We start from the raw sequence: 71,793 nt of genomic DNA on the forward strand, positions 1-71,793 counted from the left end.
AAACTCCAACAAAGGGACGGACACCAAAGGGGACGGGGCGTTGGCTGGAACGGGCACCTCTGGTGGGAAAGAGGACGACCCCAATGAAGACTGGTGTGCTGTTTGTATCAACGGTGGTGACCTGCTATGCTGTGACCGCTGCCCCAAAGTGTTCCACATGAAATGCCATGTGCCCACCATAAAAATCTTCCCAACGTAAGTGATCAGTCTAGGTTGATTGTTTTGGTGCATTTTTATAACCATTTAACTGCTGTTTCACACTGCCACAACATACACACTACTCGATTTGTAAAAAGAGGTTCCTTCTTGCAGACAGATTCTAAATGTAATGTCTTAGCACACCACTTATCACCGCAACATTTGGCTTTAGCTGCAGTTGACTGACCTTACAGATCATGAAAGGTAATGTTGACACAATGTCCTCTATGTGATTTTTGTGTCTCAGGGGTGACTTTCTTTGCACGTTTTGCCGGAGTCTGACCACCCCAGAGATAGAGTACTCTGAAGACAGCAAGAGAGTCAAAGGAGAGCAGGACCTGAGTCCAGAGGACCAAAGGGTCAGTACAGCCAACACACCTTCAGAGGCCGCCTCATGGTTAGTACAAGTAATTAATAATCTCTCTTCCCCTCTCTGCAGAAATGTGAACGCCTCCTGCTGCACATCTTCTGTCATGAGCTCAGCGTGGGCTTCAGGGAACCTGTTCCTAGCTCTGTAAGTAGCTCTCTCTCAAACATACACACAGCGAGCGCTCAGTCCTCAGTCCGCACCTACATTTTTTTTTTTTGTTATATTCCTTTAAGAAATTTGATTGAATCAAAAAACACTTAACTCATTTAATCCAATTAATCACTTTGAGGATTTTGTTTGAGGATATATGTGTTTTAAGGGAGATGATGTCGTAAATTGTGACGACAGACATTCAAAGCTCTATTGGAATATGACAAATGAAGCTGCAAATGTAAAAATATAAGACATGCTGTACAGTCCTAATCTCATGGGACCATCTATGAAACAGGAAAACATTTTTTGTCTTTCCGACACCTTATTCTCTTATCTTAATTCTCCCTTTGGTAGCGCAGAAGTACTTTGATGTATGCCAAAATTGAAACTCATGCTATCTTAAAAATCAAGCCACATTGTCTTCCACCTCTCATGTTCAAGCAAAATCCAAACTTTTCGACATTCCCTGATACAGTTAGAGACGTTGTCTGACCCAGTTTTGGTTTAACCAGGTGCCCAACTACTACAAGATTATTAAGCAGCCCATGGACCTGAAGAAGGTGAAGAGGAGGCTGCAGTTACGAAGCTCCCAGTACTACAAGTCCATCCAGGAGTTTGTCTCCGATATGCGTCTGATCTTCACAAACTGCGCAAATTACAATGAGGTGAGCGGCATGAATCTTGAGCCTGCTTGGCAGAATGGCATCCTCTTGTGTGTGTGCATGCAGACAAGGGTTAGACTGAGACTGAGTTGGAGTTTAAATTGCCACCAGATCATTTGACCATTTGAATGCCCCCAAAATACTTAATAATTAGTTGTAATACATCACCTTCCTTTATTAGTCCAACCTTATTTGAAGACGCAGCCTGACATTGGAAAATAAAGTGGAAATGGGTGCTTACCGCCTGCAATGTGCATACAGTTTTGTACACCTACTAACACTGGCTGTTGGGGGGAGGGGGACTATAGACTGTGCTTTCATCATGCTGAAAGACTGTCTGAACCCTGTTAACACTGTCTGCATCACAATGAGAAATCACAAGGTTCTTTTTTAATGGGTCACTATGGTTACTTGATTCTTCTATTGGGGAAATGATTGACTTGAACGTATACTGGATGTCTTTATTTTGTTTGACACTTTGTTGTGGGTATCCGTTTAATTGCTTATGATCTCATAAACCGCTCTGTGTGTAATTACATCCTGCTTGATATGTCACCTAGAGGGATCTACTCTAAAGGGTACTCCGTATGATCATGTGTTACAACTTCCAACCACATGAGGGAGTTTCAATTTTCCAGAACTTAACAGTGTGTGGAATGACAACCCAGACAATATAGAGAAATAGTTTTGAGCAGAAAGACATCTTCTCTATAAATTATATATTAGCATATTCTTATGATAATGAGTAAGTCATTCATTACTCATGTGACTATTATGTTGAAATAGGGAACCACCAAGGTTATTTTGGTAGGACATTTTGTCATGTGAGCCTGTTTACAGCATATATACACACAACACAAATCTCATATTTCCAGGCATGAACATTACAAAATGTTCTGAAGATGTTGTACCAACAAAATATAGATTATCAGCCAAGGACGGCTGTCCTGTTGAAAAATCTGTACAATGTGCCAATTCATAGACTTAAGAAACAAAACAACAAAAATAGTTTATCAAAAGTTATTAAAAAGAGCTTTGGAGGGCAGCAGTTCTTAAAGCAACGGTTAACTGACGCCTTTGATGGTGTTAATAGAATTCTCAGAAAAACTTTTTTTTTTTTCCTTTTAAACTATTTTTCTGTTAAGACAACATTCTTCATATACATTTACACAGAAGTGGCAAAGAAACATTGACAGAACTGTTACTGTAAAAACGTTCATTGTATGTACCACCATAGAAATGCTGATATGACTAGGTAGAAATAGAAACTAGAGATGAGTGGAAATTCTAACACGTTCTCTGCAGTTTCCTGTAGAGGAAAGCAGGCCTGCAGACAGAGTGCAGACTTTACTTGCTGTTCATTTCTGCTGGAACACCTTGGTGATACACACCTCTTAGGCTTGAGCACAGTAGGCTGTAAACAGATTTCTGATCTGTTATTATTTAACCTGCCTGTGCTGTGAACTCTTTTCTTCCCCCCTGCTGCTTCACTGTGTTTGTTGTAATGTTATTGCCCCTTTTTAGATGTCTCGAATAATCCAGGTTTATGATGAGGAGAAACAGATTAATATGCAGGTAAGCCGTTTCAAATAGAGAACAGATGTCCGGTCTCCTCCCACTGAGGCTCCAAGAAATGTTTTTGCCCTTCATCTTAGCATAGAGAATTCATGAGCAGCACATTCGGCCAGTCATTCAGTTTCAAACTACAGAAATTGTGCATAGAATGGTGGAAAATAATGGATTACATTTCTTTCCATTTAATCTTAATGACAGGTGATCAGAACTGTTTGAGAGATTACAGGCTCTGGAGGTGTTTAAAAAGTCTAATAATAACCTCATGTGTTGTTTGCCTCAGAGGTCTTGAAACCAGTTTATTTAAGGGTCAAGTATACTTCGTCAGAACGGCTGGTTGGATTTGGGGGGGTAACTTTCCAAAAACCAACGTGCCATACAAACCATAAACTCTTACGAATCACTACTTTTCGATATTAGTCTAACAGTATGGTTGATTCTTCAATGCAACACATAATGTAATTATAGATGTATTTTTGCTATGCCAGCAATAATGAATTAATCTCACGTACATTATTTCTGCTTTTCGCTTGTATATGTATTTAATCGTAAGTCATTTCTGTAATTTCAATTTCACATGTATTCTAACTCCCCATCTAGATTTAAAGGCTATTGATTCAAATCATATCTATTGCCTCCGTACGGCTCTCAACATGGCGACGACTGAGCCTGCTGCTTGCAGCTAATGGTGCCAACAGCATAAACAATGACAAAAGTGTGGATAGAGCTAACAGTTTTTACCTGAAGGGGAACAGGAGGGTGGGCGCTCTGCTTCTGTCACGACGCAGTGGGGCGGCATTATCAGCTGCGAGGGCCCTATGAGCACAGTGTAGAGCGGCGACCCTCAGCTAGCACGTGGGGCACAACAAAGAGGCTTGCATGCACTAAAACGCACACGTGGACAGCACTGCTACGTAAAATATATTTATTTTTATTTATTGAACATGTTTTCTTTGGTGTTCTCCATGTTGAGAAACCAACCAGGGACCTCGATGGTGCTTCACGGCTTTACTTTTTAACATCAATATATTTCTTTAATGTGTAAGTAGTGGTATCAAAACTATTTAAAATGTTCATGTTGTTCTAGCTGGTACTTAATGAGCAGTTTTCAAAAATGCTAATGTTTTATTTTTGCCCTACTGGTTGATTCATTGACCCTTTTTTAAGTGTATAGAATTATTTGAAACTATCCTAAATTATATTTTGATGTTTGTGGAAATGCTTCATGGAGCCACAGTGGGACGGGGCGGTAGGATATCTCTGCTCTGTACAGCAACGTTGAGCTGGGGCCACCCTACCACTAGGAGTCTTAACCAGATCTAATTTGTCTCCTCATTCCCCTCTTCCTCCTCCCTGCTTCAACCCATTTATTCCTCCTGCTCAATCGTACTCTCACCCATGCTGCCTCCATATCACTCTCCACCCTCTTCTTCTCCCTCCCCCTCTTCCTCCTCCCTCTCCTCCGGCAGGTGGGATCAGAGATGGCGATATCCGGCAAGGCAGTAAGCCTGTACTTTGAGGAGAAGTTGCAGGAGATGTTCCCAGGACAAAGCTTCCCTGAAACACCCGAAACACCTGAAACCGAGTGCCCGGAAACAAATGAAAAGGTGGATGATGGCGACACGGACGACTCCGAGGACGACTTCATACAGCCCAGACGCAAGCGGTTAAAAACGGACGAAAAAGTGTACCACATCAAGTGAGAACCATTCACAAAAGAAACGAGAAGTGAAAAACTGTCTTCCTCACATCCCACACTTCTACTTTGTTTGATGCAGCAGACAAAAAGGACAAGATTCACTGTACAGACTGCTTTGGGTTATCTCATCCTTGCCTTGGAAAGAATTACTGTCGACTACATAAGACATCTGCCTTCAATGGAACTCTTGAGGACAGAAACATAGAAGAGCTGCATTTCCTCCTTATTTCATGGACACTCAAGAACTCGCTTGTACAGATTTGTTTTGCAGTAGTTAAGTTAATGATTGCTCCCTTCTTTTCTATCATCCATTTTCATTTGTAGATTTGTTGTGACAAAACGTTTGATTCCTCCGTTCCCAGTTCTTAATGTATTATTATATATACTTTGACGTGAAACCAAGTATTTGTATTACTTTGTGGAAGCATCGTGTAAATAAGAGAATCTAGCCCACTGAAGGTATTCCTACGGTATAGATGTTTGGTTGCGTCATCAATAAAACTTGTTCTTGAAATATATCAAAGAAAATGTGTGGTGTCGAGTAGGTTTGGCGTTGCCAGCGAGCTCTTTAAAAAGGAGATCACATAAACAACAACACTACATATTTCCACATATCCTTGGTATCTAGCTTGCAGATCATTTTGGTTAAATGTTTCCAAGTTTCAAGATGCCTCCCTACAAAAGGCCTGACTGATATTATTTCAATTGTGTCAACATTTTACAGATGCATCTCTTAACAGAAGTGTCCCCAATACTTTGAATAATCCACAGACCTCCCTGTTACCAGCACAGTGGGAAAAGTATGCTTGGTAATATTATGCAAGTTTTTATGTATAGTACAATTTTTAAAGTGATTTTAAATGGTGAACTTAACAAAATGCATTGAATGCTGCAATGGTTTATGGCTCTATTCCAAGAAGAAGCCACCCGTGACTAACAATATGGCAGCCTCAGCTATTAAATTGCAAGCTTCAGACTCTTGTCTTGTTATAATACTTTGACACATATAAAAGAGGAAATAGTTGCTTAGTTGAAGCATGTAGTGATGACAGTGGGAACCTATTTATTCTGCGTCATCATTTCGACACACAGTTTTGTAAGAAATCGTCTCGTTTCCTTTTCATTTAAAGTCTGACATCGGATTTCATTGTATCTCCAAGGTAGGATGTTTTCTCTTGACAACTGTTTGCCCATCTTAAACAAGATAACAGGACAATTAGTTCCGATTTAAAAGTAGCCTCTGTTGTATCATGATAACGACAATTTGCCATCTCATCATCTTAACATTTAACAAAAGAGAAGGACTGCCACTGATAAATGTCTATGCGTAAAGCTTAGCAGCCTCTGTAAGGCTCACTGATTGAGATCATTTGCATACAAGCCCGCTTGACTCGGGTTTTAACCACATTGACCTGGTATTATAGGTGTATTGTTTTTAGCAGCTGCATACTAAAATGCAAAGTTGGTTGCAGAATGCAGGAGGCCTCCGGACTAATGACAGAATTACCACAGGGAGAGAAATAATCGAATTTAACGAGGCTTGTAGATATGTGTTGAGAGCATGTGAAATGTGTGAGCTCTGGGACTTCAAATTGGTTCCACAGATAAGTAACAAGACCATGAAAGCATTCCGAGAGCTTGTTCCACAGACTTAACAAATGTTTTACAATTGTCTCTAACAGAATGTTCTACACAGATGTTGATCCTGAACTTTAACCAGAATAAGCTTTTTATTTATTTATTTAACCAGAATAAGCTTTTTATTTTTTATTTAACCAGAATAAGTTTTTTATTTAACCAGAATAAGCTTTTTATTTTTTATTTAACCAGAATAAGCTTTTTATTTTTTATTTAACCAGAATAAGTTTTTTTTTATTTAACCAGAATAAGTTTTTTATTTTTTATTTAACCAGAATAAGTTTATTTATTTATTTAACCAGAATAAGTTTTTTATTTTTTATTTAACCAGAATAATTTTTTTATTTTTTATTTAACCAGAATAAGCTTTTTTTTATTTATTTAACCAGAATAAGTTTTTTATTTATTTATTTAACCAGAATAAGCTTTTTTTTTATTTATTTTAAGCTTTTTATTTTTTATTTAACCAGAATAAGTTTTTTATTTATTTAACCAGAATAAGCTTTTTATTTTTTATTTTAAGTTTTTTATTTTTTATTTAACCAGAATAAGCTTTTTATTTTTTATTTAACCAGAATAAGTTTATTTATTTATTTAACCAGAATAAGCTTTTTATTTTTTATTTAACCAGAATAAGTTTTTTTATTTTTTATTTAACCAGAATAAGTTTTTTATTTTTTATTTAACCAGAATAAGTTTTTTATTTATTTATTTAACCAGAATAAGTTTTTTATTTTTTATTTAACCAGAATTTTTATTTTTTATTTAACCAGAATAAGCTTTTTATTTATTTATTTAACCAGAATAAGCTTTTTATTTATTTATTTAACCAGAATAAGCTTTTTATTTTTTATTTAACCAGAATAAGATTTTTATTTTTATTTAACCAGAATAAGTTTTTTTTTTTTATTTAACCAGAATAAGTTTTTTATTTTTTATTTAACCAGAATAAGTTTTTTATTTTTTATTTAACCAGAATAAGTTTTGAACATCAACCTATGAATTCATAACACATCCTCAAAGAGAAATGAACCCTTTGAATTAGAGGAGTTTAGTTCCATAAAAACAATGTTGTTGTTTTTTGTGTGTGCAGTGGAATAACTGAGACATCAGAAAATATAATACATAATAATAAAATGAGCAGTTTTTCTGTCAGCTGTATTGTGTAATGTGTTCAGAATATATTACAGACGACTTGTAAGGATGTCTGGCTCACATGTTATTCAAAGAAAGACACATTCATTCCTGGAGCCCGACTGGATGCAAATCACGTGACACGTTTCGATGAGTCAGCAGTGACGTTTCACCCCATCGACCAATCAGCTCGCAGGAGGCCTCTCTTGTTTATTTGCCAACCTTTCCTGTTGTTTCCGCAGAGACGCCAGGTTGTGTTCAGCTCAGGACTGTGTCGACTCATCAGACTCCAGACAGGCAAGATCTCTTCAGCTCTGACTCCTTTTCAATCACTTTAAGACTATTTCGACATAAAAAGAACAAGTAATGTGTGCATGAGTGTTGTTCTCACCAGGGGAAGAGGAGGTGAGTGTTTGCAGCTTCCTCAGGGCTCACCAGCTGCTCCTGTTGTGTTCAGGGCTGTGTGGCTCTCTATGGTGTGTTCAGGGCTGTGTGGCTCTCTATGGTGTGTTCAGGGCTCTTTAAAGCCTGTTGGAGCTCCACAGACCTCTACATCTGTGCCATGTGGTTAGATAAGTGGTGGATAAGTAGTATAGATAGATAGATAGTATATCTTTCTCTTCCTGTTTTATGCTTTCTAGGAAACCAATGTGGTTTGTGGGCATTTAACAGGTATTTTTAAATAAACCTTGATGATAACAGACCCCTTTTCTCTCCAGCAGACTATGGGACCAGATGGAGTCCTCACGCGGGGAACCTTTGGATGGACCACCACAGGGAACTTGACCTCCCTGTGCCCTAATGGGTCCACATGGGTTTGGGACATACTCGGGGAATGTGCCCAGGACGCGAGGGATATGGCGAGCATTTACATCGGCCTCTTTTCCATCTTCTGCTTCATGATGTCTTCCGTTCCGTAAGTGTTAGTGTCTGAAGAACTCTTTCATCCAAACATAATGTATATTTCTGACGGTTGGTTGTGACTGCAGACAGTACTGCAGCTCATGTAAAACAGGGAATATGGACAAGGCCCTCTCCATCTGGTTCCTGGTGCTGTGGTTGGGAGGTGACACCTGCAACCTGGTGGGCTCCTTCTTGGCAGACCAGCTTCCGCTTCAGGTAACTTGTACTGCTTTAAAGATTGTCTCAGTGTCAGAGTGTTTCCAGTGACAGAGTAAACTGTTACTCTATAAAACATTGGTTTTTGATCGGTTATTTGGACTATAAAATCTCAAAAGCAATGATCATTAGAAGTCATGAAAACCAGAAAATAAAAAATGATTGAGATCTTGTTTTTCAATCAAAGAAACATTATGTATTTTTGATAATAGTATGACAAAAAAAATGAATTTGTTGTCACATCTTAGAGCTATTACCAGCTAATTATTGTTTGTGCCTTGATCAGTCACTTAGATGAGTCATTGATTATTCAAATTCTTAATGATAATTTTTCTGTCAGTTGACTAATTCATTACTTTACTATTCTCGTCAAGTAATGACACTCATTTATTTTAAAAGTGACAGTTTAGTTTTAAAATGTTACAATGACTATTTGTGTGAAGGACTATTTTTTTCACAACCTGTTTCATGTGTCTTTCTCCTTGTCATTCAGACTTATACAGCCGTTTATTATGTTATAGCTGACCTGGCGATGCTGGGCATGTACTTATACTACAAGACAAGGAACAGGATGTCAGAAAGTGAGTGGGTTTTTCTTTCACTTCTAAATTTTACAAATGCACAACATAAGAACCACGATTTGTTTTGTTGATTTCTTGATTCAGCCTCTACTGAGGCACTGCTTATTTCTAAGATCAGTGTTATCTGACGTAGCTGCTTAATGAACAAGCTTCTCATATCAGTGCTGATGAACAATGAGCCAACACTAGTCCAGACAGAGGAAGAGGGTTATCGCTGTACCCTGTTATGATGTCATCACATGCCTCATGTTGCTGCGTTTGTTCCCTGACTGGTGAACTCTGACACAATGACCCTTGTCTGGAGGAATGTGCTTAGACGTCTTTCCAGGTATTGATCGAGGTGTTGTTTTGCTTTCCAAGGCAGGAGTGCTTTGCACTTGGTGGGTGTAGCCTGTGTCCTGAGCTTCACCACAAGCCTTGCCTACCTCCCTGGATTAGGCGCCCAACATGAAGTTGTACCTTCTGGGTTCAGAGGTCGCGCACCCTGCTCTCAACCTCTAATGTTGGTCCCATCAAGGTGAGACATAATCATTTGTTTATAAGTAACCTGAGGGTGGTCAACTCATTTTGTCTTTTTTTTTGCTGATGTAATTTTGTTGTGTCTGCTTCTCTGTCGCTTCAGACTTTTACCCCTAAAGAAATAATTGGTTTCTCCATCGGCTCCGTGTCGTCAGTTCTCTACCTCTTTTCCAGACTTCCCCAGATGTACACTAATGTGAGTATGACAAAGTGGGTTCTGCTGCAAATGTGTTACTTGCTTTGTAATATTGGCTGCATACTGTAGGTGGTAGACGGTAGCGGATACTAATACTGTATACTAATACTATACTATAGTAACGTGCAGTGAGTAAATATAAAAAGACATAAGATGTGTAGAAATGCATGTGAAATGATAATAATAATGGACAATAAAGCTGTGAAGGCATTACAAGCTGTGTTTTTTATGTATATTTGAATCTGCACAAGATGGAACATGTACATCAAAGTGAAAGAGGCTAGAGTAAATGTATCTGAGAGCTCAGCAGTTGGAAACGCTAGTGAATATGATCCCCGGAGAGCATGGACGATTGCCTCTGCAATCTGCACGTATCACTCTGGTGGACAGTATGTGGTGGCTGCATATAACGTCCTCTATTCCTTTAAAAAAAGCTTTGTGTTCTTCCCATTTCTCCCCACAGTTCAAGAGGAAGTCCACAGAGGGAGTGTCTTTCTTCCTGTTCGCGCTGGTCATCCTAGGAAACACTACATACGGCCTGAGTGTCCTGCTGAAGAACCCTGATCAGGGCCAGGCCGAGAAAAGCTACATGGTCCATCACTTGCCTTGGCTCATTGGCAGCCTCGGCACCCTCTCCTTAGACCTCATTGTATCCTTTAAAGAATTAAAAACAAGGCCGTCGTTGCCGGGCCTCTGGGCTCTCCTTTATCTCACATACCTGCAACATTTTAGGCAGTGCTGAGCTAGAAGAGGGGACACTTCATCAGATGGGTTGTGGGTCCCGTGACGAGGTGTGTGCAAACATCATATACAGTATCAAAGGTCCTAGCACTCAAAGGAAAATTAGCTTGTTACAAGCAAAGAATCAAGACTGTAAAAACTGTACTGGGGCCCCCTGGAGGCCATGAGCCTCTTTGCACCCCACAAAAGTATGAAGTGGTTTGCTGCTTTCGTTTTCTATGAACATATCGACCAGGCAGAAGAATGTGACCTGATGATGAGTGGTGTTGTATTTCTTTATGGGCCAGCTCTTAAAAGTAGCAGCATTTATAAATGTCAGTTCATAGTCCAGCTCTGCTATCAGAGTCATCTGCAGTAAGCACGTGGTACAGCACTATCTTTAGATTACCCTGTTGTGCCCCAAGATGAAGAATTAGATGCTATGATCGATATCACACCAATGTATTTCTGGCAAGTGTGAAACTACAGCCTGGAGACTGCCAGCTTATGCTTAGTTTATGCTTACTAAGCTCACTGTGGCAAACAGCCGAGACTCCAGGAAGTCACCGCGCAAAATGATTCTTTAGGTACTATGGCCACTAGCATAGAATATGCATTCCGCCTCATTGAATGCTCAGATAGCTAGAGACCAACCAGCATGCTATGCTGGAATAATAATACCTGGGCCCAGCTTCTTTTTTTTTTTTATTCAATGTTGGTAATTTGTCTAAATGCGACTTTATTTAGGATCAAAGTGAACCCGAGACTTAAAGGAGTCCTGGGTGTCTGGAGCCTCAAAGCTCATGATGCCCAGTTGGGAATCCAATCCTGTACATCCGATGTAAAGGAGTCTGGTATTCTGTAAAATATATCTGTAATACCAGAAACTAGGGTCACTTCATTTATTAATTTCCCCACTTTATGGTCAAATATTATCTCAAGTTCGTCATAGTTGTTTATGTTTCTAGCTGTGTAAAAAAGACACTTTCCCTGGATTTTTGTAGATTTCCTTAACATTGCTGTTCAGATCTCCATCCAGTTCTTGATTTACCGCAAATCTACGTTGGAGATGGACGTCAACCACGGTGAGACCACGCCTCTGATTGGGAGCTAATCCAAGAGTGTATTCGTGGGACACGTAGAGACACTCTCTTCCAGTGAACCCTAAAAATCACATTACCAACCAAATCAGAATGAAAGAACATGATTTTAACGTGTCATTTATCATGCTCTTTTAATGTTTACTTTGTTTTTATCTGCAAAAGTACTGTGAAAGAGGAAGTCTTCAACTTGGGTTCAGCTGCAGAGATTTGATTTACGATGCTCTTAATGTTCGAGTTTTAAAGGGACGATTGAGGGTTTCAGGTGTCGCACATGGATTAAAACTCCTCCTGTCAACCCAAAATCCTCCTATTTTTAGGTCACAACCTCATTTTGATTTTAGACCTAATATATATGTCAGAATTCTGCTGGCCGGGGTGACCGGACCACACAGAGGTTTCTCTCAAAGTATTTTGTTTTTAAGTTGCCAAACACTTTGACAGCATCGTAGTGATGTGTCTGACCATAAAAAAGAAGAAATGTTTCGCAAAACATTTCCAATTGTAAATTGTATTTAGTCAATTTTTAATTGATGATCACCCAAGTGCTTTAATCACAGCTTTGAGAATTTATTTTTTTTGTTCATTTTAGACATCTTTTTAAATTGTAGTCATATGATTGTATTTTAATTTATTTTATTAGTTATTTTTAGAAATAAAGACACTTGACTAATTTTGTCTTCACTGGTGATAACAGTCACAACACACTTTTCACTACCATGTTTAATTTACACATCTTCATTTTTTCATTTTCACTGTTTTGCACAACAAAAGTTGGTTTTGTACTTTGAGAAATATTGAGTATGTTCAGTGTACTGTAAAGATTAAACAATGAATAAGTCATTTTTCTTTTTGATTCTTTTGATTTTTGGTGGAGTCATTTATCTTCAAAATGATGTTTGTCTTTTATTTTATTTATGAAAAACTCTGCTCTTGAGAAGAAAAACACTCTGAGGGCCCCTCCTCCCTTACAATTTACTCTCTTCACCTCCCATTTTTTTTTCAGCCCAACAGAGGTCAAGGCCTGCTCTTGGCCTTGATGTTGACCTTTGCCCCTTTGCCTTTACTGACCTTAACTCCACTGACTGTGTTTGACCTGCTCCTGGGAGGCCTTGACAGCCATGTTGTTTTTCGTCATTAGCAGATTCACACTGGCCTCTCAGTTGCACCCTCCTCCCTCAAAACACCCACGCATACACACACACACACACACACACACACACACACACTTTCCCTCACTATCAAAACTAATGCAATCATGCATAGTCAACCAGTAAGGGCCCACCCACCAAGGAAGCAAGGTCAGTACAAAAACTATCATGGATTCAGAGTATGTGTGTGTGTATTTGGGGGTTGGAGGGTTGTGAAACAGTGGCAGAGACATTGCTAAGCGGGTTGGGGAGTTAGCAGGAAGAGCAGTGATAGGGAGCATCCATCCATCACAAGAGATGAACAAGAGGCTGTTTATAAACACTCCATATTGGGAATTTCTTAATGAGAAGATTTCAGCTGCTGCAAGTAGGGCAGAAACGGGGTCCTTTGTGACTCAGAGGTTGCTAGTTCAAATCCCTAGTCCAACCAAAAGGCCCCATGCGAGGGGATTTTATGGTAAATTTAGGACACTTTCAATTTCAGTGTTGAAAATATATTTAATTTACTACATCAAACACCCGACACTTTACCTCTAATTGCTATAATTTTGCATGTTTCCACAAGTATTTCCCATAAAAGGTCTACAAATAATTTCTTCTCCTCACTGACGAGACTTCTGTCCTGCAAGAGAACATTTACAGGAAAAGAAGATCTTTGGTCAGGTTTCCGCATGTCCAGCTAAAACACACATCAAGAGCAGCTGTCTGTTTACTCTGATTATACATGTGCGTGTGTATGTGTGTGTGTGTGTGTGTGTGTGTGTGTGTGTGTGTGTGTGTGTGTGTGTGTGTGTGTGTGTAAGGATGGAGGCTGGGCTGAAGTCAACATTACAAAAAGTGAGATAGTTGGACAAAGGGAGAGGACGTCGGGACGCTCGTGCAGCAGGAAGGATCCCACCATACGCGGTGAGTCCACTACTTCTGCTCCTAACTAGCACAAATGCAACATATACAGAACTGTCATAGACCAACACACCTGTTTTGTACCTAAAGAGCAGCAGGTTACTCTTCTGCATTCTCAATCAATCTTGTATTAAGGGCTTAAACACTGTGTTAAACACTTAATTGCAATTTCAATGCAATTCAAGCCAGGACAGATCTTTAATGTAGTTCACACCAGCTGAATAAAGGTACAGGTGTTATTAATGATGGCCAGTTTCTACATGTTCCATTAAGATCCTGTGTGGTCATATTCTTTTTATGAGGAATTTAATGTATTTGATTTCATCCAGCATGCCTAACCATAGTAAAACATCCTGACCTTAACAGATCATAAGAAAATGGTTTCAAACATGTCATTTAACATTACTTCTCTTGATAGCCAAATAGACCCCGAACCACACTCACTCACATGCGCTCAAACATAAGCTATGGACTTTACTCACGAACACGAGGCCACTTTAATGTAAGTGTCAGTTTCCTACGTGGATCAGTAAACAGTTCAAACCATTATCGAGCTGCAGCTACCAGCCGGCAGCCCTCTGATAAAAAGAGGAGCTGGCCACATGGAGAAGACGTCCTGAACCAGATTTACGATGTGCGGAATTTATCTCAAGGCTTGCACTGTGAGTGATTCAGGATTAATGAGTTCAGGAGGTTTACACATACACATGCTATCACTTAGTTTGAGGAAAGGTTGACTTCAGTGATATTTTCTGTTTAGTTTGTTTAAGTTTGTGTTTCGTGGAAATGCTTGTCTTTGCTCTTGTTTTTTTTGGTATTCATCTCATCTTTTTGGTACAGTTAGTTGGTGCACAGAACACAAACTAATTCAGGGAATGCGCAAGAGTCCGTGCATGATCTGAACTTGCCCTCAAAGTCCTTCCCTCTTCTCCCCTCAACTCCTTCTTCTTTCGTGATACTCATCTCCCATGGGGCCAGCCCTCATGGTCAGTCCAACAATGTGTCCAAGAGTGTGACACATCCTGAAGATGCATGGAGACATTTGCACACTCTCTGATATTGTCCCATCGTTCAGTGTCACTCGCAGCACTGCTGCCTGCTCTCGAGTCTCCTTCCAGTCCTCAGAGGTCAGAGACAGTTGGGAGGAATGGCTGATGCTTGTTGTGACATGACACACTGATATTAATGGAGAAAAACACAACAGACCACCTCTTCTTGAGAAATGGATTCATGCATCTGTCTAGATTATTGTAGAAATGTCAAGGAAACTATGCCTGAGAGAAGATCAAACAAGTTGGTTTGAATTAGAATTATGTTCATGTCTTTTAGTGATGCTAGCAGCATAGATCCGGCCCACTCTGGTGATCTCCTGATGTGTTCATCCCCTGACCTCACTCTAGTGCCAGCAGCAGGTTCACTTTTGGGTCATCCTGTGAAATATCTCAACATCTACTTGGTGGATTGGCAGGAAATTTGGTAGAAACTTTCAAGGTTCCCAGTGGATAAATCCTACTGACTTTGGTGATCCTCTGATTTTTCTTCTATCCCCATTGTAAGGTTGATTTAGTCAAGTATCTTAACAACGATTGGATGGATTGCCATGAATCTGGCATGATCATCAAGTCAGATATTTAAATCGCCCCATACTTTGGTTGATGAGAAAATCCCTGCCTCAGCTGTACTATGTGTTTAGGGATAAATAGAAAATGTTAGCATGCTAACACGCTAACAAAGATTGTGAAAATTGTTAACACTATACCTGCTAAACGAAATCATTTTACCATTGTCATTGTTAACATGTTGGGCTATCAAGCTGATGTTAAAATGTAGCTCAAAGCACTGCTGTATACAGTATGTAGAATAGAAATAAATATCTGTCTAAAATTACAATACGGAGAAACAGAATGACAATATTATTTCATAAAGTACATCTTAATGCTCCAATAATGCTGTTCTCCGTGACCTTTATCTAACCATAAAACCTTAAAAGTAATATAATCAATGTAGTTATTTGTCTTGTTAAGGCAGGCTTGTAGTGTTAAATGAAACTGTTCCTGGAAGTTGGACTGTTATTTTAGGTCTATGACGTTCATTTTGCTCTATTAGTTTGTGGTTTTCCCTAAAGTACAATTTATCTCGAAACTGTTTTGTCATCGTGGACTTTTATCACATGTTCACCGATTTACCCTTTGGACACAATCTTCAAAGGAAAGACACTGTGTAGCCAGCACCCAAATTCCTGTGTCATTTGTCACTGAGATCGATCGTGATCGCCCCAGTGAAGGCTACAGTTTCAGTGAGCATTACTGACAAAACCCTCCGCTATCCACCAGTCAGTCCTGGTTCCCATAATGAGCCAGTAAAGGGGATGATATGCACGTGGGAGGACGCCGTTAATCCTCAGTAAGCATGCTGCATGTCAAACGGCCCTGCTCAGAGATTTACACGCCAGTGTTGAGGTCACTCCTCTGTCTCCACTGGGCGGTTCAGGCCTCGTCTCCCTTTGCTCTGCCCCGGCCTGGGGCAGAACTGTCTGTGGGGGAGGAGGAGGTCCCCGAGCCCCTTAAATCTAACTGCTGTCCAATATTAACTGCAGCACAAACAGAACAGCGGTAAACAAAAGCAAAGTAAACACACTCCCAAAGGCTTGAAGGACAAACATGGACGGACAGGCAGACAGACATATTAAGTATAGCAAGCTTCACAAGCAGTATTTAGTCCACTAAAACTTTTAACAATTGATTTAATGATGGTAATTACTTTATTTGACTCAGATTAAAAACAATCCTTTTTCAGCCCAGCTGTTGCATTCTAGATACATCCATTCAGGCCAAACTTCAACACACACACACACACACACACACACACACACACAAACATATGCACACTCAATGAGCAATGGGTGTCCATCCCTCTGTGGGTTAAAGTCTCCATCTTTCCCTCCATCCATCCATCCCTGCCGTCTTGCGATCTGTGAAGTCCCGGCCAGATCCAGCTGTTTGGACCCCAGTCACATCCCTGTCCTTCCATGGTGTCCCCGCTTTCCCTTAAGTCTATCCCCCGAGGGACGATTAAGACCTCCTCCAGCACATCATCCACCACAGACCAAGAGCCTCAGCTGCACTCATCCTCTCAGTTTCTTAAAAATAGGCTGGGACATCAGCCTCTACAGCTAAGAGACCTGGACGCATCCTGGGGATAGAGGAATGTTTCTGCACTTCCCAGATCCTTCATATCTGTGTGATCCTCTGAGTAATTGTCTGTGTGTGTGTGTGTGTGTGTGTGTGTGTGTGTGTGTGTGTGTGTGTGTGTGTGTGTGTGTGTGTGTGTGTGTGTGTGTGTGTGTGTGTGTGTGTGTGTGTGTGTGTGTGTGTGTGTGTTGTATCTTTGCATGTGCGTGTGTGAAGATAAATCCTGTATTACTAGCTGGCGAGAGGATATTCTGTCCAGATGAGAGAGTGGACTGAGTTGGAGATGAGCTTTTCGGCCGGGGGGTTTCTCTCTGCCTCGGATGGTTACTGCTCAGCAGAGCAGCTCCAGTATTACGGTGAGTCCACACTGACACTTCTGTCTCTTGTGACTTTTCTTTTTCTTTTGCCGTTTACTTTCTCTTCCTCTTTTTTCGGTTTCTTCTCTAAAACAAGTTGTGGGACATGTCATTTCTTACAATAAAAGAAAAAAAATGGAATGATATGAGAATGAATGAATGAAGTCTTCGTTAGACTGTTGGAATTTGCTACCGAAAGACTTGATATTCAGACATGAGTGTCAATGTCTTATGTGATTTGAATGTGTAGAGACATCATATTTGCAAAGTACTTCCAATGTCAATGGTAAATTAATTCAAATGACTTATAGCGTTATTGGTACTTGGTTCATTTCTAATCTGCGTTATCAACTTCGTTTTCCACTGTCTTAAAGGATTTGTTCGCCCAAAATACAAAAACATTTTCTTTCACTTACTGCAGATCATTTTGGTTGAATTTCTTCATATGTTTTAGATATTCACATCTAAGATTTCAGACTCCACCCCATTACAATGAATGTAACAAATAAATAATATATTTATACATATATGAATATAGAATTAATGCATTTTCTGAGTTGTACCTTCAGCTTTGACAGTATAGATTCTATCAGTGTTATGAAAGCATGTTTGTTTGTTTTTTGTAATAAGGGTGAATTGACCCTCTGAAGTGACACCAAAATGTAAGGCAGCTCTAGAGTACAGGCCTGCTAGACTGCTGTCACATCAGTCCTAACCTGAATACTCAAATCTACTCAAGTTTATATACACTTTAAACATTTTCATTATAATAAATAATATAATATAAGAAAGTAAAACAACATGACTGAGTCAGACTGCTGTGACTTTTTTCTACTATTCTACTTTAACATACCATTTGGACATTTAACAATATCTCATAATCATTACTGGTGTACAACAAAGGTTATGTAGGCTCCCTTTAAAAGTGCTAAATTCAAAATTCAGAGCATTAATATAGCAGAAAATAAATATTTGCAATGTAAAGATATTACCTGAGCAGAGGATGAAGTTACTCTTCTCTCTGTGTGTTGTAATCCGAGTTTCTCTCTGCTTTGTTGACATCGGCTGGGCCTGCTAACCGTGCATTTTAGTGCATGTGATTCTCTATGTTGTGCCCCAGGCTGGTTGCGGCCCACAGTTTTTTGGGGGCAATGAGCACCAACCCTCAGGTTCCCCCCCTAGGTTACCACTGCTAGCTCTGTTAGCACTCATGCCGTCGTTTGCACTGTTCGTACTGTCAGCACGTTAGCTGGTAGCAGCCCCATGTTGAGAACTGTGAGGAGACAATGAGATATCCTTGTTGTGCACCTTTAAGTAAGTGGGTAATTTATACATTATATTGTTAAACAAAAAGGATGTGACTGCACTCTCACAGTTGATGAATGAACGTTTATTTACTGCCTCTGAGAATTGCTGACATGAAAAAAATTGTTCTTGAGGAGGTTCAGCCGTCTCGTTGCATTCACAGCAAGCAGGGAGGCTGAGCATCGGAGGATCTATTTATACTGACGTGTAACATCAACAAATCCCCCCCCGTTGCCTCCCCTCCTGCCCTCAGGAGCAGGGGGAGGAGGGCGGTGGAGGCCTCACTATGGGGGGTATTTTGCTGGTGTTGTTTGGCTCACTGGTGCGTGGGATGGAAGGGAGGCTGAGGAGTGTTTAGACAGTGTTCAAATGGTTTACAAACAGTGCAAACCCAGCTCTGTCACAGCAGAGAAAGCAAGACCCCCCCCCCAAACCATTGCCGCCACAGTCTGGGGAAGACAGGAAACATCTGGAGAGAGACTGAAAGATGACAAAAGAATGGAGTGAGGGCGGGTTAATAAGTGCCCTACACGTTTTCTACATCATTTGTCATGAACACCTCCAGACAATATCTTGGGTCCAAAAGGTTGAAGACTGGTGACTGATAAATAGTCGCAATGCCAAAGTATTATAAGTACCAGACATTACCATTTCCTTTGGACCTTGGATTGATCAGAGAGTGCAGGACTGGCTGTTTCCTAAAGGCAGAGGTAGAACTTAAAGGGGGAGAAATGTTTTGTTCTTTAAAGGTGATTAGGGTGATGAGCAGGTGATATGGGAAGCGTATTTTGTGAATGCTGTGACTCCAGGATGAGAAGTTTGATACCACTTTCTCATATTTACCATGTGGTAAATACCTTTAAGATCAGACTCTGTATCAGCAGATACTCGATAAAAAGATGTGTTCAGGACATCTCTTCCTCTTATCGAGCCATGTGACTTTTCAACGACAACACAGTAGCTTGTAAAAGTCACTTCAAATAAGGGCTCTTTCTCACAGGCCCTGAGCCATTGGGCCCCGGAGCCTCTGACTGGGAAGCCTTTCCAACGATCCAGCCATTTAATCAGGTTTATCTCTGCTTTAGCCATTCCGGGGACTAAAAGTTTGTATATCACGACTTTTGCTTCTTTGATTTTGACCATTAATGTTTGCTTTGCTTCCTGTGAGGCCAATCACTCAAGTTCTCCTTCAACAACGCTAAAGAACTACAAGGATGATTGTGTATTTTCCGGTCAAAGCTTAAAGGCACACATTTAATGGAAGACTCATTTTCCATATCTAGAGTCATCCATCAGATTGACTCTTCATGCAACGTGTTTAACCCTTTGAATTTCCATCTCCAGCAGTCCTGAGACTCCTGACATTTGGGTGGGCTCTTCGTCTAATCAGCGTATAAAAAGGATCCCACAGCAGTCTAAGTCATACTGGTCCAGCTGTTCTCTCAGAGGCTGCCAGTGGTCACACATGTTTTCCCAAAGGAGACAAGAATTGCAAAACACAAGCTGCTGATGCACGCTCAGAGACGTTTCAGCCCGTCACAACACGGAACGGCCGTTATAGATTGAATGAAGCATCCAGAAAAGGAGATCAAAAAACCTTGATTGCACTGGGAGCTCTCAGCTGCATCCTGTTTCAGCCAATTCATAAGGACTCACTCTCAGCTTTTTATTATATCCCCCAAGAACTATAAAAGCAGTCTCACGAGTCACGTAAGACAACATTCCTATGACGCTCTTTGACTTTGTAACGGCATGATAGTTTTGCTTGAAACCGATAGACCACTCGTCCCGCAACCACAAGGTTGGTGGTGGTTTGAACCCTGGCCTGGCCAAGTTCCTCCCAGCGATGGGTCGAAATGCAGAAGAGAAATTTCGTGTATACAGTACCAGTCAAAAGTTTGGACACACCTTCTCATTCAATGTTTTTTCTTTATTTTTATTTTTATTTTTTTCTACATTGTAGATTAATATTGAAGACATCCAAACTATGAAGGAACACATATGGAATTATGTGGTAAACAAACAAATGCTCAACAAACCAGAATATGTTTTATATTTTAGATTCTTCAAAGTAGTTGAATGAGAAGGTGTGTCCAAACTTTTGACTGGTACTGTATATGTAACTATGTGTGTAAGTGTACATGGCCAAATAAAGCTGATATTAAAAAATAAATAAAATTGAAGTGGTCTGTATCTGCAGTTCTTACCTCCCCGACCCCCAAAATAATTATTATACTTTTTTCCCCTGGACTTCCACCTTTTTCTATTTCAGACATGCTGGCTGACCCTCTGGGCTACCCCCTACATGACCCTGACCTTCAGCTGCTCCCTTGCAGCCAACAACAATACAGCCCTGCCAACCTGCCCTTCTCCCTCTATGGCTCTCCGCCCTCCGCCACCTCCTCTCCATCCTCCTCCTCTTCCTCTTCGCAGCCCTGCCATCCTTCGTATCACTACAGCCCTCATTACCTGGAGGCCCCCTGTGATCCCAGCCTTGAGCCCCACTGCGGGGTCCTGGCTCAGGGGCTCGGAGTGGTAGGATTGCCTCTGGGGCGGAGGACACGGGTGGTGTCGGGAGGAAAGAGCAGAGGTCAGGAAGAGCTGTGTGTGGTGTGTGGAGACAAAGCGTCAGGGTATCACTACAACGCTCTTACCTGCGAGGGATGCAAAGGTATTTCTCACTTTCACATTTAAAAAAAGTATTTTCTCCATAGCTGTATAGTACAAGCTAATCTAGTGAGGTTTTATCTCAGCCTCACCTGGTCCTTCTTTCTGTTTCTTTACTTGTAGGTTTCTTTCGGCGTAGTGTGACTAAAAAGGCTGTGTATCACTGTAAGAGTGGCGGTGGCTGTGAGATGGACATGTACATGAGGAGGAAGTGCCAAGACTGTCGGCTGAGGAAGTGCCGTGCTGTGGGAATGCTGGCTGAGTGTAAGAGCCCTTTATGTGATAGATGGGAGTAATCAATACCTACTTAAACAATATGCATTTAACTGATTGGACTTGAGTCTGAAGATAAATATTCTTTTCTCAGGCCTTCTGACAGAGGTGCAGTGCCAGTCAAAACGACTGAGGAAAGGCGGTAAAGTCAGAGGTGTTAAGGAAGAGGAGAACACAGACAGCAGGAGGGTCAGCTCTACCAGTCGGCTACCCGGGCAGGTAATAGAAACCAGGTCTGACCCAGTCTGACTGGATGGTTGCCTGAGTAGATGGCGGTTTGTTAGCCATGCCAGTGTGATTGAGCCATTCGGGTCCAGACTGAAATAACATATGTAGTGCTAATTGAACCTTCACTAAGCATTCTCCGTCAAGCAGTCCGAGCTATCATGGATCACGTTGTCACTAACTGCACTCTCTGAAGGAATACTATCTAATATTTTGAAAAACAAAAAGTGATTTCAGAGAGAAGCAGGCAGAAGGGTCTACAGTATCTGCTTAAAGGATGTCAAACTGATTCAGCAGTGAAAACATGTTAAAAAGAGAAAGAATACACATAACCAGTAAACCACAATATCACCTGTCTATCAGAACAATAGACAATGAAATTAAGGATCATCATTGTTCCTGTAAAGTCAGATAGGTCACTGCCGCTAAAAAGCAAAAGCAGCATGTGTATTCAGCTCCACAGGGTTTTACGTAGAAAGGTAATGTTTCAGAAATTAGATCTCCTTCCAACCTCTCTGGGTTATTCCTGATTAGTGTCAGCATGTTAACATTGTCATTGTAGGCATGTTGGAATCTGCATATAGCTTAAGGCCCCACAGAGCAGTTGGCTTGGTTGTAGTGGAAAAAGTTAGTTGTTTGGTTGAAGGATGCTGTGGTTGTATAAATTATGAAATGGTTGGTTAGTGGTTTGGTTATAGGATGGACTGTTAAGAGTGGTTGATTCTGATGAAATCCTCTTTCACGGTACATGTCATTTTATTTCGCCATATTGATACAGTGTATTTTGTTTCTAGACAGAAAAAGTAGTCTATAAGTCCTAAAAAATTGCTTAGCATGGCAATACATACAAAATGTCACAGTGTGTAATAAAATGTTGTATTGTAACAATATGTTGTTAACTTCCATCTGCCTCAGGCTTTGTCTGCCAGTTTAACCCGAGAACAGAAGTACATTATGGACAGAATGGTGGAGGCCCATCAACTATACAAAACACAGGACAGCAACCACTGCAGGGTAGGTCACAGTGTGGAAGCATCAGTTGTTTTTCCAAAAACACAGTTACATTTCTACATTGCCCTCATGGTATCTTGTGTGTGTCTGCTCAGTTGCTCGAGTGGCCGTGTACAGAGGAAGAGGAGGGCTTGTCTTATTCTGCATCACCCCAACTGCAACGACTGCTACAGTTTGCCAGGACAGTGCCAGGTAAAACTGATGGGAATATGTAACCTTCAGAATCTGTGATCTATAAGAGAGGGGATTCAAATGGTTTATCCCATATGTGAATACATGACACATGATAATACAACGTAAGAATAAAGACTTCCAAGGACACACTTGTTGGAATACTTTCTCTTTAAAGTTTTGTATTTGATTTCCAAACAGACAAATGGCACAATGATGATAATATAAAAAACTACAAGATGAATAGTCGAGTAGCCTGAGGGACATGCAGATATACAATATGGTATAGATGTACGTACTGCCATCCATTATCATTACCATTGTGTCTAGCTCTTGATGATACAAGGGAGTAAAAACATGTCTGTGATATAATCAAGCTGTCACTCAAAGAAAATAAAAATAGAAATCAATTAAACATAACATATATCAAAACAAATAACGATGTTCCCCTCACAGGTTTTGACCTCCTGGATTTTTCTGACCAGAGCTCTCTTTTGAGCGTCTCTTCGCTGGAGGTCATGTTCCTTCTCTCAGCACAGCAGTTCTCCCACAACCCAACAAGCCCAAGTCCAGGTGAATAAACCAACACACATGTTCGTACTAGCATTCTAGTTCAGTTTGATATCTAGTTTAAATAATACTTTGTTTTTTTCTCTAATATCAGCCCTGCAGATTTTCAGTATGTCATCACACAACTGGTTGAGAAATGTAGAGTCAAAGGAAAACATCCACAGTAGGTCGCTTGTCAATTCAGGTGGATATCCAAAATATCAAAGATTTTACAGGCTGTGAAAAAAGTAGTTCCAGGTATTTCTAAAAATTAATAATTTCCTCTTTGCTGGTGTGAACAGGAGGCAGTGAGGATCTCCTCGGGCCGGTGCTCAACTTCTTCCATAGCATGGCAACGCTGCGAGTGACAGAGGCAGAATACACCCTGCTCACTGCAACAGCTCTGCTCTGCTCAGGTCAGACCAGGAATCTGTATGTTTGGTCTGAAATAAGGAAACAGTATGCTCTATTCCCTGTAAATAATCGCTTCTTAATGATATCTTTAGTCTGTGTCAAAGGCTCTGACTTAATTAAGGCTTAAAATGTCTCTGTAGCTTACCTGCTCCGTAGCAGGGGTTTTCATAGTCTGACACCTTTATCAATCACTAATTGTTTGGCAAAGTGAATGCATCAGTCCATGTTTGGATACAAAGACAACCAAACAGATCCAGGCTCTCTCTGTGTCTCTGTTCTACAGACCGTGCATCCCTGCAGGCAGCCAGCTGCGTTGAGAAAATGCAGGAACTGATCCTGGACCTGCTGTCTAGGGTTTGTGGGGCCCAGGCTGGAGCTGCACGAGGGGGACCCCAGCGGTTCGGCCGCCTGCTGGGGAGACTGACAGAGCTACGGACCCTTCGTCACAACTACCTCCTCCTGACAGGACGGCAGCCTGGACACTGACCGAGTACAGGACAAACCAAAAATCATGTCTGGGGAGTTTCATGTTTGAATTTAAGGACTAGTCCTGTATGAGCTGAGAAGTGTTTTCACCTGATATTGATCAGACTGTTGGATTATCTGGTCTCTCACACCATATTAACTTCAGTTCATTCGGTTCTGCGGTCATTATTTTGGTGTCATTATTGACTTTTAGCTCATAATGAGGCTGAAATGTGTTTGTGGGTCGCTGTAGTTTGTTTGAACAAAATATATTTTTTGGGCCTTTTTTTTTATAACTGTTGTATACAGCTAACATGTACAATAAACAGTACTTTTCACTATGCTGAATATTGTTAAAATAAAAATAAAACACAGACTGTGTGCCAGCTGGAGTTCATCAGTGGAAAAGAGGATTTTCGGACTAAAATCAGGGACAAAATGGACATCCATTTCACCACACCGGTTTGCTCTTCCAAAGATTTTGAGCTAATGGTCTGAATCCTTGATGTAAAGCATTTAAATAATTTGCAGGTGATTAATACTAAAATGAGAATTGATATTACATTTGATTAAAAAAAACAACAACATATACTGCACTTAAGCATCCAAAAAGGTTTTTAAAAGAGCATTTATTTCTCTAAATATTTGGTAAATATACAGGTAATACATGCTTAAGGTATATTTTCCCATCTGATCCAGTTGGAGCTTTCAACAATATATTGGATATTCAACAGTGAATGATGGCGGTTGGGCATATGCAAAATCCAAACCAAACTTGACCTTATCGGTTCAGAGAGTCTAAAAGACATTCAAATATATAGAACAATCGACTCTTTGTGCTGTATGCTCTGAATGTACACACACACACACACACACACCTGTTGCCCTCTTCAGGTTGGCTGTGGCTGACCTGGCTCAGGTGGGTCATGGCGCGGTCGTAGCCACCTGGACAGACTTGCGGCCCTCTATTACGCGCAGCCTGTCCGCCAAAAAACAGCATATAAAAATCATGGTATAATATGTTGAAAAAAGTCATAAAAAAGTCATAGTATAGTAAGCCAGAAAAAGTCATAGTGTATATACCAAAAAACAGCATATAAAAATCATGGTATAGTATGTCGAAAAAAGCCAGAAAAAGTCATACTATAGTATGTCGAAAAAGCCAAAAAAAGTCATAGTATAGTATGTTGAAAAAAGCCAAAAAAAGTCATACTATAGTATGTCCAAAAAAAAAGCCAAAAAAGTCATAGTATAGTATGTTGAAAATAAGTCATAGTGTAAAAAAAGTCATAAAAATCACTATAGTATGTCGAAAAAAAAAGTCTATAGTAGAAAAAAGTCAGAAATAGTCATAGTATAGTATGTTGAAAAAAATAAGTCATAGTATGTATATACCAAAAAAGTCAGTATATAAAAATCATGGTATAAGTATGTCAGAAAAAAAAAAGTCAAAAAAGTCATAGTATAGTATGTCGAAAATGTAGTATAATATGTCAGAAAAAAAGTATATATAAAAATCCAAAAAAAGTCATAGTATAGTATGTCGAAAAAAAAAGTCATACTATAGTAAAAAGTCATAGTATAGTATGTGAAAAAAGCCAGAAAAAGTCATAGTATAGTATGTTGAAAAAAGCCAGAAAAAGTCATACTATAGTATAGTATGTCGAAAAAAGCCAAAAAAGTCATACTATAGTATGTATGTATGTTGAAAAAAGCCAAAAAAGTCATACTATAGTATGTCGAAAAAAGTCATAGTGTATATACCAAAAAACAGCATAAAAAAAGTCATAGTATAGTATGAAAAAAGCCAAAAAAAGTCATGTGTATAACCAAAAAAGTCATAGCATAAAAAGTCATAGTATAGTATGTTGAAAAAAGTCATAGTATAATATGTCAGAAAAAGTCATAGTATAGTATGTCGAAAAAAAGTCATACTATAGTATGTTGAAAAAAGCCAAAAAAGTCATACTATAGTATGTCGAAAAAAGCCAAAAAAAGTCATAGTATAGTAAAAAAAGTCATAGTATCGAAAAAAGTATGTCAAAAAAAGTCATAGTATAAATGTCAGAAAAAGTCATAGTATAGTATGTTGAAAAAAAGCCATAAAAAAGTCATAGTATAGTATGTGAAAAAAGTCAAAAAAGTCATAGTATAGTATGTGAAAATAGTCATAGTATAGTGTCGCAAAAAAAAATGTTGAAAAAAAAAAGTCATAGTATATAGTATGTATGTTGAAAAAAAAAAATAGTATGTCGAAAAAAGCCAAAAAAAGTCATAGTATAGTATGTCGAAAATAAGTCATAGTGTATATACCAAAAAACAGCATATAAAAATCATGGTATAGTATGTCGAAAAAAGCAAAAAAAAGTCATAGTATAGTATGTCGAAAAAAGCCAAAAAAAGTCATACTATAGTATGTTGAAAAAAGCCAGAAAAAGTCATACTATAGTATGTCGAAAAAAAGTCATAGTATAGTATGTTGAAAAGCAAAAAGTCTATAGTAAAAAGTCAGTATAGTATGTCAGAAAAAAGTAAAAAAAGTCATAGTATAGTATGTCGAAAAAGTCAAAAAAGTCATACTATAGTATGTGAAAAAAGTCAAAAAAAGTCATAATAGTAGCCAAAAAAGTCAGTCAAAAATACTATAGTATGTCGAAAAAAGTCATAGTATAGTATGTCGAAAAAAGCCAAAAAAAGTCATACTATAGTATGTTGAAAAAAGCCAGAAAAAGTCATACTATAGTATGTGAAAAAAAGCCAAAAAAAGTCATAGTATATAGTATGTCATAGAAAAAAGCAAAAAAGTCATACTATAAAAAAGTCATACTATAGTATGTTGAAAAAAGCCAAAAAAAGTCATAGTATAGTATGTTGAAAAAAGTCATACTATAGTATGTTGAAAAAAAAGTCATACTATAGTATGTTGAAAAAAGCCAGAAAAAGTCATAGTATAGTATGTCGAAAAAAGTCAGTATATATACCCAGCATAAAAAGTCATAGTATAGTATGTCGAAAAAAGCCCAAAAAAGTCATAGTATAGTATGTCGAAAAAAGCCAAAAAAAGTCATACTATAGTATGTTGAAAAAAAAGTATATAGTATGTCAAAAAAAGTCATACTATAGTATGTCGAAAAAAGTCAGAGTATAATATGTCAGAAAAAGTCATAGTATAGTATGTCGAAAAAAGCCAAAAAAAGTCATACTATAGTATGTCGAAAAAAAAAAGTCAAGTAAAAGTCATAGTATAGTATGTCGAAAAAAGCCAAAAAAAGTCATAGTATAGTATGTCGAAAAAAGCCAAAAAAAGTCATACTATAGTATGTTGAAAAAAGTCATAGTATAATATGTCAGAAAAAGTCATAGTATAGTATGTTGAAAAAAGTCATCGTGTATATACCAAAAAAAGTAAAAATATGGTATAGTATGTCGAAAAAAGCCAAAAAAAGTCATACTATAGTATGTCGAAAAAAGCCAAAAAAAGTCATAGTATAGTATGTCGAAAAAAGCATCAAAAAAAAAATGTCATAGTATAGTATGTTGAAAAAAGTCATACTCTATAGTATGTTGAAAAAAGTCAGAAAAAGTCATAGCATAGTAAGTCGAAAATAAGTCATAGTGTATATACCAAAAAACAGCATATAAAAATCATGGTATAGTATGTTGAAAAAAGTCATAAAAAAGTCATAGTATAGTATGTCCAAAATAAGTCATAGTATAGTAGCCAAAAAAGTCATACTATAGTATCAAAAAAAGCCAAAAAAGTCATACTATAGTATGTCAAAAAAAGTCATAAAAGCGAAAAAAAAAGTCAATCAGTATAGTATGTCGAAAACAAGTCATAAAAATGTGAAAATGATGTCAAGAAAAGTAATCAAAATTTCCATTACCGTACCATAAGTCATAGAAAGCTACTATATGGTAAGTAAAAAAAATGTTATGAAAAAGCCATAGTATAGTACATCAAAAAAGTATTTGTCTACAAATATGCCATAAAAATGTCAGTATTCACAGTATGGCAAAAGCTCTGAGAGTTGACACATGTATATGGTTTCAGGGTATATTCCTATTCTCCCGGCACAGTTGGATGTTTTGTTTTCTTGTTGAGTGGTTTGCTTGTTTGTTTGTTGAATGTTTGGATGGCTGCTGATGTTCACATTTCACCGCAACATTTATCTTTCATCATCTCAGTGCCTTCTCTGTCTCATAGTTTAACATGGGGAAGTTATACCCTCATCACCATACTGGTTGAAACTTATGTTGTAAACCACATTGGGAAAACAACAGTTGAACTTCCTAAAAACTGATACATGTTTTACGGTTACCTCATGGTGAGTGAGGTAAAAGGAGCTTTCTTTGTGGGGTGGCAGCGTGAGGAGCTCATCCGGAGGGAGCTCAGAGTAGAACCAATGCCCCTTTGGGACAATCTACGCTCTGCTTTCTGTTGTGTTCACTGAATCCAGACATACTCTCACTCAGAAAATATCTAAGATATTACAGGCTTTGAAAATATAAATATATTTAAAAAAATAGTTCAAATATTTTTTTTATTTGACTATTTCCAATTTGCTGGTGTTTTCAGGAGGCAGTGAGGATCTCCTCGGGCCGGTGCTCGACTTTCTCTGCAGCGATGACGAAGGCTGAATACACACTGCAACAGCTCTGCTCCGTCGGTTCAGACCAGGAATCTGTAGGTTTGGTCTTAAATAAGCCAATCAGCTGTCAAGTAAAGACATGCAAAACGTCTATTCAACTGTAAATAATCAGTTTAAACCCATCTGGAGCTCTTCAGCAGGTTTTAATAGTCAAACAACGCTTTCTTAATGACTCACTTTGTCCGTGTCAAATGGCTCGTCTTTATCAAGGCTTTAAATGGCTCTGTAGCAACAACAACAACGTCACTCATGCAACACGTCAGTTCATGTTCGCATATAAAGAAGAAGTGTTTTTATCTGATATTGATCAGACTGTGTTGGATTCTTTGGTCTCACATTAATCTTTCACAATTCCCTCTGTTTACTTTAGTTCTGCAGTCATCATTGCATTTTAGCTTATGATGGGACTGAAATGAATTTGTGGATTGCTTCAGTTTCTTTGGACAAAAGATAGTTTTAAGAACTTTTTATGACCGTTGTATACAACTACAATTAGTTGTACATGTACAATTAATAGTACTTTTCACTATGCTAAACGTTCTTATGAATAAAAATAAAACACAGACTGTTAGAAAGAGATTTTTCTGAAGGAAATCTGCGACATCACGTTCACCACACCTGTTAAGAGTATTTTAGAGTGTTTTTGAGCTAATAATCTGAATCCTTGCCTGTAAAACATTTCAAATATCCTCAAAATGATCATTAGTAAATAATAATAAACAATGGCTGTTCTCACCTTTGGTTTTAAAAAGAAAAACACATACAACTGAAGTAAAGTATCCCAAAAGGTTTTTAATAGAGCATTTATTTCCAAAAATGTGGAAATACTTGTTTTGACAAAATATTTGGTGAGCAGGTAAAATATGCAGGTATTACAAGCTTATAAAGGTGTATTTTTCCATTTGATAAAACTGGGCTTTCGACAATAAATAGGATATTCTGGGGGTCAACAGTGAATGATGAGAACAATCATCACCAAACCAAATGTGAACGTATCTGTTAAAATCTTGGCTTCATGTATTTTTTAAACTTCACTCCATTTGTTTTAAATAAGATTTAATTCTCAACTTTAACCAATATAACTTTATTTCTATAGTTCTGTATCCCATAAATAAATTATTTCTCTCTGTATCAAAAAGAGAATTCAAATATAAAGAACAATTGGCTCATTGTGTTGTATGCTCTGAATGTACAAACACACACAGCACAATGAAATTACATCAAAGACAAGCTAAGTACACTGCAGCAAGTCAGGAATTATTTCATCTCCACAAATATACACAGCCTCACTTTTCCCCTTGTGGGTTGATTGAAATACGCATTTTCAAACAGCAACATTAAGTTAAAATTGGGTTTGATAATAAACATACATATGTACACGAAGTGTGCCTTTATAATATACAAGTGTCTTTGTAAAAGGTTAAAATGTAAAAAGCTATTGTATAAAAGATGGCAGTGATCCATTCACAAGTCTTCTGCGTTTTATATAAATATGTCAAATCTCTTTTTTGACAATTTGATTCCTTGGCAGTAGCATAATACGAAATAGAGGGGAATTCTTTTACATTTGATCCAGAGACACAGCTTCAACACATCCCGGTGGAGTAAGCAGATACCTCGATACACCCCTGAACAGGGATTGAATGCTTACCGACAACAGCAACGTGGGACCTCAGGGTAACTTCATTCACATCTAGAGCTCCACAACGACACAAAGGCAAAACCACCGCTCTGTGTGTCAGACACTAGTGGTTTGGTAACGCACCAGAGTCCAGTACTCTGTGCTGTGTAGCGACCTCTTCTAGACCACAGTGTGAATACAAATGTAACTGGCAGTAGGACCACCTGCTGCTTTAAGACCAAACAGAAATGCATAGTGGCTGACTGTGGGCGCACACGGGGCTCACCGTTGCCCCCTACAGGTAGTTGGAGGCGACAAAGCCGTGGCTGTGGCTGACTCGGCTCTGGTGGATCATGGCGCGGTCGTACGCCACCTGGACAGACTTGCGGATGCTGGACTTGCGACCCTCCATTATGCGCAGCTTGTCCGCTGTGTCGTCTACACCCAAGGCTGTCACTTTGTCTCGTGGGAGCCACTGCCTAAAGAACCAAAAACACAGATGACGACAACTTTCACTGCCATAGACCTGTTTGCATTATTTTGGACCAACATATACATATATATATATATATATATATATATATATATATATATATATATACATATATATACACATACACACACACATGTACACACATACAAATATATATATTTATGTGTTCAAAATATAACTTTATAAATATAACTTTAGAATTTTGAACACATAAAAAATGTGTTAAAAAAACCCAAAAAACATATTTATGTATCTAAATAAATACATAGAACTACCCTATAAAAAACTATGCTCATGTTGTTGTCAATTTAAAAAAGGTATATATATTTTTCAAATTAAAAAGGCTCTGTTTTGTAGCAGCTTGGCCTAATAATCCTGATCCTCCTTTACTGGACAATCCCCCAGCTGAAATGCATTCTGACCTCATGCTGGGTATAAGGTTTATTTGCGCGTGTCTGTTTGACCCTCACCATGTCCGCTTGTTGTCAAAGAAGAGCACCAGGTAGAGCCTCTCATTGGTCTCCTCCTGCCTCTGCTCACCCAGACAGAGGACCTCTTTGGGTGGGACAGGGATGGGCACCCCATTGTGCAGCATGCCCTCCTCTGGCATCTCTGGGTCGATGACCTGGAACGAACAGTCAGTCAGATCTCTCTGGAAATTCAGGTCTGCTTCTAGCCCTGCACTCTCACACAGCTGTTCTGTTGTCCTAGGAAACTCCTAATTTAGATTTGGTGAAAGCTGCCTAATGTATTGAAGAGCTACACCATCTGTTGACAGCTCATATGAGATGATGTTTGATTAATATTTAGAAGAAAAAGGGATTACCAGAGCAGGATAGGAGGGATATCCCCGACACTTGGCCCACACCAGAGCTAGGGGATCCAGCTCCGTCCCATCCTCAGGCATTAGGCTACCGTTGCCTGCAAAACAGCAGCAGATGGTGTAATGCTTTTGTCAATAGGAAGAAAATGAAACGCATGAATATTTGAAATAGGGTTAGAGTGTCGTATTGCAAAATCTCTTATGCTTAGGGGACATTTGTGAGCAGAGAGAGAGAGAGAGAGAGAGAGAAAAGAGGATAGCAATGGTACACAGCACAAATAACTGCTATTTAAATTCAAGTGAACTTAAATCATAACAAAAGAAAAACATACCAGTATAATCTGAGTCACCATTGACTATCTCCAGAAAGGGAACTTTGGAAAGAGCTGGTTTCCCGAGGCTTCGTTTGGGTGGTGAGCTACTGTAAGACAATGTCACGGTCAATGTATTATCAATCGTTACCATAACCAAACAACCACTTACGGATGCACCATGTCTTACATTTCTTTGTGCAGGACTGGACAAGGGCTGTACTCAGAGTCGGACCCGCCGTCTTTGTGCTTGTTAAAGCCGTTGGTCAGTCCTGAGAGCAAATGAGAGAAATCTTAGAACAACCTCATAAGACCAGGATGAGAACTAGATAAAAAAAAAGGTCACACATTGAGAACAACACAGCAGTACAGTGCTACCTACATCGCTAATCAGTGCAAAATAATACAGCATACAATCGCACATAATGGGGGATGCAGGGTGGTGTAAGGGTAGAGGGGATTGGGCAATGTTTGAAAACAAGTTCCAATGCTGTGATCAGGTAGCACGCTTTGTTTCCTCACAATTAAGAAAATAAAAGAAGGGGTTGCTGACCTGACATGATAAACAGATATAAAAAAATGGATATAGACAAATTGAGGACTGCTCTTTCATCGCTTAAAGAAGAGGGATGACAAGTACAGCACACTAACAATAACCTATGTGGACACATAGGTTAACTGACAGGTAGTCAGTTCTTAGTAGCTCTGGGTAGATTATCTTAAACCGATGTAAGGAGCTACATAAAGCCTCTCACCACTTTCCAGTGTATGTTTTGGTGTCTTCTCCGGCTCACTATCCGAGCACATGAACCGACTGGGGGTCCATTGTTCATTGAGGGTGGGAGGTCCGGGGCTTTTCTGTGGGGTCTTCGATGGAGTGGACAGAGGTGTTGAGGATGGGGTACTGGCTGTGGAGTTGGGTGCTGTAGGGGCTTTGCTTGAATTGTTGTCCTGCTGCTCCTTTCCGTTCAGCAAGGGATTGTCTCTCTCTCTGAACAGCTTAGCTCCATTTTTGGCCTTTTTGAATAATACGGAGGTTCGACGTCCAACTCCCCCAGTGGTGGGCCGGGGGGAGCGCTGAGCTCTGGCAGGCCATTGGCCACCGCCTGTCCTTCGCTGTGCAAAATGGGGGGAGGCAACACCTGGCGCTCCTGTGTATTAGTGCAATTCATCTTCTCTGTGGCGAGGTCTGAGAGGTCACCGTCCATCTTTAGGCGTTTGCAAGGCCAGCTGGGGGACCGGGGCTCCCCTGTGATTGGTCGCAGGGTGGGAGGTTCCAGCGGTGCATCCCCACGTCGTGGAGGAGGAGCCGGCCCCGTCAGTTCCAGTGTCGGGGGCGAAGTGGATTTGAGGTCATCTGGAAGAGGAGAACATTTTCATTAAATTTCACTCAGCATGTTATTCATTTATGAATGTCCATTTAGTATGTAGTGTGATGTGGTGGTGTTTTATTCACACTGGAATATGGTGTCACTTCAGAATGGCTTACATCTGTGTAACCTGCTCTTTCTACAGGTATGGAGGACCTTATCAAGACGAGTGAAGAAACAACTTTGCTCTCACAACTGTACACCAGCAACATGGTAACATGGCAGTATTTCATGACTCAACTGACACAAATTGCAGGTATTCTGCTGCGCACCTCTGTGGTAGAAGGAGACTGTTTGACTGGACTAGCCTGTAGTCAGAAGTGGGATGACATGGCATGACTGTACGTGGCCAATGGAGAGTGGTGAGTCCATGAAAGTGATGTACAGAAGAGGTGCAGACATAGAGTGCACTGGGAGAGAGGAGTTGTGAGGCAGCCATGGCTAACGAGACTCTGTGGGCCCCTACTTACTAGACTGGAGACAGTGGGGTGGTTGGGGTTGGTGCGTGGGGGGGACCCTGGCTCAATTACCTGAGGACAATGTTCCGTTAGCTCAAGTGTACAACTGGTCTCATTGAAAATAGAGGTTTTTAAAGGTTCATGCATTGGCAATTTCATACTGTAGGCACATCTGTGCTTTTCATCACCCACCTTTGTCCGAAGACGACAGGCCGTTGTCCGCCTTGGCATCTTTGTCGTCATCCTCCTCCTCGTCTTCATCCTCATCGTCTTCCTTCAGATGTCCATTGTGAAGGCTGTGGCGGGGGTGTTGGCCCTGCCTGTAGCGGATGTTGTTGATCTCGCGACGAAGCAGGCGGATGCGTCGAGTTCGGGCGCCACTGCACCGCATGGAGGAGACAAAGTCCATCTTTTCTAGCAGCTCCTTCAACTGTTCCTCCACTGTCATATGAAGCCGGTTGTCTGGATCCAGCACACTGTCAACTGGACACAACAGGGAGGTGTTAGGCTAAGGGTGAAGCTGACATGCATGTTTCAGGAGTTACAACAAACATGAGTTTAATAGTGATAGTTTTTAATTGAATAGACTAGCAACAGCCCAAGTGCCAACACACTTGAAAACAAGAAATAAGATCCTGTCTAAAAAAGAGAGCAGAACCCAGTGCTGTTGTTTTTTACAAAGTAACTCATCATGAAGCAACTCACAACTGCCAGAACGTTACTCTCTCAGCCCTTCAGTTTGCCATGTACACTGTCCAAAGACACAATATACTGCAATTTCTTGAGCAAAAGGGTTACATCTCCAGTATGAGATGGTGTTTAACCAGCAACACAATAGCAGATAAAAAGTCAGAGACACACCTACATTGATGACTGATGAGCCAGTTAAATATATATTAGCGAGCCATCTCCTGCAAACTTTTCAAATCTTAAACCTCATTCAAATCCAGCACTTCCTAGAAGAAAATATCCGACTCCACAATACATAAAACAGCCTGAAATCTCAACAGAAGAGCAATATGCAAAAACAGGCATTTTTGGAGAGGGGGCATTTCTTTCTCATTTAACACTTAGAGGAATACTTCTTCTTGAAGAAAAAAAAACGTTTTCTCCCATGCCTCCATGGTGAACGAAGAGTCAAAAAACGTAAAAACGTTCTAATGAATTGAAATAAATGGGGGACAAACTAAACTACAGCAAAACTATATCAAAACATCAGTTTACAAAATCTCACAATACTGGAACAACATAATCAAAGTCTCATTTATCCAGTTATATTCTCACTACTTCCCAAACACTACTTCTATAATGCATGTTCGCAAATACTATTTAAAACAAGCATAAACAGTCTCACACGTGTGCAGTAACGCTACTCTTATGTGTGAGTCTGGACGAATCCAAAGTGTTTTATAAGTCGAAGATGCATGTGTTAAATCAGACTTGGATTAAAGTGCAAGAGCTGTGAGAGAATTTGTAAACGGTTGTTTTGATATAGATTTGCTATTGTTAAATGCAGTCCCCATTTGCTTCAATTCATCAAGACGTTTCTCTTTTTTTTTGTGTTCACAAATTCAAACTAACACTGGGTGAGTAATTGAAATACAAATGGAAATTTTGTTGGTGGAGTAATCCTTTAAAACAAAAAGTGTTATAAGTGACATAGTAATCATTTGTATTTAGTTACTTCCAATCACAACTCACACTTTAATTCATGTTCATAATCTATTTCAGTCCCATTTAATCCACTTTGATTTGCATTGTATTATCGTTAAAACAGAATAATAAAAACATAACGATAAATAGTCTCATATAGACCACGATCTAAAGTACAAAAGATTGTTCACATTTCCTGTCCAGTACCACCATTTTTACTAACCATCCTCCCAGGTGCAGCTGTAAAAGTCTCGTTTCTGCGGCGACTCTGACAGATGCATGCCGGTGTTGAGGTCCAGGCCGGTGTTGGTGGCTTGGCGTTGGGCATGGCGCAGTATGGCTCCTCCTAAGTCTCTAAGACGCAGCGCTATCCGGTGGAAGACTGTGTCGTTGTTGTTGTAGAGGAGGCAGTTGGACACCATCAGGTTGAAGTCGGTCTCCAGGTCAGCCACTGAGCGGTAGGCATGACTCTCCAGCTTAGCGCGCATAGTGGAAAAGTCCATGGGCTGGCTGATGAACTCCAGGTAGTCTGGGACCTGAAGACAAGACAACAAAACATCATTTCATGAGGAAAAGGGACACATATAAGCAAATAACAATACAAATGAGTGAATAAGTGTAAAACTGGACAGATATAAAAGGTTACATATAAATGAAGGTGCTGTCTTGGTTGCTCTGGTTCCGCAAGTAAATGTCCAATTAATTTTTCCCTCAGCAACTTTGGAACACTTTGACAGCTTTAATGGGCATGAACCTCTTTCAGTTAAATTATCAATACAAAAGATTACAAGCTATATAAGAAAATATTTGGTTCAGCAAATCTGAAGCCCCGTATCCTTAATAATTGCAATGATGTCGCGTTCTGAATTTTGCTACACCCCGGATTTGCCCCTCTGACTGTCTTCTTCTCCACAGCAACAACGGCCAAGGCTCATGGGTATTGTAGTATTCAGAGCCGTCCGCCAAATTGACGGAGATTTCCTGAAAAAACACTTCTGGCGCCAACAGGCCCCTCCCACTTAACAACTCTATACAACCTGTTTGCATACATCTGGTCTCTGGCAACTGGGATTGTAACAGCATAGTGTCTAACCTCCTTGATGTTGACTGGCTCTGCAAAGATCTGGGCTGTGTCCTTCTCCTGTAGTTGGTCCAGAGTGGAGCGGAGCAGCACCAACATTGGGGTCAACTGCAGCTCCAGAGCTTCCTGGTGAACTTTGACCTGCAGTTGTCAGAGGATATGCATGTGATATAACCACATATGGAAGTTGCAGCCAAAAAATGTCAAGACTTTCAAGAGGCTAAAGGGAAGAGGAGCAATGGGAAGCGATACTAGTGAGAGACTGTTCAATGTTGTCTAACCTAACCAATTGTTTTTTTCTATGAAACATGATCAAATCTGAATATTTCTATAAAGATGTCCACAACCAACCAGAATATCATGTAAACTCCTCATCAGATTTTAACATCCACAGGCCACTGGCAGTCCAGTCCATCTGTATAATTGATGGCCTTTTCTTTAAAGACAGTATTTTATTTGTTTTCCTCTCTGTGACACAGCTCTGTCCATTCATAGCAGCCACCTGTTGGTTTTGTTGTACCACTCAGTTAGGGTGAGGGGATAGCATCACATGTAAAAGAGATGTCAACACATACTCTCTCAGTGTGACCATTAGAAAACTAGATCTTCAGACTTCATTGGTGAACACAATTTAAAATACCCATCATTTAGATTCAGATTTGAAATACTGCATTCTGTAGAACAGCAAGTATTAAATTGATAAAACTAATAAATTAATCGCAAACCATTTTGCTACTCGATTAATCAGTCTGAGTAATATTTTTCTGATTTTTTAAAAAAGTAAAAATTCCAGCTTCTTTAATGTGAATATTTTGGGGTTGCTTCACTCCTCATAGCAATTAACTGAATATGTTTGAGTTGTGGACAAAACAAGAAATCATCAGCTTTGGAAAATGCTGATGGACGATTTTAACAATTTTCTGACATTATATTTATCAAATAACAAATTGATTACTAAGGAAAAAATAAATAAAAAACCCCCCAGATTAATCGACAATGAAAATAATCCTAATATTCTGTACATGATCTTCATAATGTCAAAAGGGGAAAGGATGAACTTTTTAGCATTAGAATAAGATACTCATCCCGTGTATATTACCTGTTCTCGTTTGAGTTTCTCCCTCTTGCGGATGAGCTCCACCAGCAGCCTTGCTTTCTCAAGATCATGTCGCAGCTTCTGCCAATATCTCAGTGCTTCTCGTGCAGCAGAAACCTTCTCATCCACCTCAGGCTACAAAGTACAACACATTTTCTTGTTAGCAGTTTAGTATTAACACTCTATCAGATGTATCTAAAGGCAATCAATACATTTTTGAAATAGTTTGTTAGGACAATGGCTCAATAAAGTCACAAAAAATGTTATCAGCAAAGAACAAAAATAGTCACAGAGCGCTAAGACTGTAGAATGGTTTCCTACCCTGACCTGCTCAGTATTCCTTTGGGATTGGATGCTAGTGTGAAGACGCCGGACCAGCGGCACACCGTTCCTTGACTGACGCTTCAGTAACCAGTAATTATGCAGCCTATGCATGAACTGGTTTTTACGCTGAAAGAGGATACCTTTACTGATGATATTCAGCCTGTACAACAGAGATAGATGCAGGGTTGGTCTTACTGTCATCATAACAAACATTGGTCCAGTCATTTACACAACAAATCTGGTACTTGTAATTATACACTACATGCCAAAAATCTCTGGTTTAACCTCAGAAGCATTTTATTATATTCAAAATAAAAGAAATCCGACCTGCTTGTGGGTATCTGAGGCACTGTCACTTGTGGTGAAGAAGTTTGTTGTTCTGTTGACTCTGAGCCCTTCTTCCCTTTCTTTTTATCCAACTTGGCATCAATTTCAGACTTCCTGCCTTTTTTCGGTGTTGTAGGGCCCTCTGTGTAGGCACTCCGTCCTCTGCTCGCCCTCCCTCTGCTGCCCACCACCCTCCCTTCACTCTCCTCATCTGAGACGGCCTCTTGTCCTGGTGGTGAATGGGCCTCACAGAATGCTGTCTTTTTAACAGTGAATGTAGTCCCATTAACGTTTGTCTCTCGCACAGGATCAATCTTCATAAACAGGCCAGCACGCTGAGCACATGTGACGTGAAACGCAGTGTAACAGTTGGCCTTGTGGCACTGAATTGATGCACCACGGCCCTTCTGCTTGCACAGGTAGCAAGTCAGTTTCCAGCGTGCTGGGGGGATGTTATCGACCCCTTCCACTGGTTCCAGAAACACTGTGTTGGCAAAGCAGACTTCAGGGATCCAGATGGCACAGACTACATGTGCCCAGCGGCTGTCACTTGTTTGTTTGAAAGCACCTCCACGGTTCGGACATAGAACACAGTCAACAGGTTTCTGAGGGGACTGAAGGCAGCAGCGGCACAGCCACTGGCCCTCAGGGATGTAGGGTACACCATAACACTCCTGGTGGACGGCCAGGTTGCAGGAGTCGCAGAAGAGGATGACATTGCTGTTGAGGCACTCATCATCCAGGCACACGCAGCAGAAGGCATCGTCGTCAATAGCACTCTGAGAGGGTGCCCGGCTGCGGGCTTCCCGATACGCCTCCTCCTCCAGCCGGTCTACCAGCAGCTCAAAATTGTCTGGCGTGACAGCTGAGTAACCCTCTGACGTCCGGCCAGCATTGACCATCTCCAGCCAGGCGGTGTCCTCTTCGTCCATGTCATATTCCGCCTCAGCTTCCAGCTCCTCAGCTAACCGCTCAATGTAACGGTAATATGCGGTGGGCAGAGGAGGTGCTTTGACTGGCGTGAAGGTCTCTAACACATGAAACTTAGGTTCAGGGAGGGTCATGTGCTGGTGTGATGCGTTAACCTTTTCAGGGGTTTGTGGATGAGAATTGGAACAGTGGTTCTTGGAAGGGGGTGGTGATTTGACAGGCGGACATTTGGAGTCTTTCCTGCGACCCCGGGGCGTGATGGCTTTACGGACTGTTTGGGCACTGCTGGTGGGAGGTGATGACTGCTCGCTGTTCTCCTTGTTGCTGTTACACTCAATAATGTCCTGAGCCTTCATCTCATCTTCAGTAATGACCTCCAAGGGTTCCAGAATAGAAATGCGGTGAAGCCTACCATCCAGTTCCACCTCTACCACCTTCTGGGCCTGGGAGTAGGACAGGGTTTCTCTGCTCGGAGATGCTTTGAGGCTGTAAGGGGATGGGGATCGCTGGCGGGCACCCCCACGCCCACCAACTGTCCCATTGGACTTCTTGACATCAGTTCCATCTCCTGCGGCCACCTGGCCTTTTCGACGTGGCTTCCTCATAGGCCACCAGTCACACTTTACCTCCTGTTGGTTTTAAAAGGAAATAAGATGAGAAAATTGTTTTGTGGACTGTTAATAATAATAATAATAATAATAATAAACATACAAAACGTGGTTTGTATAAGAATACAGCTATATAAGAATAACGCTGTAGTATTTTGTTGTGATTGTTTGCTTCTGTTATCTTGATTGTGTATCAATCTCCTATTCTTATCCAGCTAGATTTATTGGACAGCCTCATTTCCTCTTTCCTAGATTTAAAAAAGGACTAATCTAAATCTAATAACAACAAATAGTAACTTGTAGTGTTAACATTCCTTCACACACCTCAAACTCACTCAATCAAATCAGCTGAATGAGTAAATCAATTAATTGATTGATTACCAAGTGTCCAAATGAGGGTCACTCTACACTGTCAATAGACACAAGAAAAGAGTAATAGAGCAATCTGTGCCTCACTGTTGGCAAATACCATCAGTGCTGGCTCTGTATGACGACACAGAGGGCACAGCCAATCAGCTTTCAGATAGCCTTGACGGACCCACCCCACAGCCAATCAGCTTTCAGATAGCCTTGACTGACCCACCCCACAGCCAATCAGCTTTAAGGATATAGCTAACCTGCTAACTTTAACACACTAACTTTAGCAGAACAAAATGCCATGTTTAAAAAGAAATAAAGAGTTGTCTATAATAAAGAAAAAGTACATATTCATCTTACCTATTATGGCAACTGACACAGTAATGGTTGCCTCACTTGCTGTTAGCACTCTCGAAGCTAACAGCTAGCAGCTAGCCGCTAGCTACAGCCGGTGTATTTGGGTATTTTTTTAACGCTTCCGTTTCTTCACAACGAGGCGTCTGGAAGCCGAGCAGTCAGTCCCAAAGGTTTACTGAGAACACGAGGGGTACATCTGCGCTGCTGGTCTGAGAGAATCATCTTATTGTCGACTCAATGTTGTGAGAAGGAGAAATGCTAGCATCGTTCGGCTAGCTGGCTAGCTGCTTGGAGCCCTGAGTGTGTGCTCAGTCGATACTAGTCCGAGTAGAAACACTTCCGGATGAGTTTCAAAATAAACTCCTTATTGAAGCACGCTGTTTTAAATGTTTCACAATTAATACAACTAAGAACACATTTCCTTGAGATGTTTTTTTTTATCCATCCCATCCAAGTGCAGTGCATGTATATTTCACTGTTTCATTCATAAACTTACAATTCCTTTCTTTTCTATTGGGGCATTCTTAAAGATTAATTATTAAAAATAATGATTTGCTTTTGAAGCTCGACTTTCAGTTTTGTTTCATCATATAGCTGTGGAAAATGATTTGCACTCATGCTTATATTTTCTTTTATTTTGACGAGGAGTTTGCTCACTTCCGCTCCTATGGTCGCTTGTTACCTTTGTAGCAGCAGTTTCAGACGTTTAGCCCCGCCCCCTTTTGGCGCCACTCGTCATGATTTTCGCGCGCAAGCTACTCATCAGGGCCAATGGCAGCAACCTGTTTGATCTCAGTTCAGCCTTAAGCATTTTAAATGTGTCATTTGAAACCTCTGAACTACATCTGGAGTGGAACCTTTGCACCTGCTCTGTCACCCCATGTGCACCAAAAATGTGTGTGCACCAAAAACGTGTGCACACATGCATGCTCATGAAAACTGTTTATTCTTTCAGTGCACACAGTCACCTACTTAAGAGAGAGTGACAGACCAGAATACTATTTTAGGGTTACACCTGTTTAAAATTAGTGTTATGATGGGTAGCAGGTGCAAATAGACGGCACAATGAATTAAACCTAATGTTCCAGCACAGTCAAGCACATATTCAAAGGCTGTTACGTTCTAGAAAGAGCCACAAGAGTTGGGCCGAAAGTGAAGTTATGATATATACGGCATACCAGACATTAAAGGTGTGAACTATGGAACCACAAAGTGATACAAACAGAGATATTAATAAATTAAATAGTTGCTTTCAGTGTGAAGGTCACGTATTTCAGCTGACACAGGATACATATTGGGCAATCACACAGTAAATGCTAATCTGTTGGGGTCTTTGTTGGTCAGGGGTTTTCAGGGCATTTATTGGCAAATCCTAGACTTTTTCCCTTGGTAATAAGTTTACTTCTATAACATATAAAGATAAAATTTTCACCTCAAGACTGCGTCGGTTTTAATGACAATAGATTCTATTTGACTATGAGCTGGGCAGCAACATTTACTATTTGCTGCAAAAATAAAACTTTGTACACATCTTGTCTTACTGTTTAATTGGAAAAACAACAATACAGTAAATGTTATAGTAAACTCTGTGACATTTAGTCACAATGCATTTGCAAGACAATATATTTATAGGGAATGTGTAACATGAAGAGCAATCCACACTTAGGGAACAATTGCACAAAAAAAAAGGTGTGTCAGTTTTGATAGATCAATCTTCACTATCCAGCATAAAAGAAACAGTGAATCCATGGTTGGAATATACAAGGGCACCATTGGCAATATGCTGTGTAGGTCGGGGCATCAGTAGTTGCAAGTTATTCATCGGGTCAAGGAGACATAGTCAGGGTGTTTTTCCTCTTAGAGTCCCGCCGTGGGAAAGGCACAAAGCTTCTCACCTCTCTAAAGCATAACCCTGTGGGCAAAAGAGGAAAACCATTTGTTTTATGCTTGTTCTGCATGTCCACAACTCCAATAATAATTTAATCATAAAGCCATTAAAGGTGTATTACATTATAACGTGAATTATTAATTACCACATTAACAGAAGCCCTGTAGTTATAAAATATTCAATATGGCCAACATGGTAAACACTTGAAAAAAAGTCCACTTCAACCATTAGAAAAGCATGATAATAATACAGTTCCAACGAGACAACTTTATTACCTCTGTTTCTATCTTTCTCATATAACACAGGAATGTATTTAGAAAGTCTCTTTTCTGAAAAGTTGTAAAATGAGACAATAACTGATACTATGACATATAGTTTCTATGAGATCTGTAAATAAGATAAGATAAGATAAGATAATCCTTTATTAGTCCCGCAGCGGGGAAATTTGCAGGCTTACAGCAGCGTAGAGTAAAGTGCACACAAGAGACATAGTAGAAGAAAGACAAGAAAAAATGACAGGTACACACACAAGCAGTGTATATACACTAATCAAATCTGAACATTGATTTTATTTTGGCTTATTGTTTTTTGCTTACGCTTCCACTCATCCAGGGACAATGTGGCGTTGTCATGGCTGTCATCGTACGGTGTAGGTTCAGGTAAGTCGTCTGGGTCCCTTAGGCTGTCGAAATATGGGTGCTCCAGAGCAAGTTCAGCTGTGGGTCTCACGTCTCCGTCCAGAACCAGCATCTTCTCCAGCAGGTCGATACCTGCAAACAGTCAGTGGAACTAAATAATGTAACATGTCAATGTTTAAAAATGTTTGACTGACATAAGCCATATGGATGGTTGCTGCGAGCCTTTCAGAATAGAATAGAAGATTGATTTTTGTATAGTCCAAAGTACAATTTGTTTTGTGCCTATTTTGCTGATTCCAAAAGATACAAAGTGATTTTGCTATTGCCAGATACATAAAATGTGACACTTTCTCAATCTGCTTGACACAGATTGTTTAGAACAGTAGGTGGAAAAGCTTTCCTGAACAGGGTACAAAAAGAATCACCACGGTGTTAATTCAGAGAAGGAAAGTAGCAAAGTTAACATTATAAGCAAAGTAAAAATGATTATATATCAACAACAAATGTTTGCTCACCACCAGCACTGTGGACAGTAGTAAAATACTGTACTTATCCTAAATCTGTCTCAAGTGTGATGAAAAGATTAAAATCAAAGTCTGTGGACCGGTCAAGCTTAAGAAAAAGGTGTTTGCTTAACTCACCCTTTGCACTGGCTCTGGGGAACAACGTTGAGAAGTCTTTTCTTGGATAGCGAGGAAGGGCCTTAATATAACTTTTGGCCTGTGTTTAAAGATGAAAGAGAAATGAATTCAGCATCAAAAACAAAATTTGACCAGATATAATACAAATCAAAGCTTCAGCTCATACTGTATCTATTTGATTTTCTTCTCTGTTCATACATACACACATACGTGCATACACACACACGTAGCCTACAATAAATTACAAAATATTCTTCAAAACATCAATTTATTGTAAGATATTAGCGTGTGTGTAAATGACAAATCAACTGCTCCAGTCTGCCAATGATACAGGTGTTTCTGTAAAATTCTATGACTCACCCAACCATAATATTTTGCTATAGTTGAAATATATTCTGTACCAATTTCATTCCATGCTCTGCAGGTGGCTTAAAATGACATCAAGGAAAACTGACAGTACTACTGGGTCTAGGACAGTGATACATTTTGGGATTGGTGCAAATTTCATTGCATTCCTTATGTGTGTTGTTATAGTGTGATAATAATAGACAAAATCATTTAGAATTCAGTCCTTGTTTATGTTTTTGATAGAAAAAAAAACCCCATTGCTGTTTGGTAAAGAATTTAATAAAATGAATATTTCTATGATTCATTTCCATGTCTTTAAATCCTGTTATTTTCCATCACACCTTCCTGGTTCATATTTTTGTTGAAGCCCTGACTTTTTTCTCTAGTGCCACCCTCAGGACAAAGTTTACATCTTTACTCCCACTACTGGTAAAGCTTAAAGAAGGCAAAATGGAAAATCTTGGAGGGATATAACGAATATTGCAACCTCCAATATTAACAAGTGTCTGCTAGCAGGACTTGTTAATATTATTTTCATGAATTTCAGTGAAGGTTTTAGTCCACCGTGATCCAAATGATTTTTGGAAGATGAGGCATCTTCACACTCACGGTGGGAAGAATCAATTAATACTTTGCAGCAGCTTTTAAAGGTCATGAATTATAGCAACATATCAGCTCCATCCCAGTTAGACTGTAGTTTAATCATATACATGTATATTTATGACATACACATACTATAATTTGTCCTACCTCTGGACTGTCCAGCTTCTGTATGAACTCTGCTCCAGGTACTCCAGTCACTTTCATGATCTGCGTCAGCTGGTCCATGTCTGGTAAAGGTTATGATCAAGGAATTTACTTGGGATGTTCTGGTGGTTCAATACACAAGTTCCACACAGACGTAGTGGAAAGTAGGGTTTCCAATGCAGGTCCATAAAACTGAATAATAAAGGAAACTAAAAGCCACAAGTGACAGCTTTAGTAGATTCCATAAATCATTAAAGTGCCTGAAGTGCAAAAAAGGACATAAAAAGTAAATCTAAAACATGCAGGAAGAGTATGTAATATAGTGCAGCAGTAAATGCATCGGATGCTGCCTGAGGAAACGTGTTTTTGCTGCATGTAATATACTTTGATTGCCTTTTGTGTTCCATTCTGCACAGGATTTATAGTGCCCATCATAGAACTGTCACTTTTTAATAAAGTGGCTTGAATGGCATTTATTATTACATTGATTTAATAGTGAAAAAAAAAAGTGATATTAAAACTTGATGTGTGGTCATTTAGGAAATCATAAAGTCCATTTACATTTCTGTACACTGACACATATTCATTATCTGGCATCACACAGGCGTCCAAAGTTACAAGTTCAGTGAAGAGACAAGGCTGGTGAAAGGATACAATCTCTCCCTTTGAAAAGGGTTTTTCCATTGATCATTTCTGCCATGATACAGCCCACAGACCAGATGTCCACTAGAATTAAAAACAGAAAAAAAAACACGAGTAAGTACCAAAGCAGAAAACATGTCACAGTGTTTTTACTTTAACAGTGCAAATGAGGAAGTTGGCATTCATATGCCAGAGCGAAGTTCCCTGTGCAGAATCTATTGTGCTGTTTATATTCGGGAATACTTGGTGAGTAAAACAAACCACTCAGGGAGTTAACTTGCCAGAGTTGCTCTCTGTGCTACATCCCATTCTGTAGCTGTTAACAAAATGAAAAAAAAAAAACACTATCTCCTAAAGAAGCATTAATCCTGGGAAAGTCAGTTTCATTTCCATGACAGCTCTGTCACTGAGTCTCAGCACTATCAGGCTGATGTCAGACCCATCTTTGTCAACTGCTAACAGATTTACTGCAGGATTATAAAAACTGCTGACCCATAAAGTACCATACAAGAAAGAAATCCCTGTAACTGGAGATGTTTTCACATGAAAAAACAGCAAACAGCTACAGCACCAACGGGCCAACTTAACACTAAGACGACAGCAGGGACAAAGGTAAGAATTCGTAACAGCAAAGATTGTCTTGCCAGTCTGGGTGTAGTGCATCCAGTTCAGAATGACCTCAGGTGCCCGGTACCAACGGGTCACCACGTAGCCTGTCATCTCAGCATCAGTACTGCGAGCCAGCCCGAAGTCCAGGATCTGCATTGGCAGTAAAGAAAAATGATTTACAATCTGGAACATGAACACTGTACATGAGAAAAAAAGCTAACTTGTCGTTTGATGGGTTTTCATTTTTACATGTACTTTCAATTGTGTGAAAAAAAGAAAAAGAACTACCAACTTGTCCATACTTGTTCCAATGTTTAAGATATTTTCATACATCAATAACAATATCTTAACACACGTTTCTTGACAATTAGATCAGAATAATGTGTCAAGTAACACAAACTAGTTGGTAAAGCCATATCCTGTTCCCAATATTTTTCCAATTTGATAGTATATCTTCTATTTGATCACTTATTTGTGTTACTACTGAACCCTATCATTTCAGCTTCGTCATGTTTTCTAGTGTAAGTCTTAGAAGTACAAACCTTCAGTTCACAGTCTTGGTTTACAGCCAAGTTTCCAGGCTTAAGATCCTGTAAAAGAAAGTGAGTTATGGTAACTCATTGCACATAGTGATTAACAGCAAATTATATTGTTTGTACCGTGCAGTATTAAAACATGGACCGGGAAGAGCCTAAGTGCTTGCAGTTCCTGTGTCTCAGCTTTATGAATACTGCAATGCGTGTATACTGCAGGAATTCTAATGGTGAGACTCAACTTTAAGCTGATCATAAGACTCACTGCAGCATTTCTGCAGAGTCACTCGTAAAATACTGCGACATAATGTGTGATAAGTGTGGCACTGTTAGTGAGTGTGGATAACACCTTCACTGTGCAGGAATTACAAGAGTAATAGCAAGCTAACACTGACTGAATCACAGTGAGCATGATCATATTTTCTAAATGCACAGTTTGCTGATCTCAAACAAATGTTCACAGCTCATCCACAGCACACACTAATGCCTTTGGTAATAATTTGCATAACCGATAAATATGCAATGATCAAAACATGTAAAAAAAAAAGAAAGAAAAAAAAAAAAAAGCTATATTGCTCCATTATATACTCAAGACAAATCTTAATAACAGAGTGAACATTATTGTGTTTGTAAATCTACTACATTAGTAGTTTGTCTTCGGGCAACAACAAGAATTTTAAAGACCATTTTAAGTCTTTGGAAGTCCAAGTAATAAGAAGTCATTAATATCTGCCTTGATATGTACTTTCCCTAGACAACACACACACCCACTTGGCTCTGGTGATGGCAGGTGTGGCCGAACATCTCTAGACTTGCAGTTAGATATCAGAGAGTTAACTCATCCTACCTGTTGGGGCAGGGTTGGATCTGACTCAATAACAATGAATAATTAAATCAGCATTCCCCTGTATATCTTTAGAAAAGGAAACAGTGCATGTGTGCCATCTGAGACAGAATAATGTACCGTACAATACACTGCACACACTCCAATTTCTTCTTAATACTAGCCTTTATCATAAACTTAAACCTTTTCCCAGGATAAACCTGTGTAAATATCTACATTGTTATTTGACTTGTGCTTACCCTGTGGATGATTCCAGCCTTGTGTATGTACTGCAGAAAGGGAGAGACAGAGCAGGAAGCAGATGTTTTTATTTCCGTAACATCCAAAATGCCAGATATATGGCATTAATATATGGTATTTTGTGTATCTCCAATATGCCTGTTTACATTACATTTTTATTAATATGCCTGTTTGCACTATTTCTTCACCTGAGAACTGTCTATTATAGTTTAACATAGTATAATGTATATATATATATAAATATATATTCAGTTCATAATTTTTTTGTTTTCAAATAGTTTTCAGTACGTCTCTATTCTATAATTGTGTTGTATTAAATTGACTGATTTAAGATACAAAAGGTTGACTCTCCACTGAACCCTTTATTATATGTATATGTGCAAGTGCAGACTATTCTCTGACATTATTAAAGCATAAGTTAAAATACAGTATAATTCTGGCGTGGCTGTGCATGATAAGTTTGTAACAAATTCAGTAAGGTTTTGATTAGTCACAAGAATGTTTTACTAATGTTCTCCGTGATAAAATTGTAGGTTTCTGAAAGGTGGGCTCACCCTGAGTCCACAGAGCATCTGGTAGACAAGAAACTGGACTTTGTCTTCTGTGAGATGACCTCGCACCTTGGACAGGTCAGTAAACATGTAAGGCATCACCAGGTAGCTGAGAAAAAGAGAGGGAGAGGGGCAGAGCGAGCAAGGGAACGAATGGAAAAAACAGTATTATAACCTCTATCGAACAGTCCAAACAATATACAAACTTTATTCAGTCACGATAGCAACAAATACTCAAGAAAAAGCTTTTCCTTCGCTGTGTGCTGTTATTTTCCACCCCCTGTTAATGCTGTAATCCAGGACGTTCTATACTTTGATTATAAGAGCTTAGGGTGCTTGTGTATGTTTATATAACATGTATGTTTATATAACCATCAATCTTCCTTTTTGCAGTATCCTCCTAATTTGTTCCTGCAAAAGTCTACGTTGAATGTGTTCATCTTACCAGCCCACTAAACTTTGTCATTTAACTAAATCTATCTGTAAATATTTGGTCTTTTGCTTCATACACCTCCACACTGTTTGTAGAAGCCCATACCTATTCTGAAAAGAGGTGTTCCCTGTCTCTGCCTGAGGGGTTTGCTATTACGGCAAAAATACTCACAAGTCGTGGATGTCATCGAGGCTTGAGGCAGGTGAAAACACATCAAGAAGTCCTATCACCTGGTTAGAATGACAAAGCGAGGTGACGAATACAGAGGCATGGTAGCACATGTGAGGAGCTGAAGTATTCAATTATTCAAAAAATGCAAACTGATAATGCTATTCAAAGTGGCAACTCACAGATGTTTATTTAAAAAAATGTCTGTCAAGTCACCAACTTTCCCCAAAGGAGGTTACAAAATGGTGATTAAGCCAATGGCGCACTGATGAAAGTATTTACATACACTCTAATCACAATTCCAAAATATCTATTCATTTAACTGCTTTCCCCATGTATTGTTGTCCACGTATACCTTTTCTTATTTTTCATATTATATTGATATCTTTTTCACTTACATTGAGACGTAACATTACTATTGTTTAGCAGGTTGTGGCAAACCAGGGGGAAAAGCCATGCAGAGCACAGGGGGCGATACCCAAGCTCGGTTTGGGGGAGGTAATCAGAGCAGGCATATGTTCACCTAGCATCTAAGCAGCAATGGCAGACAGGCTGGGCAGTAGATCAGAAGGGTTTCCTGTACCATTGGAGACAAGTGGTGACTAACAGGATGTAATCTAAAAAGACTCATCTCTCTCTGCGCTACCTACGCAGGACAGCGGACCTGCCTTGCCTTGGGAGAAGGCTGACGGCCAGAGGCAAAGGACCTCGAACAGGAGGAATTTGACCCCAACCTCTTTATTTAAAGGACAGTTTTTGTTCCATACCAACTGCCTATGAGTCTCTGGTTTTACTGTGAACCTTGCCTCCACGTCCCCTGGGTTGCCACAAGGTGTATAAACTAATATACCCACAAGCACAAACACAAGCACACACTCATGCACATACACACACCCACACCCACTTACACATTGTCTGCCTCCTTCTGCACTGAATATAATTTGTTATCTCTGTTCTGTTTGCAAATGAATACATCAATCCATTATCTGTAGCCGCTCATCCTATTCAGGGTCACAGGGGAGCCTTTAGCCAATCCCAGCTGACATTGGGCGAAGGCAGGGTACCACCAAATAAACCTCGTTTTTCACTCAAATAGAAATTATAAATCAATAAAGGGCTGATATCTTAAGGATTGCCACTTGAAAGGCAAAAAAAACAACCCACAAGTCAAATCTACAGTCTTCTAAAGGAAAAAGGAGATGTGTAAGGTTTAATCTTCTTACATTTTCATGCTTCATGTGTTTGAGCAGCCGGAGCTCTCTGTAGGCCCTCTTAGCGAAGATCTCTGACTGGAAGGGCCTGTGGAGCTTCTTGATTGCCACTTTTTCTTTAGTCTTCTCATTTATTGCTGAGCTGTGATGAATAATGGAAAAACAAGTCATTAGCATTGCACTCCGAGTCTGCGTGCGCCTTCTAGTATCACTATGATTTCACTCTTTTGAAGTCAGAGGAGCAGTGAGAAAAATGACAGGATGGTCTATTTTGAGGTTTTCATTCTCGCAAAGAAGGCAAATTAATTCAGAGACGTTCTCAGATGGAGGTCTGGATTCTCGAACAGAGTGTTTGGGGGGGGAGTCTGTGGTTCATTGAGCATGAACATGCAAGTGTTTGGCAACTGGTGATGTGCGCAGTATGTCTGCAGTGATCTGCAGGGCACCGAATCGTAGGAGGACAAGCTTGTTAGGCTATTTGGAGCCACATCCACCAACACACATTACACACAACACTTGTGCATAATGCTGAGGACAACACTGACGCACTAATGTAGGATATTAATGTCAATTTAACACGCAGCAGCTGATCCATGCCAGACAAGCATCCGCAATAAAAACAGTACATCTTACACGTACATTAGTTATGAAACTGCTATGTTTCTGTTTATTAATTTGTTCTTTTCCCCATGTTTGCAATTATCTTAAGAGGATTTGTGAGAGAAGTGCAATTTGGCAAAATTACAGATAATGGTGGTGACTTGATCCAAGTTCATCAGATGGTGGTTCTTTTAAAGGTCAGACATTTTAAGCTTTTACAGACAATCACTCCCACACTAATGCTTAAAACCACGGTAACAGTAACTGGCATAAAACCTGCAGCTCTGACAACAGAAGCACCAAAGTCTACTGTGATGGATCTTCAACCATTTTGACTTTTTGATTTATCTTTCCTTCCCAAGGCTCTCAAAATGTTCACTTTCTCATTGTTCAGTGTACACAGACAAATGATCCATCAACACACTCAATGGGATGAATAAAAAAGCGGAGACCGAGTGTGGCCTGACACCAAAACTGGCCAGAAGGCAGTGTTTTCTGAATAAATGTTGAAAGTGAATGCTGAATTTAGGCGAATGCAATGGAATTCCAAGATGATCCAAAATGTGTTATAGCTGTTATAGCTGTTATTGTGGTACTATAGTAATGAGATGAGAGCTCAGGGGCGGTAAAAGGAATTCTGTAATCCCCATAATTACACAGGTGGAATTAAAGGCTTTGAACCAACAAGTTAGACTATAATGTAGGGAGACTACATTTCTGGACATTTGTTGAGTTTGGTTGGTGGCTAGTCAGAAATGTCTCAGGTCAGCTGGAAGAACTTGGACTGATTCATAACTAGTATTTAAAATAAGTGCAGGTTATAGATCCAAGTGTTTTTGTATAATGTTCGTATGGAACTTGACAGCATCGCTATAGATCACTGATAAATCACAAACATAATGTAATACAAATGAATCCCCAATCTGCAGCTGGATTAACAACATGGTGCTTGTAAATCAATCATGTTGAGTGACACTGGGAATTGGAAACACCCATTTACTCTATTTGCTTGAGCAAACAAATGAATGTTACAACACTGAAAGCTGTGTTAACCAAATGGCTTGACGCCTACTGTATCCATGTGCATCCCTTACATTTACTGTCATTTCTGTAATATGTATTTTACTACAAGGCACTATATGCATGTTGATCTGTTCCTGTGGCTTCCACAATGTATTCCTGCACCTCACATGTGATCACTGCAAGAAGAAGTGAAAGTGGAAAGTGGCCATCTTTAATATTGACATTGAAATTGAATCACATCATGTGTTTGATTGAGCAGACACAATGCATGTGAGTTAGGAAGGTGTCAGCTGTTACATGGTGCCTTTACGCACAGACTTTACGCACGGTGCCAGAGGAGCGTCACACTGGGCTGTGCGTAAAGCAGGCCTGCATTGATCCATTAGAGACAATATTAATGCATACTGGGCTCAGATTGAACAGTTATCCCATGCACAGTCCAAACCACCACCAACTACGACACACACAAGGTCCTCCACACTCACCACACGGAGCCGTACGCCCCGGTGCCGATCTGCTTCAGCCGGGTGTATTTCTCCGGGACCTCCCACACCGTGCTGTTGATCTCCTCACGGTAGAAATGTGCCCGAGCCTCCATAACGAAGAGGAGACGGTGGATCTAAAGGGGAAAAGTTCTCCTCCCTCCTCCTGTAAACCTGTCACTTGGTGCACAGAAGGTAAAGCAAAACACTGCTCATGCACCAGACAGGACGAGTTACCCCGCAGATCACTTCCGTTAGAGGGCTTCACAATAATGAGAGAGTGGGAGGAAGCAGAGGAAGCTCATGTTGGAAACAAGAAACACACTCACTGCACTCTTTTCTTATAGCAAAGTGTGATTATATTATTATATTCTTTTGCATTCATTTATGTCATAATTAATGCATGCTATAACAATTTAAAGGAAACAAATATATGCAAATTAATTCTGGAAACATGGCATGTAGTTTGTGACATTGTTTGACTTTATTATGTTGGAAACAAACTCACTGCACTCATTTCTTATAGCAAAGCATGATTATATTATAGTTTTTGCATTCATTTATGTCATAATGAATACATGCTATAACAATTTAAAGGAAACAAATATATGCAAATTCATTCTGGAAACATGGCATGTAGTTTGTGATATTGTTTGACTTTCTTGTTGTTTAAGGTTCCTATTATGTTGGAAACAAACTCACTGCACTCATTTCTTATAGCAAAGTGTGATTATATTATTATATTATTTTGCATTCATTTATGTCATAATGAATACATGCTATAACAATTTAAAGGAAACAAATATATACAGTACCAGTCAAAAGTTTGGACACACTTCTCATTCAATGGTTTTTCTTTATTTTTATTTTTTTTCTACATTGTAGATTAATATTGAAGACATCCAAACTATGAAGGAACACATATGGAATTATGTGGTAAACAAACAAATGCTCAACAAACCAGAATATATTTTAGATTCTTCAAAGTAGTTGAATGAGAAGGTGTGTCCAAACGTTTGACTGGTTCTGTATATGCAAATTCATTCTGGAAACATGGCATGTAGTTTGTGACATTGTTTGACTTTCTTGTTGTTTAAGGTTCCTATTATGTTGGAAACAAACTCACTGTATTCATTTCTTATAGCAAAGCATGATTATATTATTATTTTTAGTTAGTTTTTGCATTCATTTATGTCATAATGAATACATGCTATAACAATTTAAAGGAAACAAATATATGCAAATTAATTCTGGAAACATGGCATGTAGTTTGTGACATTGTTTGACTTTCTTGTTGTTTAAGGTTCCTATTATGTTGGAAACAAACTCACTGTACTCATTTCTTATAGCAAAGTGTGATTATATTATTATATTATTTTGCATTCATTTATGTAATAATTAATACATGCTATAACAATTTAAAGGAAACAAATATACAGTACCAGTCAAAAGTTTGGACACACTTCTCATTCAATGGTTTTTCTTTATTTTTATTTTTTTCTACATTGTAGATTAATATTGAAGACATCCAAACTATGAAGGAACACATATGGAATTATGTGGTAAACAAACAAATGCTCAACAAACCAGAATATGTTTTATATTTTAGATTCTTCAAAGTAGTTGAATGAGAAGGTGTGTCCAAACTTTTGACTGGTGCTGTATATGCAAATTCATTCTGGAAACATGGCATGTAGTTTGTGATATTGTTTGACTTTCTTGTTTAAGGTTCCTATTATTGAAAATAAATTATTATTTTGAAGGGGAAATCATTGTATTTCCTTTCGCAAAACAGGAAACTTGACAGTTTATGGTTGCTTTGATTCGGCAACACAGCGCCATCTGTCAGTACACTCCACTCCACGCATTACAGTAGACAAGCAGCCTGGATGACTGTTTAACATGTAGCCTCATGTAGTCTTCCCTTTGCTTCAGCCACAGTGTGGAAAACAAGCAAATGATGTGTGAAAAATCAGTATGCTTGCCTGCTGAAACATGACTCAATTCGCTCCCACCCACACATAGTAGGTGTTACTTGTCATGAATAATTACTGTACATTGGCAGAAGTTTATGAATCATGGCAGCTTACAGCAAGACATTCACATTTACAGACATGGGTGAGAACATGTAAACTGAACCCTGAGATTTTGACTGTGCAAACAAATTCACTTAAGTTTCTAATAAATGAATGAATTATCTTTTTTTTTTTTTCAATAACAACCCCTCAAAGAATGACATTATTTTATTGCAGTGATGTGAACGAACTTTGTTTCTTTATCTTTTTTTCCTCTAACATTTACGTGCAAGAGCAGTTCCCCCTGAAAACCTGAAAAGCCAGAAAATCAACATTGAAATCTAAAATGTCCTCAAGTGTCATACATAAGCGGCAGTTGAAAATGAACTGACCTTTTGAATTCAACGTTGGTGTTTTCATCTTAATGGGTGTTTCAGTCCTACTGACAGTTCTCAGGTCTCAGAACTGTACTTCTCAGGAATTTCAACTGAATTTCAGTTTGTTTTATGTGAAGTTCTCCATAAACTCAATGTTAATTTAACTAACTGGTCTTAAACTTTTTAAATATTTGATTAGTTATATATAAACTAGGATTACTTATGAGAATTCTTCAGAATACACAAATTTGGAATATAAAATCTTTCACATGTGCGTTTGGAAGCACGGGGTTGTATGAATAGGTTGAAGTTGTGAGGTGAATTTGTATTTCCTGCATTTCCTATGTTAGAATCTTGTCAGTTCCATGTTATCAGTTAGGGTCTGATAGTTCAATAGGAGAACGAAGAAGAACACAAAGGTGCAAAGATGTTGCATATACAATCTTGTAAAATCATTACACAACCCCAAAAAATGTTGTTTCTGAATAAATGTTGAAAGTGAATGCTGAATTTAGGTGAATGCAATGGAATTCCAAGATGATCCAAAATGTGTTATAGCTGTTATAGCTGTTATTGTGGTACTATAGTAATGAGATGAGAGCTCAGGGGCGGTAAAAGGAATTCTGTAATCCCCATAATTACACAGGTGGAATTAAAGGCTTTGAACCAACAAGTTAGACTGTAAAATGTGTAATATTCATAATGTCTGTTTGGAAATTCGAGTCAACGCAGCTCTCATATTTTGGGGGCAGCCTTTAAAATAAAAAGGAATGAGGTTTAAAGTGTGCAATATGTAAGATTTTTACTGCAGGATGGCACAAAATGACCACCATATAAAAAGGTTGAAGGAGTTGAAAGGATTATGGATCAATACCAATGACTCAGCCGTTACTTGGCCAGCTGCTGAACTCTCTGGCTCCAAATGCTCACTTTCCATCCTTTACTCTGTTTTGGAGAGAAAATATACAACCTACTAGTGTTTCAAGACCTAATCTAACCGGCCTCTGTTAAATCCAGGGATTAGAAAAGTAAACTAATAGAAGGATGAAAATGTAGCATCCATGTGGCAAAAAAAGTTTATTTCCCCCTTCTCTCATTTGTCGCATAGATAAGCCCGAAGGTTGACTGTAAAAGCTCTCACCATCCTAGCAGCACTCACACAGAAGCGTGTGCGTCAGTAAAAGTCATGGTAACAGAGCGGTGACGCGCGGAAAAGGAGCTCTGCAGACCTTTTGCCATCTACACACTTTTCCCTTGGCCCTTAACCCTGGAAAGCAAAACTTTCAGAGGTCTGAAGCTTCGGAAAGCATCACGAAAACGAACCTTGTTGAGGAATTAAAGCCAGAGGCGCCCCCAGGAATATTTCATAGGGGTGGCCAGATGGGGCCACTGGAAATCTTCGGGTAGCACAAAAAAATAAATAAAAGCCTTCACTGAATTTCAGTAATTTTATCATGCTGTTGTAGTATATAGGCTAGTTTATAACTATGTCGACCTGAGTGTTGAGGAATCACTTACTGTTGTACTTCTTTTCTTATTTTACAGTCAATGATACTTATTACCTGATGTGCATAATAACACAATCATGGTGGCCCTGGCCCCCTTTGCATCATGTAGTTGTAAGCAGATACAGTTTTAAGTGTTTAATTATTCACAATATTTGACAACAGTTATGAATTCAGCATGAAAACACATGTTATAACAAAAGCGTTTTACTCTATTCCATTTATTTTCTGTTACACTTCAACCTCGACCAACGGCTACCAGCAGGAGGAGTTGTAATTGTTGAAAAATACAAATATTAAAGTTTTTGAGAAGGATTTAAGATTTGATATCAACTTTATCTGCTTAATATTTTCTTTTCGCCGCAGGTTTATCCTATTGAGCATCCTGCCGCTGAGGTAATAATGATCATCTACGGCGGGGAAGGTAACGATCTACTAAATGTCCTCTGAGCATGAGAAAGTGGAGGTTGTAGTTGTTGTGGGGTTTGATAAAGGTGTGGGCATTCCATCCCACTCTCTCTTCTGATGATGAGGATGATCTTGAGGAAGAAAAAAAATGATCATGAAGAAAGTCAGATTGATGAATAGAGTGATGACTGGTCTGACTGGCTATGATTCTGCTGAGACAAAGAGGAGCCGTGAGAGAGAATTGGAGGTTATTGCTAAAAGGCCAAAATGGCATGATGGTGGAGACTCAGATTAGGATTATCAGACCGGTATGAAACATGACTGATAATCAAACTGGTAAAAAGTAGGATCCTTTGTAATCTTGATGGCTGGCAATGCCCGAGGTCATGTCTGAAAGCTGCACCAGGCCTATATCTTCTATCTCAAGAGGCTGGACTATCTCTCTGCTACCTTAAGGCCTTTCCATCTTGCAGGGCTGGCGCTGCTCCAGTTAGCCTTGGAATCCAATGCCCTATATATTGCAATATAATATAACCGTAAAACTATATTCAACCATCTGCTTCCTGTGGCGGTAGATTTTGTAAACTCCTCACGCACACAGAAGAAGTTGTCATCCCTCGCCAGCCTCTATGAAATTAAAAGTGTGAAGAAAGAGACGTTGACTGAATGAGTAATAAAACGAATTGGAAAATGTTTAACTCAGTTTTGGAAAAAGACCATAAAGCATTACATTGAGCAGCAAATGTTTAATGTAAACGATAAAATGTATTCTCTAAAAAAATAGTATTTAAATATTCTTCATTTTATTTAGCAGTATTCAAATTTTTCATACACTATACAGTATAAGTATAATCTGCTAAATGACTGCAATGTAATTTAATAATGCCAACATCTGTCACATTATGACTGAGGTTTTAGTATGTTTTGAGTTTACTTTTAATTACTTTTTACTTAAGACATTCACTTTTTACAGTGCTATTTGGAATATTTGGTATATATACACATTACACAGTATGATTATATGGTATACCTAACACATTGATGTCAAGCTAATACTGTAATATAGATCATGGTATTAACTTTGTCCTTATCACCCACTCATATATATAAATACAGTATTTTGCCTCCCCTGTTGGATCTGGATCTTTATCCTCCAGGATATTCAGCCTCCCCTCTTGTCCCGTCTCCCTTCTGTGTGAATTGTGTCCTTGACATTTTCTGGAATACAGATAACAATTAGTGTCATTTGTCAAGGATATCGGCTCTGCATGCAATGCTTTAACAGCTGCTTTAACTCCTCTAGAAACAGTGCTGTGTTCTGTAGCTTTCCATGGTGCCACCAAGATCACAAAAGCTTTAAGTGTCAAAACATCCAGTAAGTTATAAAACACCCAAAGTGGGGCCATTGTGAGTTTTTTTTTTTTTTAGAGCTGTAGAATGACAGCATCTGGCTAAATTACAACTATCTTTGTACCAGTATGATTATGAATACTGCTAGCTGATAACCGAACCACCACCCATCTATGTATCCATTTTCTAGGCTGTCTATTCTATGCAGGGTCACAGGAACTGGAGCTTATTACCTAAACAACATAAAGGGGACCGGGTGCAAATATAGGGTGACAGGGCAAATAAAGACAGATATATCTTTGGACTAAACAGTAGGTCTTCCAAACTCGGGCAGAGCTGCGGTCCAAACCCAGGACCTTTGTGCTGTAACCACTGAACCCCAGTGCAGTTCAGTATAGCTAAAGTCATTTAAAAATCAATAAACCTTGCAGGCTTTTCAGTTCATAAAACCTAAAATTAAAGCCCACCAGTGTCACCTCCTTGAATGAGGTTTATGATGGGCTCCCTCCTGTTGAGTAACATTTAAAAGAATAATCCACTAATGACTGCAGCCAATGATCTTCAAAGGACAATTTAGCACCTGGCACAGGCTAAATCTAACTCTAAAAGGAACCAAATGAGTTAAAAGTTTCCTTCATCTTGTCATTCACCTTGACCAAAAGCCATAGAGTTTGAAGTAAATTTGTCCCTATGGTCTTCTCTGGAGGATTTATGCATTTTATTTTTTGAATCCACTCTACTGCTTACCATTTATGCACATTATGGGCAAGTCTGCATACTACATTGTTCTATGTAATTACTTTACATGCTACCTGCAGGCTAATACATCCAAAATTGAGAAATCCAATTTGACAGACATCTGCTGTCCCACCTGCTGTTGCCAATATTGATCATAAATCCATTTGCTCTTTGGCAGTTATTTGCATTTTGTCAATCTTCGTGGGTCATTTCCCAAAAACGTTTTCATCAACTGCCTGAAGAGGGCCTCTGTCATTGTCTGGGTAAATGTCAGTGAAATGCCAAGTTTCAGAAATATTTTTGGAGTGTCTGAGACACCAAACACAGAGGTTTTTGATTCACTTCCAGTGAGCAAATTACATCAGCTCCTGGCAGGAAAGTTATGGCAGATGTGTCGTTTAGAAGTTCTCTCCAGTAAACAGAAATTTCATAGCATTTTGTGATGTTAGAGTTGTTTAAATGGAGTTAATTTACTTTCATAGAAACATAATAGTTCAGCCTATAAATCATGACACTCATGCCATGTCTGAGCAAAATGGATTCAGTTAAATGAGGACATGCTAATGAGCATCCAGAGAGTGATTGAAATAAACAGTTTACACTACATTACATTTATGTAATGTTTGAATAATGACACGATGATCCCATTTTCAGAAACAATGCATCACATATTATTTAAGCTTGCTTAGCATGCCACATATGCTTTGAGCTATAAGCCTGTTTTGAAATGGTACTTTCGCAAGATGTACCAGACTGTCGGCCTCAGAAGCCCCTGATCCTACTACACACAGGTCTCAGTCCAGCTCAATCCCAATCACAGCTGTGAGAATAAAAGCTATAGATGTGGAAATGTGAAAAGACGTCACCACCAGGCTGCAGCTTTGATGCGGCCTCTCCATATTTCCTGAAATAGATTGAAATAGTCCACAAGATGGAGCTAAAGTCTAGCGGAGGTCCACATGATGAGCTGGATGGTGCATTCAGGTAATTTTCACTACATCAGTGACCAAATGCAGCTTTGTTTGGGCATGGTTATGTGTACTGTTTAAATCTGTTAACTGCTTAGAATATAAAACACAATTTAATTCACATATGGGCTTTTACTTTTGTAAAGTCTTATAGTGGGAATCCATAAATCCATATTTCTCCTTGAATGTAATTTTTATGAAATCTGAGTTTCTGTAGGAGCTGCTCTCGCTGCTAATGCTAATGACCAAGTTCATTTGTTTATTCATGATGAATCCCAAATGTTAAATGCATCACTGCCCAAGTGCTGGAGGTTTATTCTTAGGGTTCATTCTTAGGGTAGCTCTTCCAGACACCGACAATAAAGAACAGCAAAAGCAAAAGCTTTCATTGGTTGAATCCTTACTCTGCTTCCATAATTGCCAATGGACACACGGAAAGACTGAATGGGATAGTAGATGACACATTTATTTATGTGAACTTGTCACAGATTATTATTTCAAAAGTAAAAGCCTCAGAGCGGTACATTGCATCAGCTTCCTTCACACTACGGGGATTGGTAGACAATAAAATAACATGGCACGTCCTCTATTCTTGCTTGTGATGCAGATACACTGGCGTGACTGGCGGCGTATCTGTGACTCAAGACAAAGTCAGACACACGCGTACCTATACATCACTGCGGACGTGAATGCACGACAGTCACCCAGTCGTGCGGACACACACTCTGAGCCTGTGTGTCTGTTCTTTCGCCCATCATTTGTGCTTCAACCCATGTGCCAAAATCCTCTCAAGCAAAATCTGCCTTGACATTTTCCAACACTGAATCAGCAGAGAAAGTAGGCTAGCACGTAGACGAGCACTGCTAGAGAGAAAAGTAAGAAGTAAAAAGGACAGCAGCGTGTTTCACAAAAGTCAACGGGTTGAGGAAGACATCCATTTGCCCCCCCCCGTGCCACCGGAGCACGCGATGGCATTAACCTAATGAGTCTTTACATTGTAATTAAAGGTTCCCCGCAGAATGATGCTCTCTGTCGTTCTGTACCGAAGGAGAATTAATTATTAGTATCAATCAATGATGTTATCTGTGGGTGTTACTTGGTTAAGAAGGGAGACGGGCAGACAGTGGCATTTAGCTGTGATTAATGAAGTGACCTTCCCTACAGCTTTGGCTGAGATCTAGAATAATCTATTCCATTTCAAAGTGACCTCCGCGGGCCAATGGCTGGTTGGAACACCCATACACTCTGCATCCAAATACAACAAAACACACAAATAAACATATACACGACCCCGCACCGAAAAAGACTGGGCATTGACGCGGTTGCGAAACCTCCGAGGAAGTCACATCCGAAGTTCATCAATCTTTTCCTGGACACATGACTGACGATTGTCGTCATTGTAGCTAAGTTTTGTGAACTGGTATTATTCCTCAAAGCTTGGGCACACCATCCACTGGCATGCAAATGTGACGGTGGCAGAAGTGGTGATGATGATGATATTAATGGGTGCCCAAAGACTTCTGCTAAGAAATTTCCATATTTTGTCCCATGGGCCTCAGTTGGTAGAGAATGGCATTAACATTTTTATATTGGTACCATTCCCACTAGAACAGGACAAGCCAAGCATGTAGGCTGTATTCATTCCTCAGACTGGAGAACAGGGAGGGGAAGAACCGTGTTTTCCACATGGAAGGGTTCGCAAAGCAGGCATGGAATTTATTTGCAAAAGAAAATGTACAGGGCAGTTCAATTACCTTAGTTGCTACTTATAGATAGAGAAACTGTTAATAAAGATACAGGGAATATTTTAGACTGTGTGACATTTTTATATTATGGTCAATAAATAGGAATTTATGTTAGTATATTATGACATCACATGAATCATCTAAACACATGTAGATGATGTAAATCTAATACATGTTGTTTGAGACAGTGAGGTATGTATTAGATTTGTATTTTTTTTTTTTTTTACTACTAGAAAACCATTTGGAGAAAAATGATGGATATTCTATGCTTTTATTTCATTATATTTTATGCTTTTTAAATCTAAAAAAGCTAAGATATAGGAGTAGATAGGACAAGTAGCTGTGTTTAGTGACCCTCATAAACATCAGTAGAACCATAGCTGGCTACGACATGCAGATAATGACTAATGTTTCTCATAATTCAATAAATGCATTATAACAAACACAACTGTCAACCGCATAGATGTGGTGAATCTGCACATTTGCCTTGTAACATGAGAGTGCAGCCTTCAAGTTACGAAAAAAACAAAACGTGAGGGGCCCTTTTTAGAGCCAGTATTTGGTTTGTCCCTTGAGGGCTTCTGTACCAACATGGCGGTGTAACATAGAGGACTCTGTGAAGAGGAACCGCTCTCTATGTAGATGTGAAGGACTCATTCTAAGGTCACAAAAAACACAAGGACTTTGAGTTTCAGGTGGTTCTACACTAACTAAAACATAAGTTACAAATATTTCATTTAATAGATCCCCCAAAGTGATGGCTCTTTAAAACACCATATCTGACACATCACCCTATAAAGTTGTTAGGATGAATATGTCAACAAGCAGTTTCCAATCCAGCAGACACAAAGCAACACTAGCATTCATTTTGTGTTTCTGGCCACCTGATGAATGAACAATATCTATTTTCCTTTTAGCTCTTGCGCAACTAAATGCCCCAAAATGTTCACAAGCTAATTGATAGCTGTTACTGTTTAGAGCTGGAGATGTAGCATATAGTGGTTCTATCAGAGCTTTTTCTGTGCTGAGAACTGATGAATTGGAATGGAAATCAGTTTCAGTTCGCTGTGAGTTTATCACTTTAAGTGTCCCGTTTCATATCACATGCTGACATCTGATCCATTGTTAATGTATAAAAGATTGATTAGTGCAGCTTTAAGTCTTTCACTTGAAGAATTTAAGGCATTTTAATTGGTGCTATTCAGTTTAGACATGGCCGACATGCAGACAGCTGTCATGGAGGATCAATCGTCACATATCTATGATAATCAGGACTCGGATCATGAGCATTTTGCAATCCCAAATGTGTCCATATCATTCAGACAGCCACCTGGCTCTCCTTCCTCTGGACCCAGCATCAGGTCAGCTCAGCGGAAAACACATTAGTTATAATAACTCTCAAAGCATTGCAGATGTTGCATTTGTGTTTGTCACAGATTAACATTTGGTAACAGATGGGTAACACACGCACATGCACACAAACAATGCCGGCAATAGCTAACACACCAGTGCTCATCTAAACAGCGATTATCATCTTGTACGAGGCTGGTGCACTGCCCAGACAATGACAGCTCCTCATACAGTACAGCAAGTCCCTGCGGTGCCACTATGCCGAGCCTCAGAGGCATGCATGTCATTGTGCCATGTTTCATCTCACCCACTCATTAATGTTGCTCGTTGGCCAGCACATGACAGACCTCAGCTTTGCCACTGTTTGTCTGCTGGCTGCTTCGGTAGCAAAGCAGGCCAATTGTGATAGTATACATTGCATGTAATTGCTGCATTGGAGCGTACGGCAATAATGGGCTATAGGGGGCTGTTAATAGGGTGACCCTCAGCATAATGACCCAACTCAGGCCTTATAAAGTATTCAGGGCATTGACTTTTCATTCATGAGTGCGATACTGAGGGAAAAGGAGATAATAATGAGCATTAGCCAGGTTGGTGTATTCATTTGTGAGAATTATGGCCCAAATAGTGTCAGAGGTTAGAGAGCCATGTGAGTGAGAGGATAATAAGACAGTTGTTCATGGCTGCAAAATGTTTCCCTGTCTATATATTCAATGTGGCTTAAGTGGTAATTTTATTGCAGCAACAGTGGAACAACATGGCGTTATTAGACCACTAAGGAGAAAAGTGCAGCTAGTGCTGATCAATAAAATTTTACAATCAACCCTAAATTGCCCCGGTAGCCAATGAAGTGCAGCTAAAATGGAGGATGAGATTGTCTTCTTCACTTAGCTCCCATCAGTAAAAGCAGCTGCAGAATGTTGGACAAACTGTGATCTGGTTATAATCTGCTGGGTTCGACAGCTTTCCTTAAAACAGAAAATCTCTAGTGTTTTAAAGTTATAGAAAACCCAGCACAATGATTTGAATGTTTTTTTTCTGAAAATGATTATGGCTTTGTTCAGACAGTAGGCATCAAGTAGGGCTTAATGTGCATATACAATATTAGCCGGTACGAGAAGGATAACTCAATTATCTTAAAGTATGATTACAGTACATTATAGCTTTGGTCTGTTTATAGCTTTGGTCATCATCTCCATCTGTAATGACAGTGAAGTCACTACACAGAGTAGTTATAACATATGATGGGGCAAGAAACACATGTTTTCAGATGATCAGACAACAGTTTAGCTGGACAATTTAAAATCTAAACCACTTCATTTTGAGATAAAACTTACAGTGAAACTGATCATTATTAATAATATTTTCACAACCCCCTTTGTTTTCCCTTCAACATAAGTTTGGCTATTCCTGGAGATTTATTCCAAACCTTTATGCCATGTTCCCATGTATCATGAGTATGCACAATCTTACTGTTACCAATAGACATGGCAGCCAAAACTACAATATAACCAATTGGTAATACACCGCAATCATCCTCTAACTAATTGTCACCATACAACCTTATTATAGGTTTATGCATGGTGACTGAAGTGGCCTTTCCTGTCCAACATGTGCTAGTAACAAGCAGAATTTTCCTGCTGCTTATTTTGTCTTATTTCTATGATACTTTTCCTAGGCACGTTGCATTTATCACAAGAGACATCATCAGTGACAGGACAGGATAGTATCTGCCATGTTGTGTGGTGTTGCTGTCAACAGTCTTGTTCGGGTCTGCTATTCTCTTGTTTCCACAACTTTTGTTTTCTCCATCTAGAAAGTACCAGACAGCAGGAGAGGAAAAAAATTCAGTCATCCATAATCAGAAAAAATTGTAATATAAAGCTGGGTAAATTGCATAATTGCTACATATAGTATCTCCTGGGTTTAGAGACAGTTGCTTTCCGCTAAAATCAACAAATTAGTGATACTACACAATAAGGGTGTCATGATATAGCGGAAACGACATTTAAAAAATTGAGTATTGATATCATGTAAATAATAAACATGATATTTGTGCAAATAATCCAGTGCCACTTTAATCATTTCCGTTCCTTTCTTGCTTTGTTGACGTCCCCCAACACACACACATTTATAATGTAATTAATCGGCCAAAAATTAAAAAAAGCACAATAACCGAAGTGAAAGACGAATTTGCCTGATTGCATATCATTCTTTCTTCAAATTATCTATAGATATTGCAATAATACCCTTATCGTGAAATATTTTGGCACGATGATAGTGTAGTGAAAATCTGATATCATGACAGCCCTACTAAGTAATTATTAAGGAATAATGTATATATAGATAAAGACCCAGAATTGACGTAAAGGGAATATTAAAAAATAAAGTTGCTCTATAGCAGAAGAGCTGTTGGTTATTCAGTAATAACACAACACGTCATCTGGGTTCGAGGCTGTCCAAATGTGTGTTTTAATTTGTTCCATGGGCCTTGTCCTGGCACATAAGAGACTGTATAACATTTACTTTAAATCTCATTAAAAGATGAATGCTAAAACGGTTGAGATGGGATTTTACCAGCTGTACAGCTGTAAACATATTATAATCTCCTCACAAACAAAATGTTCATCATTAGGAAAAGTGCAGCTGGGAAACACAGCAGCAAAAACACTGTATGTTTGTGTATACGGCTGAACTTTGCTTCATTCGTCCCATGTGTGGCATCCTATGTTTATGTACAGTATTACACAGTAATGTACACACTACATTACACATTGCAGGATCATCCCATGTGTATGCACGAGTCAGTGTTTCACTTCAACTGATTTTAAAAGAGTTACTACACATTCTATCTTTTTCTATAACATTCCCTTGCGTCAAAAATATTCCACAAATGATGCAACATGCAGTTTTGAGCAAATCTTATCTAAATAAAACAAAAATATATATATAATTCAGGGAATATTTAGTTGGAGAAGCTTGCAGATACATCTTTCTCACAGTGACTTGTAGAGTTGTACCAAACACCTTGATAAACCTAAACAGTTCCACGAGTTTCAAACTCTCTCAATAAACTGATATTGGACTTTATTGAAGTTATCCGCTAGTCAGTGTCCTACACCTCAGATATAAAAGATATACCCTGTTTGACTAACAACATTTTATTGAAGAATTCTGATGAATACTGTCTACGGGATGCTTTGAACATGATGTCAATGTAATACAAGAGTATAATCATGACATTTTTCACATTTTAGGTATCACTTCTATGACGCCCATACGTCTACAAAGCATAATTCTTACTTAAAATGTGTTTTAAAAAGCTAGCTGTAGCACGATATAACTGTAAGCAGGTGTTGTCCGGCAATTGTGAAGTATTGTGATACTTGATATTATTATTCTTTATAAAATGCTATATGTGTTATGATTATTGTTATAAATAATTATGAATATTTATGATTGCTAACAACTATAATTATACAGTGTTATAAGGTATTTTAGGTATGTTTATGATGCATTGTAGACATAGGCATCATTTTTTTTGAATAAACAAGCATCTATATGTCCTAAGTTACTATGAGCGACAGTGGCTGTGTTGGTTTTGTTTAAAGTGTTGGGGGGGATTAAATCATATATTATGGTAAAAGAAATAACTGGTGCATAGGTGACTGTGTATGATCGAGGCCCTTTTCACATTGTGAACAGAGATGAAATGTGGGCTATGGATATTTAGAGCCTGAGCAACCGCATGTGCCCCTGAGATGTACTTTGCGTTCTTGGAGAGCTCTGCATGTTGACTCTGTAAAATCCTCTGGGGAAGGAGTCCACGATTGCAGATATTAGCAATGTATCTTGAATACCTTTTCTTGTTTTTAATGAATTCCTTGGCCTAAGTGGGAACACATTCAATGATGTATGGATTATTATAGACACATAAATCACATGGTTGATTAAAAACATGAAGCCTGTATGTGATCCATGTTCCACATTAAGGGTTAATGTGGTCCGATAACAATACTGACAGTTGTTCTGGGTAATGTGGGAGAAGCAGGAGAGTGAGTAGACGAGGCATGTAGAGATATGATACAAAGAGAATAACCACAATGAGTCACAAAAATGACTAGCAGCACATTTTAAACACCACAGATTGATGATACACATAACTGCAAAAGACAATGCGAGGGTGTACACTTTCTGGAGTTTTCCATCCCATTCTTCTGCATTTGCATGAGGATAGAGCCCATTAGCTCTCATTATGCTTGTTGATTGAGTTTACAAACAATAAAGCGTGTAGGCTTTTTCTTTTCCAAACTGAAACTTGATTAAGAGAAACCAATGACTTGTAACATATTTCTACTCCAAACACTTCATTTGTCATCTCAGTAAGTGGTGTTGCAAATAAATTAAAAACATTTTTATTTTGTGTGGGTGGGTGTGTGATAAACATATACGTAAGAGGCATAATTCACCATCCAAGTTCCATTCAAATCACTGGCATTCCACAGAATATATTGTGCGGTTCCTGTAATTACTGTCGAAACTGTAAGTGGTGAGTGGGCGCCCTATGTGTTAGGGAGCATATGTCACAGTGTGTTAGCGTCCAGGCCAAAAACGTGTTACTTACGCCTGTCATGGCCGCCCTGGCTGCCTGTCAGAGCGGACGTGGGGTGACAGTGATGCGTCTTGTCCGTCCAGTTCATTGGCCCAGAAGACCTGTCACCTGTCAACACACACAAATACAGCAGGACGTGCTTTTGCAACAATTGGTGGTTGGTAAAATTCGAAAGCGTAAGCACGGTCTCCTGACCAAAAAATGCATGTTACAGTGTTATCATGTAGACTAACTAAGGCTCACCTGTGCATCAGGCTTCATTCAGTTTTCTCCATTTTGGTTCGGCCCATTGCTTCATTCCAGCTGCACTTGTTCAAATTCATGATATGCCAGCAGATATAGTCTCAATCTCCTGCCCTTAAAATGACAAGTCAAAGCTGATAATGAATTCTGATAAATAATGCAGGATACAAGGAACCAGAATTTCCCAATAAATAGGTATTGTTATTATAGCAATCCTTGATTTTATCTGCCATCACTTTTCGTTAATCTCACCAATGATAACTCCATTGTTAATATATCCATATATGTGTTCATCCATTGAGCTTCTGTGATATTATATGGACGCTTCCAACGTAACTGTGTACTCCTTTACAGTATAAATTGTAAGATACTCTATGTTTACAACCCCCATGTTTGTTATTTCGAAACCTTATTCAGCTATACTATAACTAGCAAAACAACCTTGTCTCTACTTGGGCATCATCACTCGCTTTCTTCTCCATCTGAGCCGTCCTCTCCTCTGTCGTTGTGGACGGCCCTGCTCCAAACCTGTGACTTAAACCCTGCAGCAGATTGGCACAGCTACACTTGCTCTTTCTCTCTAACAGCTCCCTCTTCTTCCTCCTCCTTCTCCTCCTCCGCCACACTCTCTCTCTCTCTCTCCTGTCCAGTGGCCCTTGTCTAAGTGTGTATTTCTGTCTCTCTCTGAGGCCCAGTGTGTTAGTGCCAGATGACCCAAAGCCACCCATGACCATTGGTCCACGGCTAAACCGATAAGGCAGGGGACTCTTACTTGCCGTACCTCCAGTACTCTCCTCTCATCACCTTTGAGTTTGTATTTTTTCTTTCCTTTATTTGAAAATGTTGCACTATGACTCACAAAACCGTTCTAACTCCCAACGCGCCAATTAATCACGCCAGTAGTTAGTCACCTAAATTGTTGGTCAGTCAACCTAATGTCAACCCCATTCTTTTCCTTAACCGAGTGGTTTTGTTGCCTGAACACAACTTCCTGGGAAAATGTAAGTTTTCTTTTGAGAGACACTGTGCATGTAACGAGCACCAACCGTGATTTCAACGTTGATTTCTGGTTAAAAACTGGTTGATGTTAGGTCTGAACGTCAAAGACCTATTGTGGCCGTCTTTTCAACCGGCTAAAACGTAGTAACAACATAAAAAGTATCACAAAACACAAATTAGTTTGAAAACGTTGATGAGAGAAATTATATTGGTTACTGTGAACCCCAAAGTCATATTACATTGGTCTGCGAAATTTGGTCTACACGAAGACGTTATTTGAAGGTAACTAATGTTTCATATAAGATACCATAAATATGCAACTATATAGACTGTGTGCTGCCAACAACATGCTTCCAGGACATCGTAATGAGAGCAGTGTACATTATAAGTCTGTACATTCATGTAAGAAATGAGTGTGTGCGCATGCTCCAACACGCATGCGCAGGTACTTTGGCTCAGACTGCGCCACGGACTTGCGGAGCGAAGTGAACGAGCTGACAAAATAAACGTGAGGCTTCATGCTAATTACATACTTTGAAAGTACTTGAACTTGTTAATGCTTGCACTGTCAACAATCATGTATTTTCTATTTCATTGTAGTTATATTAAAGAACTTTGTTCATGTTATTTCTCTGTTGTAGACAATAGACTGTACTACTAGTAGCACAATGTAAAGGATAAAAAAAATACACTATTGAAAACCCCGGTGAAATATGGTCTAAATGTAAACTTTCACTTCTGAACCAGTTTTGAGCGTCTTTTCACTGGTGACCATAGTCGTCTCTTAAACATCTTTTCAACGGAAAAATGCTCACTACGCTGACCAAGCTGCTGTGTTTTACGCAAAGGAATTTCTCAGGCCGTTATTACTGACCTGAAAATACAACTCTCAATAAAAATAAATTCTCTCCAGCATTAATACAGTTTTGGAAAGACTGTCAACAGCTTGGTATTTCCCTGGTAATACGCATGTGAGTCAATGGGAAATCTATTTATTTCACAACTCCAAATCGAATCCTACAATATCTCATGAAACCTAATGGCACAGCTTGAAGATGATTTTGGGACAAATGGCCCCAGTGTACCCATTGACATTGACTGTAGCCATGTGATGGCTCCCAAAAACCACAGAAAGTTTTGATTAACCACGTCTGGTCCCGCTCTTTATTGGGATTCATCACTGCAAACTCTGTGGTAATTAGAGAGACCGTCCTTCATGTCAAATAAAAAAACATGACTGATGGCCATATGTAATCTTATGAGTGCATGTGCGTATGTGTTGGTAGCATGCAATAGAAAAATCTGATTAATGATGCTCATCTCAGCCTCCCTTGGCTGTCCAAATGTAAACAGAGGACTCGACTGTTTGCTTGCAGTGTAATTAGTCAGCGGTGACAGGTCCTTTCTCTCTCTGTCTTCCTGCTCGTCTTGTCAACAGGACAGATACGCACCATGCTGTCAACAAGCCTGATAGCCAGCACTGGTAGAAAGGTCAAGATTTACATAAAATATAGCAATCTGCTTACACACTCTACACATCAGACAGATTTCCTATTATTGTGTTTTTTTCCTACTCTGTTCTCTCTGCGCTCTCTACCTCCATTTGTCCTTTCTTGTAATGCTGTCCCTCGCTCTGATTGACTCCCACACAGAGGCAGGAATGCATGCATGATTGAGTACACACACATACAGTCAAACAGTCATAAACATTCCTCTTTGTTGAGCAGGTAGACAGCAGAATAATGGTCATCTGACACAGTCAAAGTAACGTAGTTCTACTACATGCTGACCTACATAAAGCAGTATCCTATATACACGAACCCTATTGTTTTTTAGTGTGCAAACGCTGCTGTCATTAAGTAATTCTCATCAACAGCCAGAAAGAAAGCGCTCCTTGAAAGACAGCGATAGATTGAACAATTCAGGGGTTCATTTTCTAAAGCCTGAGAATCTCAGGTGCTATATTTCCTAGAAGAGAAAACAGTGTACAGGCAGGATGCATATATTATACACGACATTTTGTTGGTATCCACAGGATGTTTCCAGGTTAATGGGTACAGATGCATAAAAAATTTACAAAAAAGATTTGGTAAAACGAGTGACAGAGAAAATATCCATAAATATAAATGGTTCTGGTAAAACGGTGAAAGGCATGGATTTTGAGTTGGTCACCTTGTGTCAGTAAAATGTTGCACACAGCTAGTTGATTTTCACATAAAAGAACACTTGCCCTTGACATTTTGCAATATGCTGAGTATCCCCTTTAATAGGTCCACCTCATCATTTAGAGTAACGCCCTGCTCGAGACAGTGAGTCACTTACGAATTAAGCATAAATTTGAAGCATGAAAGTGGGGTTGAGAGGTTCGGTAACTGTTTTTCTGAATGCTAGAATGAGTGGCGTGCATGTCATTTTTGAACATATCCATACATTAATAGCACTAGGTCCTCAGTATCCTATAATCAGTGGCTTCTGGCGGTTCAATCCAGTCCTTTAAAAGACATCAGAACATGTGCGTTAGTCAACATTGGTTATTTGCTTTTCGTTGCGTCTGACTCATTGTGTCCTCTTCCATAGTGTTTTAATGAACTTCCCCTATCAAGATTGTCTTCATACTCTGGTTTCTACGGTGGCCCTGAGGGTCAGACACAACGACATTTCAGAAAATACATTATTTAAGACAAACACATTAGCAAAAGAGAAAACGCAAAGACTTTGAAGTGAGACTCACACTCGAAAAAGGTGCATATTGTTACATGATTCCTGGTTGCTGATTGGATGCGATTGTATTGACTTTGCAATACAAAGTAGGAAGAGTGCAATTATAAAAGTATTACAATATTACATTGCAGTTCAGAGTGTAGGCTACAATAAAATGAAGTCTTTTTTGTCGTGTTTTCACTGATTGACAGTCTGGAGATTACGATACTATATATTTATTCTCAGCTCAACTCAAAAACTCATGTAGCCAAGCTCAGCCAAGCGTCACCTTTTACCAGGCGACATATGTGACTGAGTAAAGCTTTTGCTGACAATTTCAAATAAACCAGCACGTATGTCATTGAGGAACTCAAAGTAATAG

General features: G+C 39.3%; 5 protein-coding genes across 7 annotated transcripts in view; 3 read left to right on the top strand and 2 right to left on the bottom strand.

Moving 5' to 3' along the window:
* Positions 1-5,168, top strand: part of trim33 (tripartite motif containing 33) — a 20,048-nt gene extending 14,880 nt beyond the window's left edge. Inside the window, 6 exon segments of the mRNA XM_054609268.1 lie at positions 1-195; positions 446-557; positions 638-712; positions 1,234-1,386; positions 2,908-2,958; positions 4,425-5,168. The exon segment at positions 1-195 is cut by the window's left edge and continues 251 nt beyond it. Of these exon segments, the coding sequence (XP_054465243.1) occupies positions 1-195; positions 446-557; positions 638-712; positions 1,234-1,386; positions 2,908-2,958; positions 4,425-4,658 (820 nt within the window). The 3' untranslated portion in view covers positions 4,659-5,168.
* A 2,441-nt stretch (positions 5,169-7,609) lies between these two features.
* Positions 7,610-12,483, top strand: slc66a1 (solute carrier family 66 member 1). The gene is given in 9 exon segments (XM_054609273.1): positions 7,610-7,723; positions 8,146-8,342; positions 8,416-8,545; positions 9,039-9,126; positions 9,487-9,596; positions 9,599-9,643; positions 9,749-9,841; positions 10,305-10,490; positions 11,589-12,483. Coding segments are annotated over 8 exon segments (930 nt in total). The 5' UTR covers positions 7,610-7,723; positions 8,146-8,151; the 3' UTR covers positions 11,676-12,483.
* A 1,123-nt stretch (positions 12,484-13,606) lies between these two features.
* nr1h5 (nuclear receptor subfamily 1, group H, member 5) lies at positions 13,607-24,718 on the top strand. 3 transcript variants are annotated; one of them, XM_054609030.1, is made up of 11 exons: positions 13,607-13,718; positions 17,123-17,262; positions 20,840-21,238; positions 21,358-21,498; positions 21,602-21,726; positions 22,648-22,746; positions 22,839-22,935; positions 23,371-23,487; positions 23,579-23,668; positions 23,766-23,879; positions 24,161-24,718. In XM_054609030.1, the coding sequence occupies exons 2-11, from the start codon at positions 17,166-17,168 to the stop codon at positions 24,361-24,363; spliced, it is 1,482 nt and encodes a 493-aa protein (XP_054465005.1). In that variant the 5' UTR covers positions 13,607-13,718; positions 17,123-17,165; the 3' UTR covers positions 24,364-24,718. The 3 variants fall into 3 exon arrangements, with proteins under 3 accessions (XP_054465005.1, XP_054465007.1, XP_054465006.1); XM_054609032.1 differs by having other exon boundaries at positions 13,616-13,718; positions 23,579-23,647; XM_054609031.1 differs by lacking the exon at positions 13,607-13,718 and adding an exon at positions 13,757-14,377.
* Positions 24,719-29,781: 5,063 nt separating this feature from the next.
* On the bottom strand, positions 29,782-41,175 carry brpf3b (bromodomain and PHD finger containing, 3b). The gene is given in 14 exon segments (XM_054609196.1): positions 29,782-31,094; positions 31,579-31,733; positions 31,935-32,029; positions 32,264-32,352; positions 32,433-32,514; positions 32,998-33,309; positions 33,312-33,599; positions 34,263-34,553; positions 35,947-36,259; positions 36,817-36,945; positions 37,904-38,035; positions 38,228-38,384; positions 38,552-40,110; positions 40,807-41,175. Coding segments are annotated over 13 exon segments (3,762 nt in total). The 5' UTR covers positions 40,087-40,110; positions 40,807-41,175; the 3' UTR covers positions 29,782-30,910.
* A 609-nt stretch (positions 41,176-41,784) lies between these two features.
* Positions 41,785-52,638, bottom strand: mapk13 (mitogen-activated protein kinase 13). Its single transcript, XM_054608445.1, has 12 exons — positions 52,405-52,638; positions 50,309-50,438; positions 49,089-49,147; positions 48,488-48,593; positions 47,933-47,962; positions 46,859-46,906; positions 46,352-46,466; positions 45,720-45,791; positions 45,069-45,148; positions 43,971-44,049; positions 43,288-43,461; positions 41,785-42,715 (listed from the first exon to the last, which is right to left on the bottom strand). Exons 1-12 carry the CDS (start codon positions 52,515-52,517, stop codon positions 42,630-42,632), a joined length of 1,092 nt encoding a protein of 363 aa, XP_054464420.1. The 5' UTR covers positions 52,518-52,638; the 3' UTR covers positions 41,785-42,629.
* Between the last annotated feature and the right edge of the window lie 19,155 nt (positions 52,639-71,793).

Source organism: Anoplopoma fimbria, chromosome 12 (genome assembly GCF_027596085.1).
Source record: "Anoplopoma fimbria isolate UVic2021 breed Golden Eagle Sablefish chromosome 12, Afim_UVic_2022, whole genome shotgun sequence".
Lineage (NCBI taxonomy): Eukaryota > Metazoa > Chordata > Actinopteri > Perciformes > Anoplopomatidae > Anoplopoma > Anoplopoma fimbria.

Bases quoted from the DNA above. Each gene is read 5' to 3' on its own strand.
- mapk13 (XM_054608445.1), bottom strand. From the start codon at position 52,517: ATGGAGGCTCGGGCACATTTCTACCGTGAGGAGATCAACAGCACGGTG. The intron at 48,594-49,088 runs GTGAGTATTTTT...TCTTTTTCTCAG, and splicing joins CTCGATGACATCCACGACTT to CTACCTGGTGATGCCTTACA. The intron at 46,467-46,858 runs GTTTGTACTTCT...CTGCCAATGCAG, and splicing joins ACCAAGACTGTGAACTGAAG to ATCCTGGACTTCGGGCTGGC.
- nr1h5 (XM_054609030.1), top strand. From the start codon at position 17,166: ATGAGAGAGTGGACTGAGTTGGAGATGAGCTTTTCGGCCGGGGGGTTT. The intron at 22,936-23,370 runs GTAAAACTGATG...TTCCCCTCACAG, and splicing joins GTTTGCCAGGACAGTGCCAG to GTTTTGACCTCCTGGATTTT. The intron at 23,880-24,160 runs GTCAGACCAGGA...TCTGTTCTACAG, and splicing joins AACAGCTCTGCTCTGCTCAG to ACCGTGCATCCCTGCAGGCA.